This window comes from Ambystoma mexicanum, chromosome 8 (assembly GCF_040938575.1).
Source record: "Ambystoma mexicanum isolate Mex_15411 chromosome 8, UKY_AmexF1_1, whole genome shotgun sequence".
NCBI classification, from domain to species: domain Eukaryota; kingdom Metazoa; phylum Chordata; class Amphibia; order Caudata; family Ambystomatidae; genus Ambystoma; species Ambystoma mexicanum.
Genome location: NC_090929.1, coordinates 549,040,506 through 549,112,594, shown reverse-complemented (window position 1 = coordinate 549,112,594; position 72,089 = coordinate 549,040,506).

Below are 72,089 nucleotides of genomic sequence, written 5' to 3'. Positions count from 1 at the left end.
CGTGCACAACGTGCTTCACACACAGTCACCTTTGTTGCTTTCCTTTAGACCAGGCAGGTCGGGTGCTGCAGAAAAAGACGTCCTCCATGTGAAAACAGGAGCTGCTTGCACGACTGAGGGAAATCCACGAGTGATGAGATAGCTGCAAAAACGCTCCGGCTCCAAGTTCTAAGATGCAGCAGCTATTTACCTTCTGCAGCCTGCGCTTCGTTTTCTTTCGATGACCCAGCAATAGTGCATTCAGATCAATTCCAAAAGATGCTGCAATTATTCCTGCGCAATTGGCTGTGTAACTTCCATGTCAACCCGTAGCGTTCACGCTGTAAAGGAGCCGACACCGGGAAGGCCCAGAGTTTGGCATATCCTCTGCCAAACCCACTACATTACGGTCCACCAAAAGAAGGAAAGTCCAATTCGTCAAGCCCAAAACTCCTGCCACAAAATCAACAGTGGGGAAAAAACGAAAAAATCAGGAGGATTCACCAATTGATCAGTCGAACATCTCTATATCTGATCCTGGCATCATGAACCCTGAGGTGATTCCTATAGTTGTGCCGGTTGTTCCGCACAAACCATTGGACGATCTGGTGCAGATGGTCGAATGCAACAATGAACAGCGAGGCTCTCAGTCAAAAAGCCCTGAAGTAACTCCCCCGGTCTCCTCAATTGTTGCTGTAACAGCACTAGCAGAGTCTGTGTCCCAGTCACCTGATCCCCAGAGTGCTCCCATGTTGAGGGCGATTCAGTTGCAGGTACAGAAATCCATTGACCTATACCTGAAGTCTCTGCCAAATAAGTCCCCACAGACTATAACACAGGAGCACCGTGACTCCTTTGCACCTAATATCCGTGGGTGACCAGACCAAGACCCACTGTCCACAACCTGACATTAGACGAGTTCCACAGCCCTATGGCCAACCTGGACAGAGCCCAGATGTTCACGCTGCCCCGCCAAGAGAAGATAGTTTCGCGAAAAACACGGAGGATCAAATCAGAGCCTCAGTGGAGGCATATTTGAAGCATAATGTTAGTCCTAATCCTCAGATAAACTTATTACATCCGCCTCAAGCTTCTGTTTTTACTCCTGTCCCCACCTCTAATCAAACTTCAGTCTCTCGGCAAGAGCTACGAGAAGAGATCAAAGCTTCTAGTGAAGCCTTTATCCACCAATCAAAAGAGATGAATCCATCCAAACTGGCAGAAAAAGGGTTTCCTTCGCTTAGACCCCTAATACAGGGACCACAGGCAACTATTGCCACCAACCAAGATAGAAGAGCCCGTTCTCCGGAAAGGCTACCAATACTGTCGAGAGATCGACCTGCACAGATCAAAGCGAAACAAGAACCATCTCACCATCGCTTTGTAATAAAATGTCGAGACGCACCATTTAAATCCTATGATCTGAATCGGTCAGGTATCCTCAATATCTGTGCAGAAGTTCCGGCCCTCTCAGCCATTTCATCATTGGATATCGAACAGATTGAGTTTACAAACCATGCTGACCTGTCTGTTGCCCGCTTATATATTCGATCTTTATTGGTAGCTGAGACCTTGTGGCAGGCAAGAATGGCATTATTTGACCTGGGGTTCATTTTATCACAAGAAACAATGCCTGCTCCTACAACATTACAGGGCCGTACGTCACGCATATTTACATCATCCTCTAATGGCTCCCCTCAGCAAGAAGCGATGAATCGGACCAGACATGCATAACTATGCCATGACACGAGGATTTTAACTTTGATTTCCTGGAATAAACGAGGTCATAGCCATCTCAATTCTATACCAAACAAGGACCTAAGTGACAGTGACATTGTTGCCCTTCAGGAAACATGGCTTGTCTTGCCACCGATCTGGGACTCGCATACTATCCATTTCACTCCCGCAGAAAAAGGTGCTCACGGCAGACCTAAAGGAGGGCTTATACTAGCAGTAAAAAAAGACCTGTGGACTAGAGGCAACCATGTGCAAGGTTCCTTCTGGCTCATTCCAGGTGGTAAAGCTATCTAATACTCATCATAGAATAGCAATTGATAATATCTACTGGTGCAGTAACACGTTAGCCTCTGAAGAGTTTTTTAAGCAATTTGTGGACATTTTAGATGGATTGGCCATTGAAACCGCCTTAACACACATACTTATATTAGGCGATCTTAATTTACATCTTATCTCAGAAGGGACTTTCCCCTTACCAGAAGATGAAATTAAATGGTCATCTATTATGGCTGAGCGCGACTTCTTGATGATAAATGGAAATGTGAGGAGCGACTTCCCCGCCCAGCCCACCTGGCAAAGAGGTGCCCAATATGCCATAATTGATTATATTTATATTAATGCAAACATTTTTAACTCAGTCCAAAAATTGGAAGTTCTTAACACGGATCTAAGTGATCATCATAAACTCAGACTGTCATTACAAATTGGCCACACGCAAATGAGACAATGGTTTAATACGAATATAATTGGGGCTGTCGTGAATAATGGGAGAAATAGATTGTCTTGGGACAAAGAAAAATTGAGAACTCTTGATTGTAACCTTGAGACCATGTATCGGAGTAATCTTGTGGTTTAAGACTATACGACTGCCATGCAGATGTTTACTCAAGTTGTTTCAAGCAATGGGCTGAACAAACAGCGGCACACTCATGCCCATGATCTAGAAATAAAATATCGAAAATCTGACCTAAGACGGGAAATTCGATATTTGCGGAAGTTACAAAAAATAAATTTGGCCGAAGATATCAGAGCAGCCAAACAAAAGTATAAGAAATGGCTCAGAGTAAGAAGAGCCAAGTTGTACGAACTAGAGGGGATAACTATGCTCAAACAATTAGTTGTAAAATCCACAGCTGGTATCTGGGCCCTGCTCAATCGTACATCTGACATTTCACAACACGTAGCCCAAATAAACTCAATTTCATCTGAGACATGGCAGTCGTATTTTCAGAAACTCTATCTATCTCCATTTCCTGACATGCAACTAGATCTCAATGGGTCAATGGCATCGAAAGAATTCACGTTTGATATTGACGACATCAAATTATGCATCTTGAAATTGAGCTCGTCCCGGGCAGTAGGCCCAGATGGGCTGCATAATGCCATGTTAAAAACGCATATTGATGAATGGGCAGGTATCCTCTATCGTATTTTCAATCATGTGTCGAAATCTGGTGTCATTCCTGAGACCTGGAAAAAATCAATTATTCTCCCGATTTACAAAAAGGGCAATCACGAGAATCCTAGATCATATAGGCCAATTGCATTACTGGACTGCCCTGGCAAACTATTTGCCAGATTACTTTTGAAACAATTTACCACATGGCTAGAGAATAGTAATTTACGAGATCCATTCCAAACGGGCTTTCTGCCAGGGATAGGCACTGGTATAAACATCATTACCCTATCAAGCCTTATCCAACGAGCCTATCAAAGAAAACAGCCCCTGTATCTCGCCTTTATTGACTTTCAAATGGCATTTGATGCGCTGCCAAGAGAGCTCTTGTATAAGAAATTGGTTGATGTTAACTGTCCATGGCACATTCTGAAATGGATAATCCAACTATACACCAATACCACAATTCAAGTGAAACTCACCAACGATGGCTTATTAACTCCTCCAATTGTCACAGCCAGAGGCCTGAAGCAGGGCTGTTTACTAGCCTCAGCCCTGTTTAATTTTTTTGTCTCCGACATTCAGCAAAGCTTTAGTAAAGTGATATCTGATTCTCCTAGGATTATGGGAGTTCAGATCCAATGGCTACTCTATGCTGACGATATGGTCCTAATGTCGCACACTCCTAAAGGCTTACGTCAACTATTAGGTGCCCTCAACGTTTATACAAAAGCAAATGGCATAACAATTAACATTGCTAAGACAAATGTCGTCCAATTTGGCACTAAGAAGCAAAGCATATCTCAGCTTCACTGGCCTCTTCAAAATAGTAAGATCACTGTTACTAATGTCTATGTGTATTTGGGTATGGTCATTTCCAACTTGTGTGCCTCTGATCAGTATAACAAAAAAGGGCTTCATAAACTGCAGATGTGCGTTTCACAAGCTAAAATCCTTAAAACGAGATACCGTAAATTCTCTCTTCTACCGATCCTTACGTACTTTAAACAAAAAGTGGTTCCAGTCATTCTATATGGGGCTGAGACCCGATGCATCATGTCATATACCTATTGGGCCACTAGGGAAGGTCGATTTTGGAGACTAATTTTACAGTTACCAACCTCGCAACCGTTGCCACCCGTAAGATATGAGTTGGGGTTAATCTCACTATATGCAATCTATAAGTGGAATCTATGTGCCTTATACCGCTAATGCCTCTTAAATCAAGCCACAACAGGGATTACCAATATCATATCTACTTATCTACTAAGATCTATGGATACTTTCCCGAAAGCTTGGCGGCAAAAAATCCAATCTATCCCAGGAAAAGCACAGATAGATTCAGCCTTGTTACTAGAGAATCCAGATAAAGCTAGATAAAAAATCTGGGAGGTTGTCTGGATTCACACACGCCTGGCTTGTGCTAACTATAAAAACTTTGAGGTTTTTCCATTTGAACTTAAAAGTTATAACACAGTGGCTGATTACATGGTGAGATCTCCTAGCTCAAGTCACCGTAATAGTTTCATGAGATTCAGGCTAAATCTGTGGTTAACCAACGATGTGTTGAATCGCAGGGGCAATGTTAACAGCTATTTGCCCTGCCGATTCTGTGAACAGCACTCAGAAACGCTTCAGCATCTATGCACAGAATGTGACAGACTAATTTCAACCCGCTGTACTCACTTTAAACCCTTATTTTTGGCCCAAGAGATCCTGACCTCAAAATATTTATGGGTCCTATTACTCCATACCAATAGAAATGCCGTAAGATATGCTGTGGTTAATTACTTGCATCAGCTTAAAATACCAAAGTATGCAGAGCCAAAACTTGTTTGCGATGTATAGCATACTGTACAACGTTCTTGGTTTTTTCTTTTGTATTTATTTTATTCATGTAAATTGTTGTGAATTTGTGCATATGTGATTCATCACTTGTTCTTAAAGTTGAAAGGTCTCGATTTTTATCGCGACCAAATCAACTATTAATAAAAAAAATAAAAAAAAAAGTGTGGTATTTGGGGGTAGAGACAGTGGGGTTAGCGAGAGTGGGGGAAGGTGGGAGGGAGAAGAGAGAGTGGGTTTAGGGTGGGTAGGAGTAGAGAGAGTGGGGGTAATATGGGTGGGTTGTGGTATAAAGAGTGCTGGTAAAGCGAGTATGGGAGAGAGAGTAAAGGAGAGAGAGTGGGGATAGGATGGTTGGGGGTAGGGTGGTTGCCAATAGAGAGTGTGGCTATGGTGGGGGCAGAGATAGTGTGGATAGGGTGTGTGGTAGAGACAGTTGGTAGCGTGGGTGGTTGCAGGTAGAGAGAGTGGGATTTTTAGAGAGTACAGTGTGGTAAAATGGGCAGGTGGGGTAGAGAGAGTGGATGAAGGTGGGTGGGGATAGAGAGAGAAGGGTTATGGTGGGTGGGTGGAGTAGAGAGGGGCTTGGGTGTGTGGGGATGGAGAAAGGGGATAGGGTCGGTTGGTGGGGGTAGAGTATGAGGATAGTGTGGGTCTGGGTAGAGAGAGCGCAGCTTGGGTTGGTGGGGATAGAGAGGGTGTGGGTATGGTGGGTCGGGTTAGTAGGGTGGGTGGGGGTAGAGAGAGTTGGTAGGGTGGGTAGTTGTGGGTAGAGAGAGTTGGGTACTGTGCATTGCTGGGGTAGAGAGAGTTGCATTTCTTTAAAGGTGGGTGGGGTAACATTGGTGGGTGGGGTAGAGAGAGTGGATTGGGGCAAGTGGTGGTGGAGAGAGTGGGGTTAGGATGGATGGGTATAGGTAGAGAAAGTGGGGGTAGGGTGAGTGGGTGGAGGTGGGTAGAGAGCATAGGGGTAGGGTGGGTGGGGGTAGAGAGAGTTGGGGTGGGTGCGGGTAGAGAGAGTGGGTGTAGAGAGAATGGGTGTATGGTGGGTGAATTGTGTTTAGATGGAGTGGGGGTACAGAGAGTGGGTGCAGGGTTGGTGAGGGGGGCATGGGTGAGGGTGAGTGAAGGTAGGTTGGGTGGGTTGGGTAGAGAGAGTGGGGGTAGGCTGAGTGGGTTAGAGAGAGTGGGGGTAGGGTTGGTGAGTGTAATTAGGGTGGCTAAGTGAGGGTAGGTTGAGTAGGGGTGGAGAGTGTGGGGGGGTAGGGTGGGTAGGGGAGAGAGAGTGGGGAAGTGGGTAGAGATAGTGTGGGTAAGGTGGGTAGGTGGGGGAGAGAGAGTAGGAGTATTTGTGGGTAGAGAGAGTGGACGCAACATGGGTAGGGGTAGAGAGAGCACGGTTAGGGTGTGTGGGTGTTTGAAGAGAGGGTGAAGTTAGGATGGGTGAGGGAAAGTTGGGTGGGTGGGGTAGAGAGTGTGCTGGTGAAGTGAGTGGAGGAGAGCAATTGGGGAGAGAGGGTGCGGGTAGGATGGGTGGCTGGGGCTAGAGAGAGCAGGGGTAGGGTGGTTAACAGTAGAGGGTGTGGGTAGGGTGGGTTAGAGAGAGTGTGGGCAGGGTGTGTGGGTGGGAGGTAGGGAGAGTTGGTAGGGTTGGTGGTTGTTGATAGAGAGAGGGGGTAGAGTGGGTGGATTGGGTTTAGAGGGAGTGGGGGTACAGAGAGTGGGGGTAGGGTGGGTGAGTGGGGTAGGATGGTGGGGGTGAGTCAGGCTAGGTTGGTGGATGTGTAGAGAGAGTGGGTGTATGTTGGGTGGGGTAGATAGAGTGGAGGTAGGGTGGGTGAGTTGAAGTAGGGTGAGTAGGGGTAGAGATAGTGGGAGTGGGGTGGGAAGGGGTTGAGCAAGTGGGGGTAGGTGTAAGAGAGTCTGAGTAAGGTGGGTGGGAGTAGCGAGAGTATGGGTATTTGGCAGGACAGAGAGTTGGGTTCAAGAGAGTGGGGGTAAGTTGGTTAGGGGTAGAGAGAGGGGTTAGGGTGGTGGGTAGGTCAATAGAGAGTGCTGTTAGGGTAGGTGGGAGTAAAGAGAGTGGTTGTAGATTGGGTAGGTGGGATGTAGAGAGAGTTTTGTTAAAGAGAGTGGGAGCAGAGAGTGGGGAGAGTAAGTGGGGGTTGGTTGTGTGGGTGGGAGGTTGAGAGAGTGCGGATAGAGAGAGTTGGGGTAAGGTGCATTTATAGAGAGTGGGGGTAGAGTGGGGGGAGTAGTGATAAAGTGTGTGCAGGTAGGGTGGGGGGAGAGAGACTGGGGTATATGTAGAAAGAGTGGAGGAAGGGTAGATGGGTGGGGTAGAGAGAGTGAAAGTAGAGTGGGGGAATGGTTAGAGAGTGGAGGTATTGTATAGAGGGTGTGGAGTATGTGAGGATGGAGAGAGGGGATAGTATGGTTTGGTGGGTGTAGAGAGTGAGGGTAGTAGTGGGTGAGAAATGCAATCCCTTCAATGAATGTACAGTTGCAGCAAGGCAAGTAGATTAAGTAATCATTGAAGCTGGCTCTACTTAGTCAATAGACTGCATGCAAAGCCGCCATTATATGCGTAGAAACTGCACGTTGGTGTCACAATTTTAGTAAACTCATACCCACGGAGAAAGAAGGATTGAAAATTGTGTTGCAGCAAAGAAATAGCTGGGAGCATGGAAGAAGCGAGAAGGATTGACTGGCCTGGTGTCAAGAGAAGGCAGCCCAGAACTGGTTATCTAGCCTCAAAGAACAGTGAATGTGAAAAGATGAATTATCCCTTGTTAAGATGCAAGATAGGAATACCATGAGTGGCAAGTTTATTCATTCAAGACAATGAAATGCTATAAAATGGGCTGAATTGCGGTCTCCTCTCGCGTGAGCCAAAGATGGAAATAAGAGTTGGGCATGCAGACCAGAACTGTCATAAGCGTGTACCCATACTCCCTTGTATTCCCAGAAAAGAGAATCTACTGCAAGGCCAAGTTCAAAGATAGTCTGCATGGCAGAAGGCATGGACAATTAAAATGTGGGGCTAATTGGGTGTGGAGGTGAAGTCAGGTTCACCCCCTGGCACCTGGGTATAAGCTAACGTGCTGCTAGTGAGCCGAATGTTCCAGACATGGCACAAGCATGCCAACCAATTGTAGAGGACCATATATTGTAGGGCATTATAGTTTAAGATCCAATAGTATTCTGTGTACTTAATAAGTGTTGAGGATGACTTGCAGTAGAGGCAGGCTTAAGTTGTCTGCCTGACAGTACATGTCCCATCACAACCGGCCCTGTTTAGAAAGTATACTTAGATATTCCCCTTGATCCAAACACAATCCCCCATAGGTTTTCCTCATTTGCCATGTAGTATGACATCACTTATGATTAATTTATTAGTATATAAATGTGTTTTTTATGTGAAATGAACTGAGAGCTGGAGTGAACGTCCGTCGATGTCCGCTGTAACTCCCTGTTTAAGACAACTGATATTAAAACAGTCAAATTGGACTTTGCCAACTTCCTGAGTCTGTCTGATTAGTTGGTGTTAAAGTTACCCTGCATCCCATCCTTTGCAAGTCATGTTACTGATTAAGGACCTTATGTTCAGTAGGCTGGATGGGGATGGGTAGAGGCAGTCGGGGTAGGTCAGGTAGGGTAGAGAGAGTGATTGTAGAGGAAGTCGGGGTAAGGTGGTTTGATTGGGTTAGAGCGAGTGGGGGTACAAAGAGTGGGGGTAGGGTTGATGAGGAGGAAGAGGGCTTAGGTAAGTGAGTGCACATTGGGTGGGTGGGGCTAGAGAGAGTTTGGGTATTTAGGGGTAGAGCGTGTGGGGCTAGAGAGAGTGGGGGTAAGGTGGGAGGGAGAAGAGAGAGTAGGGGTAGTGTGGTTGACAGTTGAGAGTGTGGGTATGGTCGGGTAGAGAGAGTGCAGCTAGGGTGGCTTGGTCGAAGGTTAGAGAGGGTTAGTAGTATGAGTGGTTGTGGTTAGAGAGAGTTGGGCATAGTGGGTTGGTGGGGGTAGAGAGAGTTGGGTTTTTAAATAGTTGGGTGGGGTAAAGTGGGTAGGTGGGGTAGAGTGAGCAGATTAGGGTGGGTGGGGATAGAGAAGGGGTAGGGTGGGTAGATTGAGTAGAGAGGGGGTTGGGTGTGTGTGCATATAGAGAGAGGATAGGGTGGGTTGGTGGAGGTAGAGAGTGAGGGTAGTAGTGTGGGTTAGGGTAGAGAGATTGCAGCTAGGGGGGGTGGGGATAGAGATGATGAAGTTATGGTGGGTGGGGTTAGAGAGAGTTTGTAGGGTGGGTGGAAATAAAGAGTATGAGGCTATGGTGGGTGGTGGAGAGAGAGTGCAACTCGGGTGGGTGGGGATAGAGAGGATGCAGGTATGGTGGGTGGGGGTAGAGAGAGTTGGTAAGGTGGGTGGGGGTAGAGAGAGTTGACAGGGTGTGTGGTTGAGGGTAGAGAGAATTGGGTAAGGTGGGTTGGTGTGGGTAGAGAGAGTTGATATTTCGAGAGTTGGGTGGGGTAAAGTGGGTGGGTGGGGTAGAGTAGATTGGGGTGGGTGGTGGTAGAAAGAGTGGGGTTTGGATGGATGGTATAGTTAAAGAGGGCGGTGGTTAGTGTGTAGAGCGACTTGGGTAGTTTGGGTGGGGGCAGTGAGAGTCGGTGTAGAGAGAGTGGGGGTAGGGTGAGTGGATTGGGTTTAGAGGGATTGGGGTACAGAGAGTGGAGGTAGGGTGAGGAAGTAGGAAGAGGGGTGGTGGTAAGGGAGGGTAGATTGGGTGGGTGGGGGTAGAGAGAGTGGGGGTAGCGTGGGTGAGTGTTAGTATGGGCAGAGAGAGTATGGATTGTGTGGGATGGGGTAGACAGAGTGGGGGAGGGGTAGAGAGAGTGTGTGTAAGGTGGGTGGGGTAGAGAGAGTTTTGGTATTTGGGGGTTGAGAGAATGAGGTTAGAGAGAGTGGCTGTAAGGTGGGTGGGAGAAAAGAGAGCGGGGTTAGGGTGGGTTGGATGTAGAGAGAGTTGGGGTAGGTTGGGTGTGTTGGGTTAGAGAGAGTTCTGGTAAAAAGAGTGGGAGAGTGTAGGGGAGAGAGAGTGGAGGTTGGATGGGTGGGGGTAGAGAGAGTGGGATTAGGATGGATTGGTATAGTTAGAGAGAGTGGTGTGCAGAGAGAGTTGGGAAGCTCTGGTGGGGTAGAGTGGGTGTAGAGAGAGTGGAGGCAGGGTGGGCGGGTTGTGGTTAGAAGGAGTGGGCATTCAGAGAGTGGTGGTTGGGTGGTGGGGGCCAAGGTAGGTTGGGTGGGTGGGGTAGAGAGAGTGGGGGCAGGTTGTGTGGGATAGATAGAGTGTTGGTGGCATGGGTGAGTGTCAGTAGGGGTAGAGAGAGTATGGGTTGTGTGGGAAGGGGTAGAGAGAGTGTGTCTTAGGTGGGCGGGTTGGGGTCGAAAGAGTGTTGGTATCTGAGGGTAGATAGAATGAGGTTAGAGAGAGTGGGGGAAAAGGGGGTGCGAGAAGAGAGAGTGGGGTTATAGTGGGTGGAAGTAGAGCGGGTTGGGGTGTTGGGGTAGAGGTTGGGGTAGAGAGAGTTCTGGTAAAGGGATTAGGAGTTAGCAGTAGCAAGAGTATGGGTAAGGTGGTCGGTGGGTACAGAGAGTGTGTCAGTATTTGGGGGTAGAGAGAGTGGGGTAGAGAGATTGGGGTAAGGTGGGTAAGAGAAGAGAGAGAGGGCTTAGGGTGGGTGGGTTGGTCCTAGAAGAGTGTGGTTAGGGTGGGTGGGAGTAGAGTGAGTGGGGGTAGGTTTGGTGGGTGGGGTGTGGCAAGTGTTGTTATAGAGAGTGGGGGCAGAGAGAGCGGTGGAGAGTTAGCGGGGTAATATGGGTTGGTGGGAGTAGAGAGGGTGGGGGTAGGTTGGGTGATAGAGAATGTGGGTAGGGTGTGTGGGTGGGAGGTCGAGACAGTGGGGGTAGAGAGAGTAGTGTACAGTGGGTTTATAGAGAGTGAGGGTAGGGACAGTGGATAGGGATAACGAGAATGCAGGTAGTGTAGGTGGGGTAGAGAGAGTGGGTTATGGGTAGAGAGAGTAGAGGTATGGAGGGTGGGTGCATGTAGAGATGGTGTGGGGTGTGTGAGGATGGAGAGAGGGGATAGGGTAGGTTGGTGGGGTAGAGAGTGAGGGTAGTAGTGCAGGTGGGGGTAGAGCGTGTGCAACTAAGGTGGGTGGGGATAGAGAGAGTTTGTAGGGTGGAAGGGTACTGAGAGTTGGTAGGGTGGGTGGTTGTGTGTAGAGCGATTTAGGAAAAGTGAGATGGCGGGGGTAGAGAGAGTTGGATTTTTAGAGTGTTGGCTGTGGTAAAGTGGGTAGGTGGGGTAGAGAGAGTGTATTAGGGCAGGGGATGGTAGAGCGAGTGGGGTTAGGATGAATGGATACAGGTTGTGAGAGTGGTGGTAGGGTGGGCCAGGATGGGTAGAGGGAGGGGGGTAGGTCAGGTGGGGGTTGAGAGAGTCGATTAGGGCAGGGGGTGGTAGAGAGAGTGGGTTTAGGATGAATGGATATCATAGTGAGAGTGGTGGTAGGGTGGGTGGGGGTGGGGGTACAGACAGTGGGGGTGGGGTGGGTGAGGAGGAAAGGGGTTGGGGTGAGTGAGGGTAGGTTGGGTTTGTGGGGGTATAGAGAGTGGGGTTAGGTTGGGTGGTGGAGAACAAGTGGGTGTTAGGTGGGTGAGTGGGACTAGGGTGGGTGAGTGTGAGTAGGGTGAGTAGGGGTAGAGAGAGAGTATGGGTTGTGTGGAAAGTGGTAGAGAGAGTGGGGCTATGGGTAGAGAGTATGGGCAAGGTGGGTGAATGGGGTACAGAGAGTGTGGGTATTTGGGGGTAGAGAGAATGTGGTTAGAAAGAGTGGGGGTAAGGTGGATGGGAGTAGAGAGGCTGGGGGTAAGTTGGGTAGGCTGGGGTAGTGAGAGTGCTGGTAGAGAGCGTGGGGAGTGTAGGGGAGAGAGAATAGAGGTAAAATGGGTGGATGTAGAGAGAGTGGGGGTAGTGTGTGTGAGTGGGAGTTAGAGAGGGTTGGTAGGGTGGGTAGTTGTGGTTAGAGAGAGTAGGGTATTGTGGGTTGGTGGAGGTAGAGAGATTTGGATATTTAGAGGGTTTGGTGGTGTAAAGTGGGTAGGTGGTGTAGAAAGAGTAGATTTATGTTGGATGGGTGAATTGAGAGAGAGAGTAGGGTGGTAAGTTTGGTGGGGTAGAGAGAGTGCAGCTAGTGTGGGTGGTGATAGAGAGGATGAGGGTATGGTTGGTGGGATAGAGAGAGTGCAGCTAAGGCGGGTGGGGATGGAGAGGATGATGGTACGGTGGGTGGGGGTAGAGAGAGTTTGTAGGGATGCTGGGTGTGGAGAGAGTTGGTAGGGGTGGCTGGTTTTGGGTAGACATATTTGGGTAAGATGGGTTGATGGGGGTAGAGAGAGTTGGATTTTTAGAGAGTTGGGTGGGGTCAAGCGGGTGGGTGGGGTAGAGAGAGTAGTGTTAGCATGGATGGGTATAGGTAGAGAGAGTGGTAGTAGGGTGTGTAGAGAGACTGTGTTAGGTCAGGTGATGTAGAGAGAGTGGGTGTAGAGAGAGTGGGGGTAGGGTGGGTGGATTGGGGTTAGAAGGAGTGGTGATAGGGTGGGTAAGGAGGAAGGGGAGTGGGTGGGGTGCAGAGATAGAGAAAGTGGAGGTAGGGTAGGTGGTTGGGGTGTAGAGAGAGTTAAAGTAGAGCGTGTGGGGTGTAGAGAGAGTAGAGGTAGGGTGGGTAGGTAGGTCAGGTGTAGAGAGAGTGGACATAGGGTAGGTGGGTAGGTGGACTTAAAGAGTATGGAGGTGGGGTGGGTGGGTGGTGGGGGAGTTGCAGAGAGTGTGAAGGTTTTGTGGGTGTGTGGCTGGGTGTAGGTAGTGTGGAGGTAGGCTGGGTGGGTATAGAGAGTGTGGAGTTAGGGTGGGTGGATGTAGAGAGTGTGGTGGTAGGGTGGGTTTAGAGAGAGTGGAGGTAGGGTGGATGGGGTTAAAGAGTGGAGGTAGGGTGTGTATTTGTGGTGTAGAAAGAGTAGAGGTGGGGTAGGTGGGAGGTTCATGAAGAGAGAGAGAGAAGGTAAGGTGGGTAGGGTCTAGAGGGAGTGGAGGTTGGGTTGGATAGGTTGGGTGTAGACAAAGTGGAGGTTTGATTGGTGGGTGGGTGTGGAGAGAGTGGGAGTAGAGAGGGTGGGGGTATGGGTAGAGAGAGTGGGGGGTCGGGTCAGTGGGTGAGGGTAGGGAGAGTGGAGGTCGGGTCGGTGGGTGGGGGTAGAGAGAGTGGAGGTAGGGTGGGTGGGTATTAGTAGAGGGTGGAGATACGGTGGGGTTAGAGAGAAATGCAGTAGGGTGAGTGGGTTTGGGTAGTGAAAATGGGGGTAGGGTGGGTGGGTGGGGGTAGAGGTTGTGAAGGTAGGGTGGGTAGGTGCAGCTAAAGATTGTGGAGTTAGGGTAGGTAGAGAGAGTGTGGATGTTGGTGTGTATGTATATTGTGTGGAGATAGGGTGGGTGTAAAGAGTGTGGAGTTAGATGGGTGGGTGTAGAGTGTGGATGTAGGGTGGGTGCAGAAAGAGTGGAGGTGTGTTGGGTGGGTGTAGAGAGTATGTAGGTAGGCTGGGTGTAGACAAATTGGAGATACAGGTAGAGAGAGTTGAGGTAGGGTGGGTTTAGAGAGATTGGATATAGGGTGGCAGGGTGGGTAGGGGTAGGGAGAATGGAGGTTAGGTGGGGGAGTTGCAGAGAGTGTGAAGGTTGGGTGGGTGTGTGGCTGGGTGTAGGTAGTGTGGAGGTAGGCTGGGTGGGTATAGAGAGTGTGGAGGTAGGGTGGGTGGATGTAGAGAGTGTGGTGGTAGGGTGGGTTTAGAGAGAGTGGAGGTAGGGTGGATGGGGTTTAAAAGTGGAGGTAGGGTGTGTATTTGTGGTGTAGAAAGAGTAGAGGTGGGGTAGGTGGGTGGTATGAAGAGAGAGAGAGAAGGTAAGGTGGGTAGGGTCTAGAGGGAGTGGAGGTAGGGTTGGATAGGTTGGGTGTAGACAAAGTGGAGGTTTGATTGGTGGGTGGGTGTGGAGAGAGTGGGAGTAGAGAGAGTGGGGGTAGGGGTAGAGAGAGTGGAGGTCGGGTCGGTGGGTGAGGGTAGGGAGAGTGGAGGTTGGGTCGGTGGGTGGGGGGAGAGAGAGTGGAGGTAGGGTGGGTGGGTATTGGTAGAGGGTGGAGATAGGGTGGGGTTAGAGAGAAATACAGTAGGGTGAGTGGGTTTGGGTAGTGAAAATGGGGGTAGGGTGGGTGGGTGGGGGTAGAGGTTGTGAATGTAGGGTGGGTAGGTGGAGTTAAAGAGTGTGGAGTTAGGGTGGGTAGAGAGAGTGTGGATGTTGGTGTGTATGTATATTGTGTGGAGGTAGGGTGGGTGTAAAGAGTGAAGGTGTGTTGGGTGGGTGTAGAGAGTGTGTAGGTAGGGTGGGTGTAGATACATTGGAGATACAGGTAGAGAGAGTTGAGGTAGGGTGGGTTTAGAGAGAGTGGATATAGGGTGGCAGGGTGGGTGAGGGTAGGGAGAGTGGAGGTAGGGTGGATGGGTGGTGTTAAAGAGTGTGGACATAGGTTGGGTGAGTGGGGCTAGAGAGTGTGGAGGTAGGGTGGGTGGGTATGTGTAGAGTGTGTGGAGGTAGGGTGGGTTGTTGGGTGAGTTGTTTTAGAGGTTGCGGATGCAGGGTGGGTGGGTGTAGAGAGTGTGGAGGTAGGGTGGGTGTAGAGAGAGTGGATATATGATGGGTTGGTGGGGTGTAGAGAGAGTGGCGGTAGGGTCAGTGGGGTGTAGAGAGAGTAGAGGTGGAGTGGGTGTAGAGATAGAAAAAGTGGAGGTAGGGCGGGTGGGTGTTGTTTAGCAAGAGTAGAGGTAAGGTGTGTGGGGTGTAGAGAAAGCAGAGTTAGAATGGGTTGGGTGTAGAGAGAGTGGAGGTAGTGGGGGTAGGTTGGGTGCAGAGAGACTCGAGGTTTGATGGGTGGGGTGTAGACAGAGTGGAGGCATGTGTAGAGAGAGTGGAGGTAGGGTGGTAGTTTTGCCTTTTGTGTAGGTATGTAAAACGGCATTTGACAGGCTCTGCCGTAATGCAACTCCATATGAGCGCACCACCAAATACGCCAAAACCAATTAACTTATATGCTCTGGGCATCTCCTGCTTTTCTGTACTGCAAATCTTTGTGAATGTCACCCATTTTCTGTATGCTCTGTTTATCAGAGCAACTGAGTTCTTCTTTCTATTTGGCACTTTGATATTAGTCTTCACCATGAAATAACAAATGGATTTGGTGGAAACCTTCGGCCACATAAGACCAGTTACATTGTCAATACCTATCCTTCTTTATCCTGCCACTGTATTTCTCTGAGCCTCTTAATGAACAGGGATGAAACAGAGCTGAATCAGAAGTGCGCACATGCAATTATGCTAAACAATCGTAATTTGCTCAGTGAATAACATTAATTAAAACAAGTTATTTCACTTGGAAGATTATGTAAATATTTACCCTTTAACAGAAGTGTCAATGTGCTTTTTGAAGAAAACCTTCAAATGCTCCAACATACAGTGCTTTCCAGAAGTATCATACTACTGTAGTGATGCTCTGCAATAAACCCCAGTAAACATGTTTGACTGTAAGCCACACCACCCACATTTTGACCCCTTTTTTTAAACAGACTTTTAAAAAGATTGTGGATGATTAACGCAGACTGATTTAAGTGACTTGGGTGAAATATTATAAATATGGTTTCATGGTTTGATTACACAATCATTATAGTGTAGGAAAAGGCAGGGGGAGGAGGTTTAGAGAATATTATTTAGTTGAGGGAGGAGTAGATAATTGATGCAATTTAGATGAGGGAAATACAGAAAATTGATAGACTTTAGTATTTACAATAGGATTTAGCGGTGGGAGAGGTAGAAAACTAAAAAGCAGGGTTTGTTTGATGGCAAATTAGAAAACTGAATTAAATAAACACACATGCCCAATCAAGGTGATAGTCAACACAGAATTGAGCGAGGCTAGCAGCAGTCAGGAGATTACATGCAATATCGGGAACTAAGTGTGACATCTTTTTGTGGCCAGTCCATATACATTCTGCTTGTTGTAGAAATATTTTTTTTCCTGATGAATTGTCTTGGAAACCTAAAGTCTTAGAAATCCTTAAAAGCAAGAGTGGCCATTTAGCTGTTGTAACTGAGAGCATTGTCTTTTTGTGTCCAGGCTGCGTGATGCCTTCGTGCATAGAAAAGTCTTGAAATTATTTTGAGGCAGGAAAAGATAACATTTCGTGTCTGTAAATGAGTGGTGTTTCTGTGGACAGTCCATATGTTTGCTGCTTAAGTAGGAAAGTGTTATATATCTTTATGCCATTCAAAGTTCTAAGAATGTGTTTAGCCAATAGAAAACGTATGCAAATCTTTTTGACCATGAAAAGTCTTAGAAATCTGTGCAGTGTGGTAAATAGGACATAGGAGACAGACAATAAGGCATGCTTTCAAGTGTATGCGTTTCATTAAAGTAAAGAAATCCCTAATGTATCCCTATTCTATGATGGTGATTCCCTATTGTATAAACTTTTTTTTTTTAAAGTGCTTGTCAGGGTGTATCACACACATTAACGTTATCCTTTGCCCAAACCTATGTTCCCTGTTGTCTGACCCTACCACTAATAAAGAAAACAAAGTTTAGCCTAGAGAAGTCTTTTGGTCCCCCTTTGTTGGCTTATGCTGATTGGTGCGTAATCCCCCACCCCCCCTTCCAAGTGTCTCGTAAATTCTCCTCTTGGTTTTTCAGGTTCCTTGATTTTCTGTACAAAAGGGGACTCTTGTCCCCTCACCAAAGTCTTGCTCAAATTAGAAAGTGTGTTCCTTATTTACAACACTTGGATTTGTAAATCACTCCACTTTGTAATGTTTGACTCTTGCTCACCGCTCCATGGTTTTCCAGGTTCTTTAAGGCAGTGGGTTTTCCTGGATTTGTGTTGCCCTTCTGGCTCTACTTGGAGTCTTGATATATCCAGAGTCTCCATTCTCTCATGAGTGCTATCTCTGTGTGGCCAGTGGAGATTCATGCAACTCGTTATCAAAAGCTGAGTACACCCCCTTTCTGTGGCTCATTCACATACTTGCTGATTGTGTAAAAAAGTCTTAGAAATCATTGATGCCATGAGGAGATGATATTCAGAGGATTTAACTGAAAGCCTTTGTTCATTTGTTGGCAGTACACATACATTTTGCTTGAATAAGAAAGTCTTAGAAATCTTTGGAGGCAAGGCAATCACATTCAGTGTCTATAACTAAATGCAATGCCCCTTTGTGTCTTCTGTCCAGTGCACTTATTTGTAGATTGTGTGGGAACGTCTTAGAAAGCATTGGCATATGCCAAGTTTAAACTCACTCATTACGAGGTTGGAGGTAGCCATGTTGCTATTAGCAGCATGGCTACCCCCTTACTGCATTCCGGGTCCGGGTTCTCGGAATAGGGACTTACCGGGTCATTCCAACCTTGGAGGACCTGGTAAGTCCACATTCTGAGAACCATTCCCCATTCCCATTCGAGCCCCCATAGGGCTCAATGGGATGGGGATGGAGATAATAACGGGCCCGCTAATAGCGGGCCCGTTATTAGCTCCCTGGTACCTTAGCGGCTCCCGCTAAGGGACCTCGTAATGCGGCGGTGAGGGGTTAACTGCAACGCCACCCTTACCGTTGCCGTTAACCCCTTACCACCGACCTCGTAATGAGGCCCAGTGTCTGTAACTGAGAGCATTTTCGTTTTGTGGATGGCCCACATATGTGTTCCTTGTGTAGATAAGTCTTGGAAATCATTGAACACAGAAGAAGATTTTATTCAGTTTCTGTAACTGAGTTTGTCATCTTTTTATGTGGCTAGTCCACATTCGTGTTGCTTGCATAGAAAATATTTTATTATAACGAAGCTCATAGAAAACATACGTGGGACACTAATTTGCAAAGGGGAAGGGGGGGCATGTGCCTAGAAGGCATTATACATCAGCCCCTGTAGCTGCCATCTGCCTCCAGGAGGCTGGCATTTCGTGTGCCTAATGGAAGGCATCAATGCCACATTTAGCAACATATGCTCCACAAGAGACCATAGTACATGGTCAGTTATTACGGGCGAAGATGCAGAAAGAGGCTCATCCTGCTGTGTTTTGGGGTAAATGTTAGAGAATTGAGGATTGGCTCTACTGCTGAGCTAGGACAAACAACACACAGGTGAGAGAAGCATGATGAACCAAGAGACACAGCATACAGTGGCGAGATGCATGATGATCTGTCACAAACACCAAGCTCTGTGGAGGAGCACAAGGAGCCAGGAGACACAGACAGCTTAAAGGAGCAGAATGAGTCTGGAAAAAAACAACAGCCATTCTAAAAAATGAAGATGAGCCAACAGAAACATCACACTGTGTAGAAAAGCATTGTATGGGAAGTTCAAGATCTCCCAACATCGCATCTAGTGAATTTGAGAGGAATGATGATGATGATGATGAATAGGAAGTTAAAGTGCACAAGCTGTTAGGCAGAATCATATGCAGTACCCTTTGGGAACACCGCACACAATTAAGACTACAATTGACAGTACAAATTCACCTTTGGTACAAGCCTGTACTACACAGTAAAGTGGTAGCGATGGCGGAGCAGCCAGACTTAGCCCAAGAGTAAAGTGAGCAGTATCAATAGTCACACAAAGGACAGCAATTACTATGGTTCAAACAAACACTGACTCAAGGTTTCTGAGTAAAAGAATATACATTTATTTACACATCAATTGTAAAACAATTCACTAAAGTAAAGCAGTAGAAAAATCACTACACACCACCCAATGAATTCTGGACAAGTTAAGCTCAAAATGAAGTGTGAGCAAAATGGCACTCCAGCAATTTAAAAGGGAGGGAAGGACAGGGTTAGACAATAATGAAGCAGCACCAACAAGTAAGTAAGCAGGTCAATCTAGAAAAGGCTACTATGGTGAGGAAATCAAATCAAGAGGCATGAGCCAAAGTCAATGGACCAGAGTCCTTGCAGAGGATCACAGAGTTCAGAGTAGTTTGCGGTTAAATCTTTGCAAATAGTTAGGAACGAAGTTGGTCGGAAGAAAAGTTACATTATAGAATAGAAAAGGACAAGCCCTCGGATTGGTGAAAGATTTCAAACACTTTCAGCACAGTCAGACGGAACGAACAACCGGGTTTGAACAGTACCTTAAATGAAGAAGAAGGCTGTAGCTGAGTCAGAAGTTCCTGGCAGGTCCTGCATGCTCACGGTTCCTGAAACAACTGCCGGACTGACGTGAAGTAGGAAGACTGTAGGGTCCTGCACTGCCCAGGGAAGAAACCAGCAGCAGAGCAAAGCAACAAATAAAAGGTGCGCTCCTTAAAACCCAAGCAGGGTCCGGTCCTTCTGGCTATCCGGTTCACTGTAGCTGTGCACTGCAAATTCAACCAGAGGAGGGAGATTTGGCTTGCAGTTTGGCGAACTGGTTGGTCAAGGGGAGAAGATTCCTTGCAGATCGTCCCTGTAGTCAAAGTTTGGAGATTCGGATCTGCAGCAGGGCTTCACCCGGAGGTTCAGTAGTCGTAGAGGTCCTCTTCTGTCAGCTTCAATTTGGTTCTCTCGATCCAGTGGCGACTCTGCCTTGTCATTCCCAGAGCCTGCTTTTTATGCAGTTTCCCCCATTCACACAGCCTTGCTGTCAATCACACAGCAGGGTGGCTGTCCCGGCGGGACAGTCTCCACAGCCAATCATACAGAGTGCGACATGGGTCTCCAAGCCCGCCAAAGGACAGCGAACAAAAGAACCAAACCTGGTTTGGCGCACAGAGTAAAACATGAGAAAGACCTTTACAAAAAGAATTGGAGAACAAAACCCAGCCGGTACCAAATAAAAGTAAGTGTGGTCCAGTGGATTTAAGTTCGAGGCTACTAACTTAGCCTAAAACGGTATCAAGGCTATTTAAATAGACCATGGTAGGAAAAATAGTGCAGATACCACTGCCACCAGCCAAATCTTAAAGAAAGGGAAATGAAATAATGTTCCATGAGAAACAGACAAAAAAGGATAACTATTAACTCTTTCCAGAACTCTATGTAAGATAGTTTGTACAGGGTCTGTGAATTTAAAAAGACTAATAAAGTCAATGGCCACTTTACATGTACTGGGAGACAGTAGTCAGTCCCAGAAAATTGAGTTTAAAGTGGGAAGTCTGAAAAGGACGACCCTGTGTCACTGCACTGAGGATGCTGTGTAACACACAGTAAAAAGATGATGCCTATGGAGTAGGTGAGGCTCCACATTCTCTGAACACAAACATGTTAAACACACACAGCAAAACACATGCAAGAGTGGGAAAAAAGGCTCACACCCTTTGCAGGTGAACAAAAATAAATCCTAGAAATCCAGCAAAGCTGCTGAGGGACTCAGTAGGTAAGGGAAATTAGCCCTTCTGGAGAATTCTCACTAACATGAGCTATCCCAGTACAGGTGATAGTACAGATAAAGAGATGGAGGACAATGCCTCAGTAGCAGGAATGAGAGGGGAAGACAACAATCCCACTGACCAATGAACAGTGTATTTTAAAAACAGTATATAAGATCTGTGATTGCCAGACGTCCGTGTGCTATAGCCACACCACTAATGCCAGCACTGCAATGGCCAACCCACCACTTCCTTCGCAATCAGATTTTGGGTACTAGGTAATGTCTTAGGCTGCTACAAAAAGAACTAAGATCAATATTATCTTAACACCTACACTTTTTGCAAAGTAAGTGTTTTCTGTGGAAGCCTGGGACATCCTTGGGTCCTTGAACTTTATATTAAAAAATGTACCATAAACAAGGGTGAGGTGAATACACAAGATCCTAACTACAGCCCTCCCCCAACAGCCAATCATCATTCCACCGCTGGCGTCGACTGTCATCCCAGAAAGGATTGCTGATTTGCCAACATTGCCAACATTGTTTCAGATGCTTAACCGCAACCCTGCTCCCTAAAGTAATACTACCTACAGTAATACTATCACAATGCTCCAGGTACTGTGATAGATGCTTTTGAGCATATTAAATGAAAACACAGACATAAGACATAGGACAGAGAGAGCTTTCTCACCACTTACCTAGCAGTAATATTGGACAGTGACGTATTGCACTATTTGTCACAATTCCTGTTTTCTTATGGCTAATGAGTACAGTTAATCACCACTGGGACGTTCCCAGTTAATGTTACTTTTCACACAAGGCTGTACCTGTGTTGTAAAATTAGGTGGTTTATTCAATGTGGCAGTCAGTAGATCAGTCTGAGGGCCAGGAAGTCCATATCACCACTGAGTAATTCGATGATGTACCTTTATCCTACCAAGAGTACATTGCCTGATTCATTTAGTATTCCCAGAAGGCAGCAAGTGCATGCAGTTTAGCACCAGGCCAATTTGTGTGTGGTAGGAATTGATGGCACTGGACAGAGGGGCGTTTACATCTGGGTAAAGGTCAAAGAGGTGGTAGTGCAGTAGCCAAGAACACACACCTACTTCTGGGCTTTGTTGTTGCTGATAATGCATTCAAGAGCCTACATGCACAATGAATTTGGAAGACAATGCATGTTTCTTGCTTCGCACTTGTCCTTCCCCTCGGGGGACTGCATTAATCAGCAAATGTCAGTCAAGATGGAAATGACTGCTGTTGCCCAGAAGATAACCTCACACGTCAACTGGCCTACAGTGCAAGAAATGTGTTGCAGAAAATGCAGGAGTACCATAAATTGCCACAGCTTCACTTGAAGAATACTATTGCCAGACATTCGATTTGTACTTTGAACATGCTGTACTGTCTAATTGCGAAATGCAACGCCACCACTGACTATTGCAACAGTCAATGATGGGTCTTAGATTAAGCATTAGGTTTGCTAAGACATCAGCGGTTGAGGTATGGTATTTGTTGTGAGATCCAGCCTTTTGAGGAGGCTAGCAAGCATGTTAGCTGACAAGTGCATTGCTTAGTAAGGTCCTCCGCTGGTGTACCTGCTAGAACTCGGCCCGACCCACATGATATGGGGTCATGATTATGTTGGCGAAGTAGATAAAGTGTTGCAGGTGATAGATGTGCTGTAAAATTTACCTGTGAATCCACACATATCCTCTGATCGAAAACACTCTCTACCTTGTGTCCTCATTTCTTGACCTGCATGTCAAGATCACAGGGACTGCTTTTCAGCTGCATGACAACACTGAGAAAGAGACCCAGTTCAAGTGTCAAAAGATGCATTTATGAAGTGAGTGAGGAAGAAAATGCAACATATCTTGTGCTCAACATACACCTCCAGAGATGCCAACAATATTGTCATCTTTATCATCAAGGAGTACATTGCACTTGTCTACACCAATTGAAACATCTTCTTTTAGGTTGTTGATGGAGAGGCTGTGGAATACACTCATCACTCTATCAATAATCCTTATGGGAAATGTGTAAAAAAATAAACAGGAGGCAATTAGCAGCTTATCTGAGTTAGATGTATTTCTACTTGATGCAACTTATGTGTGTGGACTACAGTGAGCTACACAACTGGTTCAGTAAACAGTCAACTTTACAAGCATGACATCCCTAAACTGTCCAACTGCCAGTGTATACTCAAAGCAAGTCTTCAGTGCTGCCAAAGTTACTGTTTCTTATCACAGAAGAAACTTGGCAGTGTTGCATTTTGAACAATAAACATTAAATAAAATGAAAGAGCATTATATTGAGGAAGACTAAAGGCAAGACATCTAGTCATAGTCAATACATCAACTCTGTTGATGAAGACATGCTGAGTATTTCAAGACACACATCAAAAAGCTGAGTGGGATTGATTAGTGATGTTTGCAGTTGTGAAATTAATAGCATAAGTAATTGATTGCTGGTGTGGGTGAGATGATACACTAATCCAACACATACACTTATGCCACCTGCTGTTATGCAACATGCTTTTCTACCACAAACACACCTATACTACATGCTCTTACACCGTATGCTAGTATTACGTCAAACACAATCAATAATTATGTAGCCATTAAAAAAAGTTGAAATTATTTGTAAACTTTTTTAAACAAAAGAATTAACCTTAAACCAACAAAATGTTAAGTCTATAATTATCAGAAATAATAACATTAAGGTAGCAACATTGTAAAATGTGTCAACTTTTTTAAAATAAATATGCTATTAAAGTCATTAAATATTAGTATACAGTTATAATAATTTCACACATAAAACAAGTCATTCTATAAAATATAAAATCATTCAAAATGTAGATCTCTAATAAATGTTAAAAGAAAATGTAAACTATTTTTGTAATACAAAATTAGTGCATAATACAAACTTATTTTAGAATATACACATAATTCCTCGCAAAAAATTGCAATTAAAAAATACACAACATATTTAAATAAATTAATCTGCCATATCAAAATATGCACAAGCATTCAAGTGTCATAATGTATAAATAAAATAATATCAATTAACAAGGTACATGTCATGATTGTAAATACATATAAGCAACTAAACCATACACATTACTTCGTACAAGGAAAACATACACTAAACAACTAAAATGTATTTAAGTATATACAGAACAAGCATAGTAACATTTACATCTACAAATAACAGTATATACGCAATATTTGTAGACATCACACTGTGCACAAACAATGAAAACATGTAATCTATGTGCTAAATTAAATTGAGTAAGTAATGCAAACAGTAAATACTAACAAAAGCAGCTCAAATGTAATACACATTAAAGCATAAATAAATAAAAACGACTTACATTTTTATTACAAACACACACATAGTCACATAACACATTACATTACTTTCACTATATGGCCTTTTAGAGCAAAAACAAAATATTCCAAAACAAAAATAGGGTGAGTTTAGGTTACCATGATATTACATGTTTAATACATATATATATTTTCGATGTATTGATAAAGTTTCTTATGTTGTTACCTTAATTTTATTATTTCTGATGTTTGTAGGCTTTATGTTTTTGTTGTTTTAACCTTAACTCTTTTGGAAAAACATGATCCCAAATAACATATATGTATACATATATATTAGAAATTATTGACACTATTGAATTACAAGAATGGGTAATATTAGTAGTATCTGTGGAGTCATTCTATAGATTACAAATTCATATGAGTGAGACTTTCCCTGCACAACATGCAGAGCAAAATCACTGCTGAGTAATCCTAATTTTGATTGTTAAGCGAACTAAGGTGCATTAAGATAAAGTGATTTTCTCAGGAACACCTAATATGTGAGGTGTAGAAGGTGGGATTTCAGCCCTGGTTTCCAGATACCACAGTTTAAATTTGGACACCAGGGGGGAATTTATTTTTTTCCTATTAATTCTTCAGTTTTAGAACTAACAGAATGCTTTCTACAAAGTTATTATTTAAGGCTAATATGAGTACATTGTTCAATAAATGTAATCTTCAATCAGTTCAGAATGTATGGCTTGAAGACAACAGCCACATGATAAAGCAACCAAACAAAATATAAAATAAATCATAATAGAAGCATATGTTCAAGCAAGTATGTATCACTTTAAAAGAAAAAGAAGGTGAGCCATCACCACAACCAAGTGCAGTGCAGTGTCATTCAGGTTTGCTTAATGAAAGGGAAAAACTCAAGAACATGAAGGAGACAAATGCGTTGTACAACTATCACACAAAAAGGGGAGTCCCCTAAATGAACCAATTCAAAATCTGATTAAGCTACACTCTTGCTGAAACATGTGGCTATCATAAATTGTATTAGAATAAATCTGTTGAATGGCACACAATTGAAAATAAAATAAATGATTTATTCAGTAGGCCCATGGATCCTACAAAAGTACACATAATACATTTAATATGATTTGCTTCAAATTACACAGATAAAGTAAATGAATAGCAAAACAATACCCCACCTCGGTACAGTGGATCATGACAAATATTGCATGCTAGGTGGCCTAATGTACAGGCAATGGCGCATATATGCAATTAAAGAAATTCATGGCAAAAAAGAAAATCCATTTTTGGAAACCTCAGGTCAATGGGAAAATGTAACAACGAAAACCTGGCTTAAGATACAAGTCAATATAATTGTTGCAAGTAGAGGGAATCAATCCTATACTGCTGACCCTATCTAACTAATTTTAGCAGACTACATAAACGCCAATACTACACAAATAGTCAATGTAAAATATTGATAGATCTAGATACAAATCCCTGGTCTACGTCCCAAACATAATGACAAACCCCGAGGATTTTTTAAGGACTTTAACCCTGGTAAAAGTCACTCAATCTGCTAAACTACATTTCATATTAATACCTGTCATATTTACCCTATTTATCCTTGTGCTTCACACTCCTGTGTCCTCCCCCTGTACCTCATTCTCAATGCAATTTCCCACCTTCCCATAACATTAACTTTTAGACCTCTATTCCCCGTTTGCTCAATCCCTAACCCTTTACTCAGGCCTCTTTCCTTACCATGAACTTCCCATTCCCTTGCTCATATTGCCCAGACAGCAATTGCTCACCACTGTTGGGTGTCTTGACTCACGTTCAAGTTATTATGCTGCAACATTTGGTGCTGTGGGCTGAGGAAATCCAAGATGGCAGAAAGCCCACATTTGCGCCAGAATCCAGGAGAACCGCGCAGTTTTGCGCACACCAAAATGGTCCCCTGACCTGCCACCCACCAGTGCAAAGAAAGATGGTTCTGTTCAAAATCCGTTTTTATTAATGTCAAAAATTGCTAAGATCATGGGCCCGAAACCACCAAACAAAAATCCAACTATGGTTGAGTGTTTTACTTTACTCTACTGCAGATCCACATCAATGCCATTTCAAGCAAGGATCATATACTATCAAGTAAAATCCTTTCTTTTTTAAATGTATTAATTCAAGGCAGCTGTCAAAAATAGGTGATGTACCGGCATTGGACACTGACCGGCGCTGGTGCTCTATAAATCCTGACAAGAGAGCTGTCTTGCAGAACTGTGCAGTGAACAGAAGGGGGTCTTATGCAATTAAAAGTTCAAAATACTTGCTTTTCCTGAGAACCATTAACACCTCAGAGACACACACAACAGCCCAGGATATCACATGGCCCTGTTGATTGAGAGGGAGGAGTTTCCCCTGCAGCTTGCAGAACCCAATGCAATAGACCCTTTCAATTGAATAGAAATGCAGATTAGGGTGTAGCTGGCAACAGCTGCCCTGCCAAGAAGGAGAGGCCTGTGATCTCTGAATCACCAAGCTTCTGGGGGCGGGCCAGACTGGATTGTGGATTTATATTGCAGCAAATATATGTTTAAGTTAAATTGCTTATAAAATCTTGTATTAAGCTCACAGAAATGTACAATTTGGGGGTCCTTAATATGGAAAATGCCCTCGCAATCTGAGACCAAACTCCACTTTGTGCGGTGTTCTGGGACCGAACCCCGCTATTTATTAATATTGCAGACACTGTGTTTAGGATACAGACATAGTAATTTCCAGTAATATGCTCAGGGAAGGGGTGCATGTCTCTGTAAATTTTGAGGAAAAACCAATATGGCGAAAGTCACTAAAAAGCACAAAATGCTGCCATTTTTTAACCCAGGATCTGAGGGGGATCAGAGTTGGGCGAGAGTGTATCTTAAATTAATCTGTATAATGTGAATGTAATGTCAATGACGTGTGTATCTGGGGAACCTGTTAGTTATGAAAAATTCATTTTCTAAGTAAAAGCAAAGGGGCGTTTCTTCAATAGACTGTAAGACTCTGACTCACTCTGACACACTATCCCTTCTCAAATCAGGTCACAGAGAATCCTTGACCTATCAAATCATGAGATGGTTGGGCATGCAGAATGAGCCGACCCATCCACTTTCAAAACACATAAAAAGAGACTGCTTTGGACAAGCAAGACATTCATTTTCCATTTTCTTGCAGAGCATTTTGCTGGACCACACAACATCTAGAAGGAACATCCAGAACTTAGACTCCAGATAGACTAGAGAACTTAAATCAAAGGCCTAACCCACAAGCTGAGAACTCTTCTCAGCAGGCCTTCAGAATCCAGCAATCCAACCAAACTATTCTACAGCCGGGCGAGCTGTTGGATTCTTTGCCAAGAATTTTTCCCAGAACCGGTAGCAGACCCAGAAAGCAGTGCTGTATCCAGAATCCACTTGATCCAGACCAGCAGAACCACAGACCAGACCGCTGTGAAGTGCCGACAGCAGAAACAGACCAGAGAACCAGTACCAGAAACCGCCCAGAGTCCATTCCAAACCTGCTGACCAGACCCTGACGGCCTATTTCAAATTCATAGTGTGAGTACTCAGCCAGAACTGTGCAAAACCAATCTCTTAGTTTAAAATAATCTAATTCAAACTATTTTAACCTATTTAGAACTGCATCATAAGAAATCGTGTGTCCATTCTGCAAAACTGTCATCTGTCATTCTGAGCTTTACTTTTATTTTGAGAATCTACCTCCATTAAATCGTCCGTATCTTTTGAACCGCGTATGCTAGGAACGTGGCTTAACTTTCATCATAAAGCTAAGATTCTAAGCTTTCCAACACGCCTAAAACCGACTTGCTACTGCTTATAATTCCCCCTAATCACGATCGACGCACTTGGAAAAAAGTGCAGCGAACTGACAGTTTGCTTCATTTCAACCACGTGTAAAATTATCTGACTTTTGCTTCCATTACTGAATCCCGTTTTCAACCTGATAACCATCCCTGAATCATTGGTAGGACTGACCTGAACTGATTTAAAGTATCTCTCACTCACCCTGAACCTCGAGAGGGAATTAAAAGCATTTTCAGCATATTTTTCACTTCATTGCCACCACATTTAAAAGGATCTTGCCTGCTTTAAAATCATACCTGTTTTCCTCTAAACTCGCTGGGGGAAACTGGAAATTTGTATTGCATTTTGTATTCCTGAGAATTGTGTGCTCTTCTTCCATCTCCTTATCTTGCATAGGGGGGGGGGGGAAATGTCAAAGAAAAAGTGATCATATTATCTTTTGTTGAAATCATATCAAGTTTATTTCTGTGCTGCATTTTTCCCTCATTGCTTTTCCTTGAAACCATAAAAGTATTTTCTGCTACCTTATCCTTCCTATACTAACTCCTCATTGATTGTAAAGAAGTGTGCTAGTGTCAGATTATCTATTGTTGATCAACATTATATTCGTAAGGGTGCTATCAAATATTAATTTATTATAAAAGTGTGATATATATTGTTTAATTTTTCCAATAAATCTTTTAAATTACAAAACAAACCTACTTCTTGGCTCAGTGAGATCAGGGGGATTCATAGAGAGGGGTTTTATACAAGGGTTTATCATCCAGGGTATAACTTGCTATAAAAATATATAAATAAGGACTTCCCTTGAGCAATCCCAGACAAGGCACTGACTTAGTGGGAGTGCTTGATTGGAGTCACTTAACACCACTCACTTGCTTTGGTTACATCACATGAATTTCATTCCTTGCCCCTCACCACCTTGACATGATCTGCCTCACAAATAGATGGTAGGCCACCTTGATTGGGCAGTCAGCTTCTGCCAGATGCAACAAGGATCTGTGGTCATGATCTTGCATATAATTGTGGTATTGGGGATTGCACTTGGACAGCGCACAACTAAAGAGACCAAGGAAGCTCAGGATTTCACAGTGCTCCCAAGTTGCACATTCTTGATAAGTTCACTGCATACTTTAGCCCATGAAGGTAAAGGTGCCTGCTTGGTGAGTCCGCCTCGGAACTGGTGATGGAGAGGGAGTGAGGGTGACCTATTTTATGCATTTATGTTTACAAGGAATGTGGTGCGAGTGTGGGTGCTCATGTTTTGGTCTGTGTGGTAATAAGATATGGGCACTTACTTCTTCAGCAACAAGGAATCGTGATAGGCTGGTGAAGAATGCCTGCAGCGGTTCCAACATTACTGTCCAGGTTCACAGAATCTGTCTTTGAATGAGTCCATTGCTTTGGGTGATACGAACATGTGCCTTCTCCCTATCACACGCTCACTATGGGGGCCCACATGTGGGGGCCACCCAAGCAGATTTGCAACATTGTTGAAATCAACTCCAGTGCCTCAACCCATCGACACAGAAACCGAGCAGGACTTATAGCACTCTATTCCTTCTAGTCGGCTGGATTCAGAAGGATGTTCTCTCTTTTTTATACATAATGCAGCCCTTGGCCAGGGAGCAAAAACCGAATCAAACTCAGGGATCAATTGCCCTCTTGTCCATCTTCCCAACCCGCCCCTGATTTGCTCTCTCATACACACACATAAAAGTCTGCAGCCTTCCAGGTTAGGTCAACAGCAATGGTTGTTAGTCTTAGTTAAGGTGATGGGCTGCAATATACACCTCTCAGCCCAGATGATATGTCCTTGGAACTCCTGGGCCTTTTCTGAATAAATATAATCTACATGTCATCAAAAGGCTTTACTCAACTCCACTTGATAAATTGTCCGGGAATGCCCAACTTTCATCCTCTGTTGGACTTTTCTGGGTTTCTGATACTGCAACTTTGCCGCAAATCGCCTTGATGAAACACTTACACGTATACATCATCTGATCATGGAGCTAATGTTTCTCATCCTGGTGATGATGTGATTTCCTGTCTGAGGTGTCAGTAGTTTCCTGTTATGGTACAGCATACTGGAAGCTTTATCACAACATTTAACAAAGCCAAAGCACAGAACTTGTTCGGGGGCCAGATTACAGAAACTTTGCACCGGCACAAGTTTGCATGGTATTAGCATGATATTAGCACTAGGACAAAGCGTGACAAGTGTAGTTTGCCATGTTATAAGCAACAGGTCAGAAATGGCCCATGTGCAAAAAAGATGAATTTTGAACACATTTTAGCACCAGGGCAAAGCTTGCCCTGGAGCAAAAATGCATTGAAAATGTATGTTTTTTGCTGTGGTGCTTATAACATGCCCGTCTGCACTTGCCACAGTGCAACGGTTTTCTAATATGTCCCATAATTTTAAAAAATAGGGCAAACTTTGCCCTAATGCTAATACCGTGCAAACTTGCACTTGCACCAATGCCAAGTTTCTGTAATATGGCAGGAGAGTTCATTTCTCAACAACTCGATGGGCTTGATTCATGGAATTGTTTGCATGGTTCAAATGAACTTTGCACTGATAAAAAATGACTTTGCACTGCCGTCATGGAACTGTGCAAAGTGTATTTTTGCAGGCAAAAGTCAGTGCAAAGCCAGTACAAAGTCATTTTTGCAGTACAAAATGTCTTTACACTGACTGCACTGCAAAAATACACTTTGCACAGTTATATGAATCAGGGTTTGTGTCAGCAGTGCAAAGTCACATTTCAACAGTGCAAAGACACTTTGAAGCGTGCAAAAAATTCCATGAATTGGGTACTAAATGTGTAGTGACATAGCCAAAAGGTATACACTTTACATGATGCCGCGCATTCAATTGTTTCAGATTACTCCTATAAAGTGAGCTCGACTAACAGCATTTCACAAAACATTCTGTATTCAATGGAATGGAATTCAGCATAAGAAATGTCTGTATTCGCTTACATACAATATATCATCTATCTGTTGTCTCCCTTTTGAATATGTTCTTTTTGTAGATGCGTATAAATACTGTGACATGTATACGTTTTGCAATGTGCCTTCCTCTTGAGCGACGCCGAACATTAACTGATGAGCCACTAATTTGATATAAGAGTCGAAGGCCAACCGAGTAATCATTTGTGTCTTCCGTCATAAACAAGCACACAGTAAATTATGCTCATATTAGAAGAGATTTGGATTTATTCTCTATGAACTTTGGGAAGATTTCCATTGTAACTCAACATTATTTAATGTACCATTACAACAATTAATTCTAGCAGGGCAGAGGAATTTGTATGCGAGGACATATGACATCTGCTCCGATACCACATTAACTCACAATGATTAACATGGTTACTGTGAATGCAAAATGAATTAGCAACGATTGAACACTAATTTGAAAGCGCTACACAATGGAAATACACTGTTCCCGCAAATGTAATTAAATGTCATTTTTTCCCATCTCTAAATCTAATAGTTCCAGCCATCATTAAAATGTTAAGGAGGAAAAATCTCTCTCATTACGCCGGAACAGTCACAGAATGAATACCAAATAAGTGGAAGTCCTGTTTCAAAACAGATTGACAAAAACAAAAATAGGCCTGATTTTCGGTATTTGGCATATTCTAGTGTGTGCCTCCCTAAGCAATAGGTGTTTTCATTAATGGAAGTGGATGGATATAGGGTTCAATTGCTGGTTACTCTCCAGGAAGGCCTTCTCAAGCCTCTGATTGAGTTTTAAACCCTGGTGTCTGGAGCACGGCTGCTCAGTGGTTTTCATATCAGAAAGGGATGAAGGGGGGTGCGGAACTTAGGAAGGCAAGAGAGATATGACGTGCTGTTGGCTGCTTCAGTTCGGATACACTGTTCACTGATCGTAGGTGTATTTTTCAGTTGGTGGCCACCATGTGGGTTTGCGTAAGATTATGTGTGGTTTCTTTTGTTGTTGTGGTGTTGTGAAGTATGTGTGGTTTTTGGTGCTGTATGGGTATGGCTGTGTTTAGTTCAGAGTCTGAGAGGTGTCTGCAGAAGGGTGAGTTTTTAGTTTGGCTTGTTAGTGGCAGTCCATTTCCTACCGCTGTTGTTCTGACTAAATGAGATCGATATTCCTTGGCCTGTCACATTTTCTGGAGTGTAGCAATTATCACGTGCACAAGTTCCTCCAGGGCTAGTGTGTTCCCTGTGCCCCGTGGTCAGTCTGTGGGCTGCCTGGTTTCTGTTTCCACCCCTATTCTTTTACGTGTGACAAGTTTGGTGGTCCAATTAAGTGGGACATATCACCCTCCCCTGTTTCCGACTTTGGCCCTCTATTCGGATGGGTACACTTCAGGTCTCAAAACCACCCTTCTCGTTCAGATGCCTCTCTTCTCCCCTGCCCTCCACTCTGTAATGGCCTGCTTCCCACTCTTCTGGTCTGTGTTCATGGTAAATGAGGCAGCTGCTCTGCATGAGAAAGGGGTAGCCTAGGTACATCTAATCTCGCTTCTGGTGTTTTACCAATTTCGCAGCTGTGTGTGCTTCGCCACGGTCATCTCTATGCAATTTGTGGTTTCATCTGGGTACTCCGGAGGCTAGAGGGTTCAGATGCAATGTACTGCACTTCCTCAACCCCTAATAGTACAAAAGGATAATTAAAGAATCAGGAATGTATCAACCACCCACCTGATTTACCATTCATGTGAGCATTAAGTCTTCTTTGTGCACAACCAAACTTCACAAAAGTTGTGCGTTGTGCAGCCATAGATGGGAGAAGGGAGTTTGAGGCGCAATACAGTGGATCGTCATGCCACCAAACTCTCTGCTGCTACGACCAAGAGCTGCTGAACTATCAAGTGGTTTGAGTTATAAAATACCACATCTCGCTTCAGTAGGTAATGCTGAATGAATACCTGATTGGGTGATGAATTATTTGTTTATACATTTTTATACATGCGACTACAATGCTCAAATGCTCTTTTCTTGGTTATGAAGCCATCTGATCTTAGCCACAAAAGGACCCTTCCCAGAATCACAGGTTGACTGAGACTTTCCACATGCTGATCACTTTCAGGGACTATACATATTGCCTATAACCCTGATCTAGGAGGACATCTATGTATTTTGTATTTGTATTTGAATGTATTGGCATTTTTCCTGCGCTTTGCGGCAAACAGATTAAAATCGGTACACTGGGTATGGTTAATGAGCAAGAGCATATAAACCAATTAAATAGAAAGAAGATCAAACTTGAGGTGAGAACGAAAGAGAGGGTAAGAAGAGATAGCGCGAAGATGGTGTGGTAGAACATTCCAGTGTAGTGGGCACAACAAGACTAAGCAACTCTAGCTGAGATCCAACCGTTGGTTTAAAAAAAAATGTGACAGGGACAAAAATAGCAAGGATGGCATAGAACCAGATTTGGACTGACATAAAGGAAACATGTGGATTTCACAACAGAGCTGCGTCTCTTAAAGCTAGTAAGGCTGGAACAGAATCATGGCATGCAAGATCATGTTGGACATTATGCGTTTGGAATGAAAGATTACACAGAATCAGTGCAGATTGTGCAAGATGGGGGTTGTATCAGTGAAGCGAGTTTCAAGAAAGGCAGCCAAGAAAAGAGAAACTTTGGATCGAAGGCAGAGTTTCAATGCCGGTCACTGGCACAAACGTGTGCATAACACTTGATAGTCACTGCAGTGAATAAAAGGTGTCGCAGAGCAGGGCAACTAGAACTCAGACTTAACTTTTATGCTAAGTATGTTGTTATTTATAAAGTGATTACTGGATCCCTTAAAAACCACTGACCAACATAAGGACAAAACTTTCCAAGAAAGCCTGGTATAGTATTCATGAGCTCAAGAATTTGTGTAGTATTTTCAATATGTAGTTTAACATTTGACATTAACACTTAGAATTGGGGGATAAATAGAGGGGGTTAGACTTTCTCAGGTCACAGAAATGCTGGTAGTCACAGGCCCATGAACATGGTCAGGCTTAGAAAATAAGGCAAAATTAAAAAAGTGAACAGCAGTAATTTGCAAGGAAAGAGTCAGAGCGTGTGATGGAACAACACGATGGGCCTTGAGAAGAGAGCACCATTGTTGGAGGTGAAAGAAGGATAAAGTAAAACGTAACATTAAACTCTGGGCCACAGGATGCTGTGCTAAGCCGAATACTGTCCAAAGGTCATAGAGCCAGGGGCTGGGAAATGACATAAGCTGATAAGGGAATGGTGACAGGTAACACCATTGAATAGAAGGGGAAATGTTAAAGAAAAGAAACATAAATATATGGAGGAGGCGGAGATGACTGGGAGTTTTGAAATAGAGGGAGAGAATGGGCCGAAGGGGATTTAGTCTCTCACTGGCTGGAACTTGGAGAACTTCGAAAGGCTGGGTCTTTGAGCTGCTGTATAGCTGTGCAGGGAAGCTGCCTGGTAGCTGTGCAGGGAGGTAATGGAAGGCTGTGGTTTGACCTTGGAACTCGTTTGACCCTGGTCTAGTGAGAACGGGCTGAGGTTTACCTAGCTGTAGAAAAGAAGATTGTGGGACGTGAGCACAGAAAAATCCCAAGGGCTAGACAGCCCATCTGAGTTATAATGAGAATAGAATTCATTTGGAGGATGAGTCAACTGTTAATGTCTACCCCTCCTAGAGGCTAATTGGCCGGGTGCCAGATTGAACATGAAGGGCATCACTTCCCTAACGTTTATTTTTTAATTTTTTTTATTTTTATTGACATTTATTCAGGGAACACCTGAATTTTATCAAAGTTTCGACTGCCGTTAGTTCGTCCCACTCTCAAAATTCGCAGAAAAGGCTTCCTGCAGATCTACCAAAACCTCTGTGCTGGTCAGAGATCGCCCTTTCTTTTCTCAGCAAAACGGGGTCAGTGCGGACCTCTAAATAGGAGATGGAATGGAGGATGCCTCGTTGATCTGTCGGAGTGCTAGTTCGATTAAGTTTGCCATGGCCACCGTCCAACTGGTGCTTTCTCCTGATATCAATCTATTCCATAGATCATCTTCTTGCATCATCCAGAGATTCAAAATCAGAGGGAAAAGGTAGCTAGATCTGTTTTGTTTAGTGTTGGGGCAGAATATTACCAGATGTTTTAGGGTTTCCTCCACCTCTGTTTTTTTGCATAGCCGGCAACCCTGTTTACCTGTGACACCCCGGATTGTTAGAATTTCCTGTGTTAGCAGTAAGTTTAATCTTGCTTTCATGAACAGAATTTTCTTTCTCTTTTCCGGGAATTTGGCAACGTAGTTCAGTGGCTTTTTCAGTTTGTTAAACATAGTAGGAAGATGGATTGAAAGTTTGTTCGCTACTGCTTTCTCTATCGTGCTGATCCAGTCCATTTCTTTGATTTTTTGTTTGATTCTGTCCGGATTTTCTTTTACGTCTAATTCTGTACATGCGATTTCGGACAACTTTTCTTTTCTGTTTTTGACCCACTTTTTGAGTGCTTCGCATTTACCGCTTTCCAGTTCTTCTTTGATGATGGTATATGCGGGTAGCGACTCTGCCAGGATTATTTTTCTGTAAAGTCTCATGGCACTTTGATCAACTATCGAAGCAAGAGAAACTAGACCCAGTTCTCTTCAAATGGCCGCCATTGACGTTGACTTCGGTAGGCCAAGGACGGCTTTCCAGACCAGACCTTCCAACTTGTTCCATATCGCCTGAGGGATAAAGAGTGAGGCTTCCATTCTGTACGCCAGCGCCGGTTCCACTTTTGTCTTGTAGAAGTTGATTTCCGGAATTAATGAGAACTTCCCAAACTTCTTATCAACCGTTCTCATTTGTGATGTTAGTCTTTTGGCTTTGTCCCAGAGCATGTCTTGCATTGCCATATCCGTTCGTGAATTGTCTATTTGGACTCCCAGGTATCTGATGTGTTTTACCATTTCGATCTTAATGTTGTCTAGGTGCCAAGACTGCTGTTTTCGATTGTTTCTTCGGAAGTTTCATATTTTTTTTTTGTTTATTTCAAGATTGGTTTTGCCAGGTTAGTTAGTTTACGCTGCAGTCCTGTTTGACCCCTCTCTTGACCTTGATTTCCTCTGACAGTGTTCCTTGTTGGTTTAGCTTAACTCTTATGGTGGTTTGCGAGTGAAGCGCTTTGAGTGGGTCGAGTACAACTTGGGGGCAAGTCCAGGTGTCGAGTTTCGACCACAACATGTTCCGGTCTATCTTATTGAAAGCTTTTGACAGATCAACGAAAGCTAGATAGACCTTTGGTGCTCCTTGCTTGACTTTTGCTTTCAGGCTATTGATTATCAAGATGTTGATTGATGTGGTGCCGTTTTTTTGAAAGCCTGTTTGCAGATTATCGTTGCATGGACCAGTTTTTTCCCAGGCTCTGAAGTGGTCCAGCAGGAGATAGGAGAAAATGTTTCCTGTGATATCAAGGAGTGCAATCGGCCTGTAGCTTTCAGGGTCTTCCCGACTGCCCTTCTTATAAATCGGGACGATGACGGCTCTCTGCCATGTCTCAGGAATTTGGTGTTTCCTTTCACATTCCCCAAAGATCTTCCTGATCACTTCCGACCACTCTTTAGGGAATTGTTTGAGGTTGATGTTTGTCAGGCCGTCCGGCCCAGGGGCTCTAGATGTTTTGAGATTCCTAATTTTTGTTTCAATGTCTTCAGGGTTCGTCACATTCACCCAAGTCGGGTTAAAGTTGCGCTCTGTCACGCAAGGAGTTTCCTTAGGCTCGTCAAACTCAGTCGTGAAGTACTCTATCCATTTGGCTTCCGAAACTGCATTGCTCTGTGTTGTACTCAGTGCGGGATTGATGTTTTTTATCAGCGTCCAAAATTCGCTCGATTTATTAGTTGCCAATCTTTCCATCATTTCTTCCGCGTCCTGTTGGTATTGTGGTGCCCTTTGTTGTTTCGGACAGCCGTCGTATCTTTTTTTTCCAACTGCCAGGTTACCCAGTCTTCTTTGGTATTTGTTTTCTTTGCCCTTCTTTTTAATTGTCGCCCCAGTTTCCTTTGCTCCACCAAAGCTTTATTATAAGTGTGGTTAGGCTTATCTTGTCCCATCCGTCTTCGTAGAGCTGGTTTTTGGTAGGCTAATAGGAGCGGAAGGTAGTTAGGTCTCTCGTCTGCCATGCTTAACGGGTTGTACAGAATTTTCTGGTCCCAGGACATTTTGATTTTCAGGATGTCGGCTTCTGTTAGGTGTAGTCGTGTTTGTTGGCAGTTTACTTCGGTGGCGACGAGGTAGGCTGCTTTTTCTGGTCTCCTTCCTTGCCAGGTAAATGAGAGTAAGTTGTGGTCGCTGTTAACAGTTCTTAGAACCTTGAGGCTCACAATACTGGGTATGAGGCCGGCTGTGATGAATATGTAATCTAATGTCGCTTTCGAGGAACAGCGTTCCCAAGTAGGAATGTTAGTTTGGTTCGGAAAGAGTGAGGCTAAGTTTTGGATGTTCCTTGAGCTGATAATTTCCATCCATGCTTTCCCACATTCCAAGGTTGCATCAGTTGGCTCGGGGCGTTGGTTGACAGTTGACAGCCCCTGTTGATCTTCGTTACAGTTCGTTACATACCATGATTTCAATTTTCTCGAACTCTTCGTAGAGTTGGTCAATGGTTTCTCCCATAGTTGAGCAGAATGCTTTTGAGGTCGTCCGTTGGAGGTTCCAGTAGCAATTTATAATTGCTAGAAGATTCAACCGACCTCCTTGATTCTTCCAGTTGAGTTGAGACCATGTTGTCAGGATCATGTCAGGCTGAGAGGTCCTGTGTCCGCGGAAGCTGCTGAACCCCGACAATCCCCCTGAAGTGTAATTCTCAGAATCAGAAATACAACTCACCTCTGTTAACTACACCCCTAAGGAAAAGGGGGAATTGGATAACATAAAAACACCAGGCTGACTGCGTCAAGACTAACCGAAACTGAACCTGCAGAGAATACAAGAAAACAGATGCAAATCCTCTCATTACTTACTTAACTTCAAGGATTAAAATTGACTTTAAATCCATAACAAATAAGTTAAAAATCATACCTGGTTCTTCTCCTCAAATTTCTTAGAGAAGTTTGCAGAAGTAGCTGAAAATCTTTCTTATTTGAGTCTCTTGAAATTTACAGCAACTTCTTATTTATGGCAAACCTGAGAAGACTTGCTCTTTGCCTTTTCAAAGTTGACAAATTGTTCCAGTTAGATTGTCTTTAGTAAATGCCTTTGTTTTATTCTTTTCTTAAGTTCCAAACTATTTACAATACAATTGAGTACGTCGGTTCTTGAAGAAACGCGCGCAAAGATGCACATGCGCTGATGAACAAACGCGATAAAATCACACACGCTGAAGAGTCCACGTGTTGAGGCGCACCCACGCTGAAGAATACCCGCGCTAAAATCACACGCGCTGAATAGTCCATGTGATGAGGCGCACCCGCGCTGAAGAATACCCGTGCTAAAATCACACGCACTGAAAAGTCCACCTGTTGAAGGGCACCTGCGCTGAAGAGCACACGCGCTAAAATCCCACGCGCTGAAGAGTCCACGCACTGCAGAGTTCACGCGCTAAAACACGTGCTTGAAAACACACGCATAGCAGAGTTCACGTGTAGAAACACATGCGCTTGAAAACGCACGCACAGCAGAGTTCACGCGCAGACGAATTCTCACGCTAGGAAACACACGCTCTGGTAAACACACGCGCAGTAGAGTTCTCGCGCAGACAAGTTCACGTGCAGATGAATTCTCACGATAGAAAGCTCACGCACATAACACATGTTAAAACTCGCACTTACTTTCAAACGAACACCAAAGTTCATGCACTTAAACAATTCAAAGTTAAAGGCTCCAAGAAAACATTTTATGAATTCTCTCTCAAACGACTTCAAGATGAAGGCAAAGCAGTAGAATTAAAATCTCAAAAGATAGTCACTTATCTCCAAAATGATTTCTAAATATCTTCAGGGTTTCCTGTCTTCAGATCACTTTCCTGGCAAACAAAGATCTTTTCCTGACACCCTCTAGAGAGTAGCCGCTCAACTGCTAGCGCCTGAAGGATAAAATCCACCAGGCCCAAGACTAAAGCAGGAGCAGCCACTACACACGTCCTCTCAGCTGGGTGTTAGATGATGAAAGGCAAAGAGTGACAGTTTAGAATGTTCATTGTTGTTCTGCAGGGTTCTCTAGCCAATCAGAGCAGTCACTGAGAAACTCCATCTTGCCTTGGGTCAGAATCAGGATTCTGTATTAAGAAGTTAAGGCCAAACCAACTACAATAGAAAACTTCCCACCCAGATAAGGCCAATCTAAAAGGGATAATAATAATAATACAGAGATAAAGGAAAAGAAACCTGACAGTTCACCAGCATTTCGTAGGTTTCCTTCCACTTCTGGGGTTTTGCCAGGCCGAGGCCTGTTTTAATTGCTGTTAATAAGCCTGACGACGGTCTTCCTAAGAGGCCCTTGACCGCTGGAGAAATTTCCACAGAGAAACCGTCGAGCGTGGGTTTGTCTAACAGCCATGTCTCTTTCAGACAGACTATGTCACATGCGCCTAAGTTCACGTCTCCCGAAATTGTTAAATGCGCATGACCTCTCGTGTTCCAGGATCCCAGGGTGAAGTTTTCCATGTCGGACCACTCCTCTCCGCTAGCTGCAACAGTGCATTTCTTGAGGGCCGGCCCTGGTCGCTGCTATTTGGTGCTTTTCTTGGTCCAGGTCGATGTAAACCAGTTCCAGGGACCTTTCGGTTGAGTTGAATCTAAAGTCTTTGTATTGGTCTTTTTGTCGAAAACTTTGGAAGTGAAATCGCTTCTTGGACGGAGTTCTTCGTCTTCCTTTCTTCTGGTTCTTGTTGATCAGTTATCCTGGTTGTAATACTTTTTTTCTGAGGCACGCCTTTGTCTAATTTTTTCATCTTCATCTTTCCGGATCGGATCAATTTGTCGTTTTTCATTTCTTTGGCCATATGGGGTCATTCCCCATGCTGTTTCTTCCGCCCTTGGAATTTTCCATCGATTGTGATAATAGAGATCCTCTGTTTTTGAATGGAAGTGTGCTTCATACTTTCTTTGTCTTTTCTTTTCTGTGTCTCGCTCGTTTCTTTCAGTCAAGCGGAAGCCCATCTGGTCTAATTCTTTGAATGCCGACTGCTCAATATGTGTGATTCCCACTGTTTTTACATGCAGATATGCTTTGGCTATTTTATCACTGTGGTATGGTTCCACTAACTTCAGATCTTCAGTTCTTATGTTCCTTAATGATTTAGCTCTCTTCATTATCTGCACGACTGTTGGTCGATTTAGTATTAGATATTCTTTTTTTAATCTAATTGCTCAAGCTTGAATAGGCGGGTCTCTTTGTTCCTTTTGGATTCCCTTTTCTCCGTTTCTCTTGTTGAGTTCTGATACCCAGGACTGCCTCTGACTCTTGACCTTGCTCTTTGGATTGTCCGTTGATCCTCTTTCAGAAATCCGCGGTTGCTCTGTAGAACATCCCCTTTTTTCATCACTGTCGCACTCCGGTGCACATTGTCCCAATTTTCATTCTCTTTGCCAGATTTTGTTGCTTCTCCAGCATCTTTATTTTGGGTGTTTAAATTGAACTTGTTGGACATCATTGTGTCATCTTCCTTTACTTCTGTTCGGTTTTTTTCCAAGTGTTGTGATAAATTCATTAGAGCCGAGTCTGTCAAAAAATCCTCAACTGTTCTTGGTGATCTAAGTGAGAGGGCGCCAGCTGGGGGTTCTTCATCGAGGATTTGGATCTCCTGTACATGAGACCCTGTTTTCTTGAGTTTTAGAACTGGTTGTTCCCTTGACGTCTTGTGTCCCTCGGCTGGCTTTTTGCTTTAGGTATTTAACATGTCTTTTTTTTGTTTTGAAGAAGGTTCTCTTGATTTTTCTCTGCAGCTATAGCCAATGTTTTGCATTCCCTATTCGCCATCTGAGGTTGCAATTCATGCGGTTTGTGTAACTGCAAAGAGTGGGGTGTTGACAGTTTTCTGGTCAGTAACTCCATGCTTTCAATTTTTCTTTCAAGGGCTTCCATTTTACTTTCCCACGTTTTTTGGTGGATGCTTTTCTGATCCTCCACAGCCGTTATGTAGCCTTCTACGTGTGACATTTTTAATATCATGTTTGTAAGGATTGCCGTGTTATCTTGGATCTCCTCTTTTATGCCTTCATATAATTTACAAAATGGAGCTAGTACGATGGACATCGCGGACAATGATTTCTATCATGTCCGGCTTCTTGTTTGGAGAATCTTTCTGTATAGCTGCGGCTATGTCACTTAAGCAGTGATTTTTAGGGGAGGATTGAATTTTCTCGGTTCTTTTTGAAATACCTGGAGTGCCCATTGCCGCACGCTCCATCGAGGAGCTTAGATCCTGATCCGTCACTGTTCGACCCGCTGAAGATCTTAGATTCTTTTGAGAGGAGTCTCGCTGACGTCCGTCCCAGTTCAAGGACTTTAGAGGGGACATGCTTAGGAGACCAGTCGCCAAATGGGGTTTAGTCCATGCGAACCGATGCTCTTTTTCTCCCACGGCAATGTCCCACCTTTGGGCCTCCTGCAGTGATTGGATGGAAAGTGTTGGATCCCTCCTTGCCTCCACCCCACCGTCTTTTTTGACGGCTGAGTTCGTCTGCACCCCCTTTTTGCTTGTTTTGAATAGGTCATTTGGAGCTGTGGCCTTCGGGACAGTGTCGTTTTCTGTCATGCCCGGGGCCGTTTGCTCCCCCCTTTTCATTTTTGGGGTTGTGTTTTCTCCCATACTGCTTTTGTTCAAGTTTGCTAGCTGTTGGGTCTTTTCCTCCGCCGGTTTTGCTGTTGGTGCCCCAATTGAGTCAGTTTTCCTCAGTTTTAACCCCGGCGGGTTTTCTTGTGCCACTTCAAGCATCTCTGCATCGGAAACCTCGGTCTCAGCCTTCAACTTTCTTGTATATTGTTGGGTGAAAAAGGCCTTTAGTGGGCACGATGGTTGTGGAGTAGGCAGGTTTCTGGCCGTAGTTCCTCTCCTTTTGATCACCTTTACTCCATCAATGCCCCTGTCTTTCAGATCCTTAGTCGGGAGTTTGTTTGCTTGATTTGGGTTGGTCTTTGGTGGTTTTTGCCCCTTTTTTGTTTTAGTTCTTTTTTTTCTTTGTTTATTCGCTGCTAACTTTAGTTGCTCCCCCTCTGTTTCCTTGTTGGAGTCTTCTAGTTCGCTAGCCATGTTACACGCTGAAATGTTATCTCCATCTTCAAAGACATCATCATTCTCCCTTTCTGAATTTGATTCACTTGTAGAGATCTCAATGATCTTTTTATTTCCCTTGTCCAGCTTTTTCTCACCAGCTGCGGATTTGGCCCTGTTGGGTGAGTAGGGGACTTGGCATTTGTTGGTGGAGTGAATCATCACCTTGGTTTTGATGATCTTCTGCACGATGTCCGTGCTGTTTGTTGAATCCAAAGGCGTTGTCGTTACATTTTTGATGTTGTTTTGGGAATGCGGACTTATCGTGTAATCTAAAGATTAGCCGCGTTTTTTTCCCCTTTGTTGCCCTTCCTCACCCTGGCCCGGCAAGTGTCGACTCTCTTCTGGGCTTGCTTATCCATCTAATGTAATCAATTTGATAGGTGAAGGGCGGTCCCGTCACACGGGGGTTCCTTATCCCTCCCCACCAGTGGGGGTGCAGCATTGGCAACCCTGTCACCGCTCCGCACTCGCAGGGTTCGACTCGTGAGGTCCCACCCCTCCACCTCTCTCCACTGCCGAGGTCCCGCTTGGGTCCCGGCGAGGGCAATCCTATGACAGCCCTCGTCCCGTGGAGGGAAGGCGGACTACATACAGCAGCGGAGATGGAAGAGGGGCACGGCCTTCTTTCCTCAGCGGTGGTTTCTTCTGCGGCGCTGGTCTCCTTGCGCTCGCCGGCCTCAACCTGTGCTCCAGCTCCAGCTCCCGGGCCATGAAGGCCCTCCCCTGCCGGTGGCGTCGGAGAGCTGGGGGGAACCATCCGCGGGGCTTTCGGGACTTTCGCGGATGGCCACAGTGCAGGTAGCGGTGGTTGCTCTTGTTTTTTACCCCATATCCCTGGGGCACTTCGATATGCAGGTCCGCTACTTCCCAGGAGCCTTCCGGGTTCGTAGCTTTGATGATTCTTTTACTAGGCGGGGGTTTGGTGATCTGGTCCGCCTCGCTCCTCTCATTTTTACTTTGCGGGGTAGGCTTGGGGGTAGGCGTTGGCATGGGTTTCCCTTTGGTCGCCGTTGGCCGCACTTCCGGCTCCATTGAGCTCTTGCTTCGTGTCTGCAGCGGACTGCTGCAAACTGGCTCCCCACCTCGGCTCACCAGCTCCGCTTACCGCTCCGCGGTGTGTTGGATCAGATATAGACACTTCCTGAACAATTAAGTGGATAGGCTGCACACTGCTGCAGACTGGTTCTCCACCTCGGCTCACCAGCTCTGCTTCCCTAACCTTTTACAAAAAGATGAATGAAGAAGCTGAATTCAAAACTGTGAATGGGAGTTTGTCCCTTTAAATGCAAAGGGGCACATAAAATAGCAACCCATCCAATGATAAGAGAAGGAGAATAACAATGAACAAAAATCCTAACGCGGTTATATTGGTCCTCATTACGAGTTTGGCGGTAGCCGTGCCGGTAAATCCAAACTCGTGAAATTACCGCCACCCGGCAATGGGGACGTACGGGGTCATTCCGACCCAGGCAGACCAGGTCTGTCCCCTTTGCAGAGTGCCAGTATTCATTACTCCCCATTCCCATTTGAGCCACGTAGGGCTCATTGGGAATGGGGAGGTCAGATGCACGGGCACCATTCATGAATGGAGTTGTGTTTGTGGGGGCAGAAAGGCATCCGTGAGCACAACTCGTAGTTTGCCAGTCCGGTAGTAACAGCGCCAGTAGCTTACCGGCGCTGTTACTACCAGACCGGCAAACTTATAATGAGGCCCATTTTGTTCATAACAAAGGATTATCAGGGCATCTGTCCCAGGTTGAGAAAGAAAAACGCATATGCCCTGCCAAAGTAAAATGTGTTCCTGCACATGTGCTTAATGATTTAAAAAATTGTGTAATTGTATTCATGCTTAACAAGTGACATAGTTGATTTATCTGTTTCTTGCTGATTAGATTGAATATATAAAGTGCCTGGGTGTGCAAGTGTGTAGTGGTTCTTATTGTGTATACAGACGCTCCTTTTCCTTGCATGTAGAGGTAAACGGACATTATGAATGAAAGATCCAGTACTAGGCCTGATAGTGCAGAGCTAGAATCCTGGGGCGAGATCAACGTAGCAAAAAAGGAAGAGTCAGGCTACTTCTTCCTACAAGCCGGAGCAATATGACTGCATTTTGAAACAGATGTCTGTTTATATTCATTTTACCAACCTCAGATAGTGGTATTTCCTTAATTTGAATTGTTTGGAAGGACCTGAAAAAACGTGTTCATTAGCTCCTTAAAAAGGTCTTTCTTTTTATTAAGGTTATAAAAGGGGAGTTAATGGAACAGCCAATTGAAAGACAGAGCTCTGATGTAGTATTACGTTGTTACAGCCACAATATTACAGCCACCGTTGTAGTCTGCTTAAAAAACATGGCTGAAAAGACTCTGAAACCCATTACTGCTCTCAGCAACCTGCCGGGGTCCAGTCTACCCACATACTTCTGTTTTCTGTGATCCCCATTCTGCCAATAGATGATGCTGTGGCTCAGCCAGACTATATACAGATGTCGGTGTACATTTGTTCTCGTGGTTTTCCATGGCACCATTTCTGTATCTTTAAAAAGAAAAGCAGTTGACAAGAAAAGGCAGAACAAACTGTCTTTTGAATACATCTTATGATCACAAACACATTTTATGTCAAACACAGCATTTAGTCTGCTAAAATGCAGCAGGTGGCCAGAATTAATTACAGTACAAGTGGAATTGCAAATGGGATTTTTATAACTAGTCTTAAAGCAAACATGTTGTATTTGAAACTGTTTTTCACATAACATATTTTGTCTATTAACGCCTGACTGGAAAGGCAATGGTGCACCTGGTCACTCCCAGATTAATTCACTTGGGAGAATGGCTTTTATACTCACTGTTGAAGAGGGAAATTGTCCCTGAAGTACCTTGAATGAAGGGACATTTGACAGAAGGGTCACCCAAAACAGTTCTTCCGGGGAGCCCTTCACCTTTAATTTGATGTGAACTTTGTTCATACTTGGTAGAGGGGGTAGAAGCTCCATATTATATTTCCCAAAATGCACAACAGCAATGAATTCTGCCACTAGAAAATCAATAAGGTAACTTGGTTGCGCTCCCTGAGCCAATCCCATTCGGTGACCCTTACCATTGTCCTTTTTAAAGAGATCCATGAATGGTTCCTACAGTGGCTTCAAGCTAGACCCAACCTACACACCGTCTGTTACTTAGTCAATGACTGGGTGAACCCTAAATGGACAAGGCCATAGTCGATTACTGTGAATCCTTTTACTTTGTAAATAGTTTTTTTTCAACATAAATTATAGAACTGTTCACAGAATTACTTGAAATGTTGTGACTCCAGTCATGTAAAATCACAGTTTTTTATTGTGCATAGATACAATGCATTTTGCACTATGTCCTTCTTGAGGGATCTGTCTGCGCAATACCTTGTCAAACAATATTAGCCTTAATCATATTCACCTGTTAGAAATGATGGCTCATGTGAACAAACGAGGACCTGCTTGTCTGGTGAACGGGAAGCTCTTTCTTGGCAGACTCATTATTGCCCACGGTGTGTGGTGCTCATTTATCGACCTCAGAAGCATGAAAGGCTGATTTGAACCTGCGTCAGCAGGCTCTGCACAGATGTCAAAGCGAGTGCTCTACTCACTGTGCTATCGGACCGGCTACCGGATACCTGAGGGTTCGTAGCACTATATAAATGCTACATTATTATTATTATTAGAGCCTACTCAATGCCCTAAACTTTAAACTTGCTTAAGCTACTGAGCCGAGCTGCTAGTCAATAGCATTGTAAAATGGTCTTTGTGTGGGCTAAGAGGTACTGCCAGAAAAAGACAGCTATTCCCTAACCCAGTCAATTATGAAAAGTGCGTATGCCCAGAGGCATAGACAGGGTAGGACCTGAGCAGGCAAGGCCCACCCAAAATTATAAATTCCCACTCAGCAGCGCTGTGTGGGCATTTGCAGCGTTAATGTCACTGTGGTGGGCTCAACTACGTTAGCTTCAGGCCCCACCTCGAAGACGATAATGGCTAAGCCTCTGGCAAGGCCAGGCACCCCAGTTCGGGTTTCAGTGCGTGGCTCCTTGTGATGCCAGTCCCGATTCTGTTGCTGTATTTACGTTACACCGACACCTGCTTTATGAAGTGTCTGTGCCACTAGATGGGTTGCACATTACCCAGAAGGTCTAGCACCCCAAATAAGCCAGTGGAAATCTCAAGTGCTAAAGGGTACACAAGCTGGCAAGAACTGGTCGGTCTCACTGCGCACGCGGAGACTCATTTGAGGCAGCAGCAGCCTAATGGACATTCCCTCCCATTAAACATCCTGAATGGTGAGTGCAGTTGAAACCTCAGCTGCGTGCAGTGTCACAAGGGCCCACCAAATTGCAGCTAAGTGGTCCAGAAACACTTGCTTCTTCATCCAAGTGAGCTTGTTTGAGAGTTGTTCTGGCTGGATACCCAGGGTCTAGAGTTGTGTTTGTTAAATATTGGTACTGCAGTACTTTTAATGGCAAATGCCTCTGGCCTATATTTGGGCGAGGAAAACGACATTGGCCTATTTTCTGGATATATTAAGTGATTGAGCCATACAGATACTTAAGTCCAGATGCAACGAGATGTTCACATTCCAAAAGCAAATGTGTACACGCTCCACTGCATTCTTTTCCTTAATTGACGAGGATCCGTTGTTATGCTTCTAGAGGGCCCTCCACCAGAAAAGGTTGATTAATGTATAGGGAATTTGTTCCTTGATCAACAAATCTGACTATACACTGGCACATTAAGAAACATAGTTGTGATGGAATTCCTAGTTTATGATAAAACGATGCTATGTCGTACGTTTCTTCCATTCATCTGGGAGATACCTCGTCAGCCCTGCTTCTTCTCTAAAGCGGAAAAAAAAACATTGGCCACCTCTTTTAAACACCAGTTTTATTTATTTTTTTTATTTTTTTATTTACTTGATTATAACCAATATAAAGAAATTGATTTTTACAAGATAAAAATACAGATAAGGTATCTTCTTCGTCTGAAAAACTGTATAAAATGAATAATCAGGCCTCCTGCCTTTTGTCTGCACTGAGTTTAATTTCAGTCTCGGTGGCCTCTTTTAGAGCCACGTCCAGCATCTTTACTGTGACTAAAGCCCATTTCATCTTTTCACCTGCAATCAGTCTACACCACCATATAAATTCTTCTCTCAGCGGTGAATCGAAAAATAGCAGTAATAGATATGCCTCACACAAGTAGGTGGTTTTAGGACAGTTCAAAAGTAGATGCCTTATTGTTTCTACTGATTCCGGATTTGAACATAGTCTGCAAGTTTTAGCTGTTGTTCGGGTACAAATCGCCCGAATTTCTTCAGTTGGCATCAGATTTAATCTAGTCCTCATAAAGAGTTTCTGCAGGCTCTTGTTTGGGAATTTAATACAGTAGTTCACCGGAAGATTCAGTTTGTTTGTGGTAGGAGGTAATTGGCCCAAAGGTTTGTTTGCCATTGCTAGATTGCAAGTGCTGATCCAATCTTCGTGTGCCACTTTGGTTTTGATTTTTTGTGGGTTTTGTATTAGATCTTCTTGGGTGCAGGCCAGGCTTTTTAGTTTTCGCATGAGTTTCTTTTCCCAAGAGATCAAAGCTTTGCATCGTCCACTCCGAAGTTCTTCCTGGATCATTTTGTAAATAGGAAGCGCGTCTGGGTTTATAATTTTCCTTAATGTTCTCATTTGGCTTTGTTCTATTGAAGCTGTCAATGATAGTAAGCCGAGTTCCCGTCGAATAGCTGCGATGGACGAGGATTTAGGCAAATCCAACACCGTTTTCCAAAGATATCCCACCAATTTCGGGACATATTGAATCCTGAATATTGAGGGCTACGTCCATTCCGTAAATTAATGATGGTACCACCTTTTGTCTGTAAAACTGGATCGCCAGTATAAGGGAGAATTTACGGTCCATTAATCTTGTTTGAGTGGTCAGTGTTTTTACTTTGGACCACAAGGCCGCATAGGTCGATTTCTCCATTCTTAGTTTGTCAATCATAACCCCAAATATTTTATATTTGTGCCTGTCTCGATCTTTGCATTTTTTAAAAACTAGGTACCCACCGGTCTGGCTTTTGAGCGCTTATTTTCGAAGATCAAGATTTTGGATTTCTCAGTGTTTATTTCCAAGTCATTTGAAGATATGTATTTGGTGAAATTTGTCAACTGGTGCTGAAGACCCATTTGTGTTTGGTCCATAAAAATTACGTCGTCAGCATAGAGCAACCTGGATACTTGGGTGTTTCCTACTTTAGGCGTAAATGCTCTAAATTTTGGTTGAGTATATTGAAAGTCCCCCAAAAAGGCGATGAACAAGGCCGGGGCTAAAAGGCAACCTTGTTTGACTCCTCTTTCTGATTTAAAGTCTTCGGATAGCATACCTTGTCGATTTAGACGGATTCTGATAGTTGTGTCTGTGTGTAAAGCGATTATTGGATCCAAGATTTCCGCTGGACAGTTCCAGTTGGTCAGTTTGGACCATAATCTTTGCCGACTTACTTTGTCGAAAGCTTTGGATAAATTAATAAACGCTAGAAAAACTCTATGTGCTCCGTTTTTTACATTTTCCTTGATGATATTCAGGATCATAATGTTAATGCTGGTTGAGGCCATCTTTAAAATTCCCGTTTGAAAATGGTCTGTTGCTGGCGAGGTTCTTGCCCATTTTTGGAATCTAGAAAGAAGTAGAGTAGCAAATAATTTTCCCATGATGTCTAGAAGGGCGACTGGTCGATAATTTGCCGGGTTATCTCTATTTCCTTTTTTAAAAATCGTTACGGTAACCGCCTCGGTCCATGTTGCGGGAATTTGTTTAGTGGTCTCACAATGCTCGAAGATTTTGTTATCAGAAAGGACCATTCAAGTTTATGTTGTTTTAGATCAATGTTAGTCAATCCATCTGGTCCCGGGGCCCTGGACGATTTTAATTTTGAAATTGTTGACTTAACATCGTCTTGGACTGCAAGATTGACCCATGATGATGTATTTGCGGGTATAGGTGGAATTACTTGGTCGTCGATAGGGGCAAATTGTGCTGAATAGAAAGATAACCATGTTGCCTAAGGTATAGAGCTTGCAAGTTTGTCGTCGTTGTAATGGCCTTTATTTTTTATTAGCGATCAAAAATCTTTAACACTCTTTGAGGATAGTGTTATCAGCATTTTTTCTGCATCTTTTTGGTGAATTTGAGCCTTCCGCTGTCTTAGCCAGGTTCTATACGCTCTGGTGGCCGAGCTCAACAAGTATTTATGGTTGTCGTTGTTGTTTGCTCTACACATACGTCTTAGCTTTCTCAGCTCTCTTCTTTTTTGAACTAATAATTCGTCATATTCATGTTGACCAGTTGTTACTGAAGCAGTAAAGTTCTTTTGTTTTAAGCTGTGAGGCAAGAAGAGAGGGAGATAGTTCAGCCTTGTCAAGGCACCACTACAATTTCCCAGGTCTTTGTCATATTTTCCCGTGATATCTCTGATGTTTGTTGCCGTAAGTTTGAGGCGAGCTTGGTTTATTGCCAGTTCCACCGTTGCTGTATAAAGTCGGCCTCTGGACGTGGATAGAGTCGAAAGTCATTGCTAGGAGGTTGTCATCACTTTCTTTCCTTTTATGAACCTCAAAGGCCTTTGCGTGTGGGATTAAGGCCTGGGCTATGAAGATGTAATCGAGCGTCGCTGTTGTGGAATTTCGTTCCCATGTCGGGAAAGATGGCAGTTGGCCTCTTACACTAACCATATTTTGGAAAATTCTGGCGTCCATCAGGTTTAACCAGAGGTCTCCTCTCAAGCTCGCTGCTGTGGTTGGCAAAGGGCGATAGAATAAGTTGCATTTGGCATTCAAATCTCCGCAAATGATGATATGGTCAGTGCACAATTCCGCTGTGAATTTATCTAATAAATCCGTCATAGTATCACAGAATTCCTTGTTGGTTGTTCTTTGAGGGTTCCAATAGGTGTTAATAATCCCAAGGTTTAACTTTCGATTTCCCTTTGAGGTTGCCTTTGGCTGGGACCACTCCGTCTGAAGAGCTAAGACTCCATAGGCTTCTGCTATCTTTGGTTTTATGGTGATTCCAGATCCAATACGGATTGAAGTTAAAAGGCCTGACGATGGTCTGCCAAGAATGCCTTTCACTGCAGGTGATATTTCAGTGTTGTATACATCTAGAACTGGCTTCTCCCTCAGCCAGGTCTCTTGGAGGCATATTATATCGAATTTTGCTAGTTCTTGAGTATCAGGATTTTGGAGGTGTTCATGCCCCCTCGTGTTCCGAAAACACATCTGAATAGGTTGATGGGAGTCTTTGACCGCTAGTTGAATTACATGGTCTGTGAATCAGCAGTTTTTGTTGCTAATGTTGAGAGTTGGGTTTTAGAACTTTTTTTAACCAGGACCATGGGCCAGTCGGACCTCTTGTTTGAGTTTGTTCTGATGCTTCTCTGTATTTTGAGCGAGACTCTTCTGCGTGGGTTCTGTATGACCCTCAACGTCTTTGGTTCGAATGAGTCCCCTCTTTAGTTCTCAAATGATAAGCTCTACTCGTCCAGACACGTGGAGTATGTTGAGGTCTTTCTCTGTGGTATTTTCCCGTTTCTGTGTTGTGGGTATGCTGTTTATTATTTTGTTGTATTTGAATGGCAGTATTAGCGTTCTCTGTTGTTGAACCGGATACCGACGGAGCTTGGCCAAGTTCCATTTCTAAGAAACCAAAGCCCAGTTGTTTCAGGGATTCAAGCGTTTCCTTTGTTGGCTCCTGCCTTGGTAGGTTCTTCACATCCAAATATGTGCTCGATTAAAATGAAGTCTGTTGTAGACAGATGGGTCAGACTAGGCACTTTGGCCAATGTGGACATAACCATTCTTCTGTTCAGGATTAGGAACTTTTTTCCTTCTACTAGTTGTTCCATTTTGAAGAGGCACTTTTGGCTCATAGACTGAACCTGTAAGATTGCATGCTTTGGTCTTTTGTGATCTTGGCTGTTTGCTTGTGACGTGTTTTGCCGGTGTTCTTTGTTTGTTTCTCTGATGTTTTCTTTTCCAGAGCTCAGCTTGACAGCGTCTGTAGCTTGTGTATTACCAGACACTTCCTCTGGAGTGGCTCTCTCCTCATATTTAATGAGGTCGGTATAGCTGAACTCGGAGCTAACGAGGTTAGTTTTATAAGACCCAGTGTTGGTGCAGAAGTACGAGCGTTATTTGGTCTAGCTGTTTGGAGATGATTCACGATCGACTGAGGGTCTGTCAATTCCTCCTGATCCATGTGCACTGTTAGATTCATTAAAGATGAGTCTACCATTCAGTGTGCCATCGAAGGATGTGAGTTGTCTAGCTCGATTATTGTTTGGTTTGGCTGTTTTACTGCGTCTTTCAATATGCTCAATTTCTCAACTTGCGGTAGCACTGATTTGAGTTGTGGAGCAGAACCTGGTTTCATGACACTGAAAATTTTTGCAATGTTAGTTGCCATTTGCTTTGTTTTATTTCTCTGAATGTCGTTAGAAGGTGTTAGTTTTTTGCTGGATTGAGCCCCATTTCCTGTGAGTTCTTTGTCTTCTTGATCGTCGCCTGTCTTTGCAGGTTCAATTATATGACTTATTTGGGTTTCTCGAGTGTTATGGCCCTTTATGATTTTGTCAGTCTTTCTCTGTGCAGCCGGATCTGAATTTGATTGAGATAATAGATCAGTTGGGAATGGTATTCGCAGTCTTATTAAGTCTTCTAGCCGTGCCATTCTTTGTTCCCAGAGGCGTTCTTGTTCGATGTTTTTTTGATCAAGTGCCGTGATGAATTCTTCCAAGAACATCACTTTTGAATACGTCATGGCTGAAATTGGAAATAGGTCTTTCATCGCATCATTAAGTGATTCATACAGCTTTATAAAAGGGGTCAGGGCCACCGTAATTGCTGACATCATGGTAAACATATCCGGGGTCTTTCTTTTTGACCCGTGCTCTTGATTTGGGGAGAGTACGTCGGGAGTTCTGTCTCTTACAGGCGTGGAACTGCTTCTAAAAAAGTCTTTTTGTTTTGGTGACCACAGTGAATCTTGATCGATTGTGTTCGATTTTTGAATTTCCTCCCCGAGCCGTGGACTTAAGATGGTTTGATTTGTATTGTCTCTTCGCAATACTTTGACGGGCATAGTGATGGTTGAGTGAGTGTATTTGTCTCATTCCGAATCATTTGGTTCTGATGGTTGTATAGCTGATGTTGCTACTGCAGCTTGAGACAAGGGTGAAAATGTTGCTTGTGAAATCTCCTTGGGAGAATTTGAGTGTAGACCACTAAAGCGGAAAAAAAACATTGGCCACCTCTTTTAAACACCAGTTTTATTTTTTTACTATGGTAGCTCTGCTTTCATTGATTGCCGGGATGACTCGAGCAAATGTGAATCTGGCAGCGTGACTCTTGCCCAGAGAGAAATATAGAACGAGAGAGAGAGAAGAAAGAGTGAGAGAGAGAAAGGGAGAGAGAGAGAGAGCAAGAGGGAGAGAGAGAGAGAGAGAGAGAGCGCATTGGCATTTGCTGCACCAGATATAGCTAATACACACACACTGGGTAATTCATAGAATTTCCCACAAAAGTGGCGCACGGGTCCGGCGCACAGTGTCCCCGTGCAATACACTGCGCCAGCCGCGTGCGATAAAATCCATTTCATTGCACAGCGTATTCATGGATTTTAGCCTCCAAAACCAGCCGTGGCGCAGAGTGGCGCAGCGACCCTGCAGCAGCGCCAGTTACACCCCCAAGAACGCCCTTGCGCAAGGAAAATCCATCAAAATCCCCAATTCATCGCAAATGTCTGCGCTAACCCTGGACCAGTTTACAGGGCTGCCAAACAGCAAACGCCAAGCGGGGAACGTGTATTTCAGGGGTTCGCGGGAAGTTTCACAGGCGATCCCAACAGGGTTTGTGTATTTCAGGGGTGCGCGTGAAGTGTCACACGCGATTCCATCAGGGCACGTGTATTTCGGGGTGCGCGGGAAGATCCACACGCGATTGGCCTGGGTATGTGTATTTCGGGGTGCGCGTGAAATTTCCCACGCGATTCCAGCAGGGTACGTGTATTTCTGGGGTGCGCGGGAAGTTCCACACGTGATTGGCCTGGGTACGTGTATTTCGGGGTGCGCGTGAAGTTTCACACGTGAATCCTGCAGGGTACGTATATTTCGGGGTGCGTGGGAAGTTTCACACGCAAATTCAGCAGGGTACGTGTATTTCAGGGGTGCACGGGAAGTTCCACACGCGATTGCCCTGGGTACGTGTATTTTGGGGTGCGCGGCAAGTTTCACACGCAAATTCAGCAGGGTACGTGTATTTCAAGGGTTCCGGGGAGTACTACACGTGAATTGGCCGTGTGGGTCCTCCCAGGTGATCCCTCTACACCCTCCACGGCCCCTGCAGGCAGCCCACACCACAGGGGACTACCCTGCACCCCTGCTCATGTCCCGCAGGCAGCCCATCAACCATGGGCATGCCCCCCAGCCAAGCCACATGTCACCGTGCACTACTGATCAACAACGCATGTCTCCCAGCACCCCCACACCCAGCACTGTGGGGCACCTGCCAACAGGCCCCCACTCATGTCCAACTCATGTCCCCCTGCATCCCCACCCTCCAGCATCCAGGGACACCCTCCACCAGGCCCCCACTTATGTACAACTCATGTCTCCCAGCACCCCCACCCCCAGGCAGTCAGGGGCACCCTCCACCAGGCCCCCACTCATGTTACCCAGCACACCCACCAGTCAGGGGCACCCTCCACCAGGCCCCCACTCATGTCTCCCAGCACCCCCACCCCCCAGCAGTGCAGGGCACCTGCCAGCAGGCCCCCACTCATGTCTCCCAGCATCCCCACCACCCAGCAGTGCAGGGCACCTGCCAGCAGGCCCCCACTCATGTCCAACTCATGTCCCCCTGCACCACCACCCCCCAGCATCCAGGGGCACCCTCCACCAGGCCCACACTCATATCCCCCTCCACCATCACCCCCCAGCATCCAGGGGCACCCTCCACCAGGCCCCCACTCATGTCTCCCTGCACCCCCACCCCCCAGCATGGCAGGGCACCTGCCAGCAGGCCCCCACTCATGTCTCCCAGCACCTCCACCCCCAGCAGTGCAGGGCACCTTCCAGCAGGCCCCCACTCATGTCTCCCAGCACCCCACCCCCCAGCAGTGCAGGGCACCTGCCAGCAGGCCCCCACTCATGTCCGACTGATGTTTCCCTGCACCCCCACCCCCCCCCAGCAGTCAGGGGCACCCTCCACCAGGCCGCCACTCATGTCCAACTCATGTCCCCCTGCATCCCCGACCCCCAGCAGTCAGGGGCACCCTCCACCAGGCCCCCACACATGTCTCCCAGCACCCCCACCCCCAGCAGCACAGGGCACCTGCCAGCAGGCCCTCATCCATGTCTCCCAGCACCCCCAACCCCCAGCAGTGCAGGGCACCTGCCAGCAGGCTCCCACTCATGTCGCCCTGCACCACCACCCCCCAGCATCCAGGGGCACCCTCCACCAGGCCCCCACTCATGTCTCCCAGCACCCCCAACCCACAGCAGTGCAGGGCACCTGCCAGAAGGCCCCCACTCATGTCTCCCAGCACCCCCACCCCCCAGCAGTGCAGGGCACCTGCCAGCAGGCCCCCACTCATGTCTCCCAGCATCCCCACCACCCAGCAGTGCAGGGCACCTGCCAGCAGGCCCCCACTCATGTCCAACTCATGTCCCCCTGCACCACCACCCCCCAGCATCCAGGGGCACCCTCCACCAGGCCCACACTCATGTCCCCCTCCACCATCACCCCCCAGCATCCAGGGGCACCCTCCACCAGGCCCCCACTCATGTCTCCCAGCACCCCCACCCCCCAGCATGGCAGGGCACCTGCCAGCAGGCCCCCACTCATGTCTCCCAGCACCTCCACCCCCAGCAGTGCAGGGCACCTTCCAGCAGGCCCCCACTCATGTCTCCCAGCACCCCACCCCCCAGCAGTGCAGGGCACCTGCCAGCAGGCCCCCACTCATGTCCGACTGATGTTTCCCTGCACCCCCACCCCCCCCCAGCAGTCAGGGGCACCCTCCAGCAGGCCGCCACTCATGTCCAACTCATGTCCCCCTGCATCCCCGACCCCCAGCAGTCAGGGGCACCCTCCACCAGGCCCCCACACATGTCTCCCAGCACCCCCACCCCCAGCAGCACAGGGCACCTGCCAGCAGGCCCTCATCCATGTCTCCCAGCACCCCCAACCCCCAGCAGTGCAGGGCACCTGCCAGCAGGCTCCCACTCATGTCGCCCTGCACCACCACCCCCCAGCATCCAGGGGCACCCTCCACCAGGCCCCCACTCATGTCTCCCAGCACCCCAACCCACAGCAGTGCAGGGCACCTGCCAGAAGGCCCCCACTCATGTCTCCCAGCACCCCCACCCCCCAGCAGTGCAGGGCACCTGCCAGCAGGCCCCCACACATGTCTCCCAGCACCCCCACCCCCCAGCAGTCAGGGGCACCCTCCACCAGACCCCCACTCATGTCCTCCTGCACCACCAACCCCCAACCTCCAGGGGCACCCTCCACCAGGCCCCCACTCATGTCAAACTCATGTTCCCCTGCATCCCCACCCCCCAGCAGTGCAGGGCACCTGCCAGCAGGCCCCCACTCATGTCCAACTCATGTCTACCAACACCCCCACCCCCCAGCAGTCAGGGGCACCCTCCACCAGGCCCCCACTCATGTCTCCCAGCACCCCCACCCCCCAGCAGTCAGGGGCACCCTCCACCAGGCTCCCACTCATGTCTCTGAGTACCCCCATCCCCCAGAAGTGAAGGGCACCTGCCAGCAGGCCCCCACTCATGTCCAACTCATGTCCCCCTGCACCCCCACCCCCCAGCATTGTGGGGCACCTGCCAGCAGGCCCCCATACATGTCCCCCCAACACCTCATGACGAACCATAATCATGGCCCCCATTCCCCCTCAATACGCTGCCTATGCCACCTCAGTCCAAACACACCACAAGGTATGACATCCACCCCACAAAGAAATCACCAGCACATGATGCATTCCAAATGGCTAGTCTGCACATCAACATATATCCATCAAACCCACACAATGACAGCATGTGAATGATAAAACACACATTGTGACATGCATGAAACCAAAGAGAGAATACCACACATTTAAGTACCAAATGATAATGTATTAAACAGAAAAGCAAGGCAATGAAATGGAACAGAAGAAAATGGAAATAATAAATGAAATCCAGCATGTCCAATAAATGAAAAAGATGCATGATATCCAAATGAAAAGCAATCCAAAAGCAAGTCTCCAAATTGTCAGTCTGAGAAAATAAATCCAAGGTGCAAAAATAATAATAAACCATTGATCCATGGAAAAATAAATCAACAATCCAAATCCATTGTCAAACTATGTACAAAGTGAACATTCAGGGTCCATGTGCCCAATCCTTTAAATGAAACCTATAAAATAAAATCCTACCTAATGAAGAACTATATACAAGAAGTTGGGGCATTGTCCAAGCACCCCAAAACAAAACAAAACCGAAAGGAAACTTAACACTAAAGAACTATTTACAAGGGCAGCGGGCTAGTCCGACGGCTCACTTCTGGATGTTCCGGGCCAGGGCATCATCAAACTCCTGCTCAATGTCCCGGAGGTGGTCCTCTTCCATGACCCCGAGGGTCCGCAGGGATGACGACATGTTCTCCTCCAACTCCCTGCGGATTGCCTCGAGGCACTCGGCCCGCATCAGGGCCCTCCGCATGGAGTTCTCCGCCCTGACCATGGTGAGCCGTGCCTCTTCCGCCCGCTGCCGCTCCACATCTATGGCTTGGCCCAACCGCTGCCACACGGAAGACACTTCACGTCCTGGGTCCTCCTGCCCTCCGGCCGATGCCTCCCCCTCCGATGTCGAAGGCCCCGAGCCATAATGGCTCCCACCTCGTTGCTGCTGCTGCTGTGCCTGTGCCCGTGCCCTGGCTCTTGCTGCCTGCACATCCTCCACCGGCCGGGGTGCAGTCGTTGATGTGGCCACCCCTACTGGACGTCCAACTCCCGACTGTGGCAGGGATGTGTCCTCCACCAGCCTGGCCGCACCGTCACAGGCAGCTCCACAGGACACCCATGTGACAAATGGGTGGAAAGATGGCACGGAGGACGACCGGCGCATAGGGTGTTCAGTTGAGGAGGGGGTCGGAACAAGCTCCAGCAAACGGAGGAATCCGGCCTGGGTGACCTGTCCCAGTAGGCCGGCGGGGTCAACGAGCCATTTGAGATGATGTGCAGTCTCCTCATGAAAAGACTACAGGTCACCTTGCATGGCCCGTTGACGCAACGTCACACCAGTCAGGACAGGCTCAAACCGTACCTGGATAGCCACGTCCGCAGGCAGAGGAAGGCCAGTTGTTGTAAGCTCATCCCCTGCCTGAAAACGGGTCTGGACGTAGGCATCCCTGCTGGTGCAAGATGATGCAGTGACAGGATCAGGGACAGGATTACACACAAGCACCTCCGCGGCGGCCTGTGCTGCCTCCTGTCCCTGGTCCTGCACTCCACCACTAGCACCAATGGAATCCCGACCTCCAGACCCCGTCTCTGTCGCTTGCACGGCCTTCTCCTCCACCAAACCCCCCACCAACCTGGATGACTCGTGTCATCTTCCCACGTTGGGTCCTGTGGGGTCCCAGCTGCCCCTTCTGCTGCCGAGGAGTCCAACTCCGACCTCCGCCTCTTGGACCTCCCATCGGCAGCTGCGGCCTGGGACGCGGCACCGGACTCCTCACTCCCCGACGAGATGACAACCTGGGAGGGGAGCCGGGCCTTGCGTCTCCGGCTGGCGGTGCGATCCCTGCCACTGTGCTCCACAGCACCTTCTCCACCCTCTTCATCAATTGACGCTGCAGAAACGGAGAAATAAAACACAGGCATCAGGGCACTGTACAATGGACACATACACACATGACAGTTGTACATGAGTGGCATTGGCAAACCTCAGACATGGCATCACAATCGCCAACACACATGTCATTTCAACTCGCACACATGAGCCATACCACAGCCATATTGCAACAGCCAGCACCATCCATACCCATACAACAGCATGAGCAGGCAAAGGTGAGCCAGACATCACATGCAACACAGGGAGTGCACTACACATGCACACACATCACCACACTTGCATGCATGTGTACACCTCTGCCAACTGTCGCAGTGTTGAGATCGGCATCCATGTCACATCTGCCAATCAGTCTTCCACATCCCGGTGTCACATGCATCCATGTTGACTCACTGTTGCACCCTTGTCAAATACACACACATGCACATGTACACAGTGCAGATACATGCAGCTGAAACCAACATCCATGTGTGACATCACGAACATGCCTACTCACATACAAATTCATTCAAACATGTGTGCCCACACATCTGCATTTGGCATGCAAGTCTACACACACAAGCACCATCCATGTCTCAAACATGAGACCCCTCGCATGTGTTAGCCTCACGGCCCTGTACACCCCCCCCATACTTGGCCCCATAAAAACACATGTGCAACCTGCACACTACTGGCACACCACCACACGCACAGCTTACAATCAGGATGCATGTACACTTACCGCTCGACTCCAGACGGGTCTGGCTCTCAAGGACCTGGGCGTGGAGCACTGGGGATATGCGTTCCAGGACCCTCATCTGATCTTCCGACAAGTGGCCCCGGCGCCGCTTAGCATCTGCTGCCTTCAAGAGGTGCCGGGCCTTGTTGAGGGTCCTGGACCTGAAGTCCTCCCAGTGCTTCTTGACATGATGAAATAGTCGGACTGCCACCCCCTCTGCGTTGATGGCAGTCACGATGTCCGTCCAGATCCGAGTCCATCCTTCCTTGTCGTCGTGCAAACTTCCGAAGAGGGCATCATACCGCCCCAGGACCTGCTCCACCAGGACACCAACTTCGGTGGCACTGAAGCTGGTGCCCCTCTGCCTCTCTGGCCGGGGGTTGCCAGCGGTGCCAGATGTTGCAGTGCCCGACATGACAACCCCAGAGGCAGGAGTGGGTGGGCAACTGGGTCCTGGGGCTGGTCTGTGGAGCGATGGAATCCCAGTCGGGAGTCTTCGGTTCCAGCAGGGGTGGTCACAGCAACAGCACCCCTGGCTGATGTGCAGGCAGCAAATGGCAGGGCACGTGGGCAGCAGGCAGTCAGGCAGCAGCAGATGGCAGGTGGGAGCGTGCTCGGGGCTCTGGGGGGCAGTAATTCAGCCTTCTGGGCAGGAGCGTGGTCTTCCGTGTGCTTACGCGTGGCCAGCTTGATACGGAGTGATTTGGCACATGAAAATCCAGCACGTCTGCGTGTAATTCGAGGAAAGGCCCTAAGCGCATAAGCGCGTCAACACACGTACGCAAATTCATTGGCCCAAAGGCCCCCAGCGTGTAGGCGCACCTATGACGTTACGCGCACGTGTGTTTTCCATGGCGCATAGAAAAAATAAGCACGTCACAGTGTCAAAGCGTGTAATTGGTGGAAATGGCCTCAGCGCGTATGCGCGTCTGTGACGTGCGTGCGCAGGCATTTCCCTGTACACGGGTGCATGTTACACGTCCAATGACTGCACGTCAGAGTGTCAGCTTGTGTAATTGTAGGATAGGGCCTTTGTGCGCACACGCGGAAGTGACGCTGGACGTGTGGGCATGTTTAAAAGGTACGTATAGCATGCCATTTCCTTGTACGTGCTTTTCGTGGAGAGCGAGTGGGTGAAATCTGTCTTCTTGTCGGTTCACAAGCAATTTACTTCACAGCGTTCCAAGTTCGTACTCCCTGTTACCTCTGACAGCTTTTTCGATTTTTGTCTTTTTCCTGGGCCTGTTTCCTCAAACAGCATTCACTTCTTCTGTTGTCCTGTCTCCTCAGACAGCGTACAATTCTTCTTTTGGCGGGGGTGTTGCCAACGCGCACACACGCGTATTTGTCACGCGATTTTTCCTGGCAGACAGTGAGTCGCGTACGTATTTAACATCTGTGCTTGCCCCGTGTGATGCGTACCCCTTCAGAGGTCAGTCTAGGCTGCGTGTGACACGCATACGTTCATTTTTGTGTTTCTGGATGCCACAGCATAGTGCAGGTTTATTTTTCCACGCACGTGGTCTAGGAGGGGTTGCGTGCACATTATCACCCTTTTTTGGGGTGCCTGTGGGTTGTGTGACCTGTCATCCTTCCCCAGGGGTCACATACAGCCTTGCTAGAGCACGAGGGTACGAGTTCATCTAGTACTCTACCCCTTTGACCCCCAATTGCCCAGGACAATAGTTTACTGCAACTCCCATACGCACAACAACATCAATGCCATGGTTGGGAGGCAAGCATGCGGTAAGGGTGGCAAAGGTGGCCGAGCCTCAAGAGCTGGCCATGGTGGATACGGTAGGGGACGTGTCCGGGACTTGCAGGGTAACCCTAGCCCCCCATGTGTGGGTGACCAGTCAGGGACACCCATGCCCCCCCCTGGTTGAGGGTAACGTGGCTGACACCATCCCTGCTCAGCCCTTGTTGGACCAGCCCATTGTGGCACCAGACCTGGCACAGGGTGACTCCATGGCTGACTTCCAGGTCAGCATGTCTAGACCACGTGTGGCGGTGCACATTGGTGTCACCAGGCCATGTGGATCAGGGGCAGCTAGGTCATCTGCTGCCCCTCGTAGGCAGGGTGGGGAGGCTGCAGGGGCAGTTGTGGCTCCATCCACCCCAGCTCTGAGCCTCCCAGCCAGGACAGTGTCGGTCCCAGTCCATCCTGCTGATGTTCCCCCTGACTACATCACATTTCAGCTAATGCCTGCACCAAGTCCCATGGTGAGTGTTCATTCCCACACCCCTTGTCCACAGTCCACCGGGGCTCCTGCCCCTAGTGTCCAGAGTGGCGTAGGACACTCAGGATCCCCACCACCTTCCAAGCGGAAGAGGAAGAGTGGTCGTCCAGTACAGGCTGATGCCCCAGACACGGCTACACAATCCAGCCAACCAAGGAAGCCCAGCTTCAATCAGGCCGAACTTGATGCACTTGTGGAGTATGTGTCCGCACATGACAGCGAAATGGTGATTACTGCAGGATGCAAGACCACACCTGCACAACGTCGGGCACACTGGCAGACCATCGCGGACATCATAAGTGCCCTTGGATTCATGAGGCGCACAGCTAATGATTGCTACAAGCGCTGGAAAGACCTGAAGCGCAGGGCAAAGAAAAAGCTGGCCTCAAGTCATGCCGCTACTCTAGTGACTGGAGGTGGGTCTCCAGCAGGGGACATTGAACTCACTCCACATGAGTATGTTGCTGAGACCTACGTCACGGCGGGACAGATTCAAGGTATGGGAGACCTGCCAGATTACGAGGCATTGTCCGGTGAGTGCACATGCATGTGTGTGTCATCCATGTGCATGGTGTGTGTGTGAGGGCTTCTGATTGAGTGCCAGGTGAGGGTGTTTGTGCATGAGTGGTTTGGGTCACCCATGTGCTTCATCCAATACATTCTGGGCAACAGGATTTGGGTATTGCAGTATCCCTTCTGGCAACAGTAGACATTTAGCCCAACATCACGCCAGTTGCCCTTGAAGTGTCATCTTGCCACAACATTGTTGTGTATTAGTGTGTGTTCATTCAGGCTGATTGTTTGCATTCCACCACTTTCACTAGGCATTTCTCAGTCCTATTGTCACATGTGTGACATGGCTATGGTACATGCCATCTGTGTGATGGCATGTGTCATGTATGTGTATTGGACATGCCAATCACAGGCCAATGTTTGATGGCACCGCTAGCCAGCATGCAGCAAATGTGTTGGTCTTCCATCTTGGTGTCATCAATGTGTGCCATATGCCTCCCCTTCATACACAGTGACAGTGCATGCATGGGAGGGTTATAGTCATGTGGGGCATTTGTCAATGAAGTACTGGCTCTGTTGCTTCTCAGCCCTAATTGTGTGCCATGGTGCTAATGCCTGTTCCCATTTCTTTTCTTTCATGTCTTTGCAGGGGATGACGCACTTGATACTGCTGGGGTTGTAGAGATGGTGCAGACCCAGGAGGGGTCTCAGGCCCGACCGGGCACAAGTGAGGGACGTGGTGTGGTGGTGGGTGAGAACCCACGCTTGCTTCAGACCATTCTCTCAAGGGGTGTCTCTGGGTGCACCTCCCCCGAGCTCTATTCAGGTGTCGATTCGGATGATGAGACCTATGTGCCGTCGCAGGTAAGTGTTTCTGGGAGGGATTCTGTACTGTCCAACCCACCTGAACCAGGGGTAGAACCCTCAATGGGGATGTCAGTGTTGGTAGGTCCGCCTTTGGTGGTTACGGATGCAGTGTCACACTCTGCAACATCTGAAGTGGGAGAATGGAAGACCAGGCTCCCGCCCTTCCCCCCTCGTGCTTGGCCTAGAGGATCACCGCCTAGACACCCGCCACGAGAGGAGTTTGCCTATCTACCAGACGACCAAATACCCTGGTACAGGAACATACGGATGTGCCCATCTACCTGCCCAGCAGCCCGCGCTGTCCATGCCGACACCTGCGGCACGGATCAACTCGACTAAACCTACATGTCGTTAGAGATGCCATGACGACCTAGCCACGGTCAGCACACCTGTGCAAATATACACACCGGACACTCCCACACCAATCCACACGAAGAATATACTCAGTGCTATGACGTAGGCGACAGACATACTCACGGACGTGCATCTATATTATTTTCCACATAGGCTCTCAAAATGCAGAAACGCAAGACGCATCATGAACTTATCTAAAAAGGCTTGCTCACGCTTCTTCTAAAGAGCCATGTACCATAATGAAGAATATAACGGGGACACGATACTGAGGATAAAGCAATATGATACCGTAACCTTAAGCGCTCTGCATCAAACGGTTCCACCTATGCACCAGGCCCAAGTAGGCCGCAAACAAAAGCTTCCATGAATATTGAATGAGCAAGAACTGGGTTGCTGACCCTGCAAAATGAGCCCGGCGAAAGCACACCGCCAAGGGCACGATGTTGCAATCTCGCACGCTGCAAGCCAACGCCAAGGTCGCACCTGCAAGATAAACCAGGCACACAGTAGGAAAAAAAATATTAATTATGTTGAATTTTGCCTCAAACACGGTCCCACCTCACGTGACAAAGCCAAACCTGACAAGATGCCAAGCCAAGGAGGAAGGAGACGCCTGAATCCCACGTTTGAAGACACAGGCAGATACAATTAAAAGACTCATTGGACATCTGCAGCAGTGGGAGTAGTCGACTTCCCAACATATGAATAAATCCTCACATTGTTTACACCTACCCATATTAAAACATTGTTGCAAATTACAGGTGCACCGCGAGCTGGGAACAGCGATAGTCCCAGACTGGGAGGCTCGCGAGCGGACCAATCAGAACATGGGGATCTTAGCACTGACGCCATTAACATTGACCAATCCTCAAAGGTCTTCATGTAACAATTTTCATGTATCAAATTGAAGGGACAGCCCAGGTATACCACCTGACTAACCCTCAGCCACTAACACCGTTCTCTATATGTGCCCTATACTAACCCTACCACTCGAGTAACCAATCCAGAGTGGAAATAGGTTTTTTACTAAACTTTGTAAGATGACGCAAGTAGCGCGTCATACTAAGGTAAAAAGGGCCTGCGAGCCCCACGATTGTGTGTCTGTCAGGACGGACGCGTACGCTCCTTGACCCATCCCTGCCGTTTTGTCTAATAAACAGCAGAGTCACCTTGCTTCTTGCGTGTGTCTCATACTCTATCTCTTTTGGGATATACGGGAGGAGTTGGGGCCTCCCTGCCCGGAGGTCTTCGGACGGCCCGGCCGACCCCGGCAGAATTTCCCCCCCGACACATCTGATCCTGTTCCTGGGCCAGCAGATCAGAGGGGGAATGCAGTCCTGCAGCCTCAGGCAGTGCCGGCACAGCAAGGCGCAGTTCTCCTTGCCCCAGACAGATGTGGTGCCCACCGACGCGGTGACCGTACGCCACCTGGCAATACCGCATGGGAGCAATCCATATACGGTATGGCAAACCAACAGGCAATATCATCTGAGATGATGGCTCTGGCTATGGATAGGGTGGTCACTTCCATTGTCCCCCAAGAAAGGCTGATGGAACAACTACAGCAGGCAACAGACTCCATTTGCCAGTCACACAGGGAGGACATTTTGGCGTCCTACAGGGACAGACGGGCGGCACTGGAGACTCTGCGGGAAGCCATTTCTATTGAGTCCCACGGCCACAGGGAAGCCCTGAGGGTGGAACTCCGTCAGCTCAGGGTGACTCTTGTTGAGCTTGAGGCTTCAACTGACACGAGGACAGAACAGCAGCTGTAGCGGCTCACACGTACGATCTCAGCTTAGATGCAGGCAACTCGGGAAGATGTCCGGGCATACCATGAGTTGTTGCATGGGGACCTCCGCATGATTATCCTCCAGAACCAGACCTTCCACACCCGCATGCTTGCTGCCATGGAGGACCAGACTAGGGCTTGCGTGGGCTGCCTCCCATAGTACCACCACCTCCTGATGCAGCTGTAGAGGGTGAGGAGAGCGACAGCAGCGATTCTCTCACAATAGGGTAGCCGTGCAGGCCATGAGCCCATGGAGGTGTTTTTTTTCCCCAAAATCCACACAGGTGGGTTTTGGTGTGCACCCTGTCCTCGGACCTCCTGGGTGGCCATTTTTGATTTTTGATTTTTGATTTTTTTTACAGTGTGTTTGCCTTGTGTGGCTCCCGTGGGCATACACTGTATTGTGGATAGGCACATGCGGCTTGTCCTGAATTTGGGTTAGATGCTTGGGTTTGTGTGACACACACCTCTCCTGCTTCCTGTTTCCATGGGCTTGCAAAGGGTGTGCCCAAGTGACATTGACTTACACAGTGACGTTGGACTCCCATTTGCTGTGTGGGCAGTCTGTAGTCAATACTGTGTATACATTCCTAGTGCATATTGTTGGTGTATTGTACACTGCTTGGTGTATTGATGTGTGCCTCTGCATCCATCTCATCCTCCTAATTTGCAGGTCCATTCCTCATGTCTTCCCAAGGCGGTCTACTTTGGAAATTGAGTCCATGTTGTAAGCAGTGCACCTACACTTTTGCGTGGCGCTAACACTGTACAGTTGAACGTGGTCAAAGTGCTGGCATTATCAGGTAGTGAGACTACCAATTTTTTAAATCCGTACTGTCATGTTTATGGTAGGTTTGAGGTTGTGTAGGTGATTTGTATTATTGCTCAATATTTGGTAATGTGTGTTGTTGGTCCTGCATTACAGTGAGCATTTCATGTGTGGCCAGTTTCCATTAGGGACACTGTACTTTGTGACACTTGTGTCATGTTGTGGGGATTACTTTGTTTGCTCTCACATAGCATGACATGCCATGGTGTGTAGTATGGCAGTGCCCGGGAGGGGTTGGGTGACATGGCACTGTTCTCATGTTGTGTTTTGCAAGTGGGTATTAATTTTTGCTGCATAGAAGTGTGTCTTTTGATGACACTGCATTGGTGGTGTTTGTGTAGGTAGGGATGCACACATTGTGACACTTCCAGGTGAACATTCTCAGGCTGCTATGGTTCTGACAGTTGACTGTCCCTTCATTCATCATCATTGTCAGATTGAGTCATCATTGATTGTCAGATGGTATGTGCCGGGGCTGTGTGCACTACACAGGGGTGTGATTTCTATGTGAAGTAATTAGCCACCAGCTGCGTACGGGCTGCCTCACCCCGTGCCCTTTCCCCTCCCATGCGCAGCGGGCGTGCATGTGGTTGGGGATGTGGGGGCACCACCATGTCCACAGCCAGGCCCCGGCGTGTTGCAACATTGTGCAGGACACATGCTGCCACTATGAACCTGCACACTACTGGGGGAGCGTATAATAGCTGCCCGCCAGAACGGTCAAGGGAGCGAAAGCATGACTTGAGCACTCCGAATGTGCGGTCCACTATGCCCCGGGTTGCAATATGGGATGTGTTGTATCTTACCTCGGGAGGCGTGATGGGGTTCCGAATTGGCGTCATCATGTCGGTGCTCAGAGGGTAGGCACTGTCCCATGGGGAGGTGGTGATGGGTATCATTAGTGGGGTAGTGGCATTACTCTGACATGCATGCGTGTGCAGTGGCATTTATACTCACCAAGCAGCCGTGCATCGCCATGCCGTCCAGCTTCCATGTCCCAGTTTAGGGTTGACATCCTGTAAATGAAGCTGTCGTGGGTGGACCCTGGATAGTTGGCATATACTGAGGTGATGATTCCCTTGGCATCACATACTTCCTGGACGTTGATGGAATGCCAGTGATTGCGGTTTCTATAGATGTGCTCAGATGCCCTAGGGGGACGTAGAGCCACATGGGTGCAATCAATGGCACCTAGCACTTTGGGGAAATGTGCCACCCCGTAGAAATCCTGGCTGACAGCCTGCCTTTCTGCAGGTGTTCTGGGTAGGTATATGTGCCTGCGGACTGATGCGCGTGCAGTGATGATGGCCAACACCTGGTGTAGGCATCGTGACTGCGTGGCCTGTGAAACCCCCCCCACTATGGCACTTGTCCGCTGAAATGATCCGGTAGCCAAGAAGTGCAGTACATTGAGGACCTTCTCCAGGGGGCTGAGTGCTTGGGAGCACAGGGTGGGTGATGTGAGGTCATCCTCCCACTCACTGACCAGGTCGAGTATTATGAGAGGAGGAAACCTGTACCTCCCATACACCTGGCCATCAGGCATAGCAAAAAGGCTGGTGCTGGGTGGAAAGATTCTGGCCCTGACTATCTTCCTCCTCCTCCTGCGGTATCCAACGGTCACTGCTGCTAGCATGTTGCAGGGAAAGGTATATTCATCCTGGCGTCTGGGCTTGTTTGTTGTTTACGCACACTTTTATGCTGCGCGGGTCGACGTGCGCCTGCTTCCTGCGAGTCGACGTGCACCTGCTTCATGCTGGCGTACATGTTTCCGGATTGGACCGTATTTTTTGGCACGTTGTAGGCGACCGTGTAAATCTTCCCGCCCACCCCAGGAATACACGTAACACGCTCTCCCAGGCCCAGTCACGTGTAAATCTTCCCGGCCACCCCAGGAATACACGTGCCCCACTCTCCCAGGCCCAGTTGCGTGTTGAAGTTCATGCGAACCCTGTAATACACATACCCTGCTGATATTGCGTGTGGAAGTTCACGCGGACCCGTAATACACGTACCCTGCTGAAATTGCGTTTAAAACTACCCGCGCACCCCTGAAATACACGTACCCAGGACAATCGCACTGCTGGAGGGTGGGGGTGCTGGGAGACATGAGTGGGGGCCTGGTGGAGGGTGCCCCTGGATGCTGGGGGGTGGTGGTGCAGAGGGACATGAGTGGGGGCCTGGTGGAGGGTGCCCCTGGATGCTGGGGGGTGGTTGTGCAGGGGGACATGAGTGGGGGCCTGGTGGAGGGTGCCCCTGACTGCTGGGGGGTGGGGGTGCAGGGAGACATGAGTTGGACATGAGTGGAGGCCTGGTGGAGGGTGTCCCTGGATGCTGGGGGGTGGTGGTGCTGGGAGACATGAGTGGGGGCCTGGTGGAGGGTACCCCTGACTGCTGGGGGGTGGGGGTGCAGGGGGACATGAGTTGGACATGAGTGGGGGCCTGCTGGCAGGTGCCCTGCACTGCTGGGGGGTGGTGGTGCTGGGAGACATGAGTGGGGGCCTGGTGGAGGGTGCCCCTGACTGCTGGGGGGTGGGGTGCAGGGGGACATATGTTGGACATGAGTGGGGGCCTGCTAGCAGGTCCCCTGCACTGCGGGGGGTGGGGGTAATGGGAGACATGAGTGGGGGCCTGGTGGAGGGTGCCCCTGACTGCTGGGGGGTGGGGGTGCAGGGGGACATGAGTTGGGCATGAGTGGGGGCCTGCTGGCAGGTGCCCTGCACTGCTGGGGGTGGGGTGCTGGGAGACATGAGTGGGGGCCTGGTGGAGGGTGCCCCTGACTCCTGGGGGGTGGGGGTGCAGGGAGACATGTGTTGGACATGAGTGGGGGCCTGCTGGCAGGTGCCCTGCACTGCTGGGGGGTGGGGGTGCTGGGAGACATGAGTGGGGGCCTGGCAGAGGGTGCCCCTGACTGCTGGGAGGTGGGGGTGCAGGGAGACATGAGTGGGGGCCTGGTGGAGGGTGTCCCTGACTGCTGGGGGGTGGGGGTGCAGGGAGACGTGAGTTGGACATGAGTGGGGGCCTGCTGGCAGGTGCCCCACAGTGCTGGGCGGTGAGGGTGCAGGGGGACATGAGTTGGACATGAGTGGGGGCCTGCTGGCAGGCGCCCTGCACTGCTGGGGGGTGGGGGTGCTGGGAGACATGAGTGGGGGCCTAGTGGAGGGTGCCCCTGACTGCTGGGGGTGGGGGTGCAGGGAGACATGAGTTGGACCTGAGTGGGGGCCTGGTGGAGGATGCCCCTAGATGCTGGGGGGTGGGGGTGCTGGGAGACATGGGTGGGGGCCTGGTGGAGGGTGCCCCTGGATGCTGGGGGGTGGGGGTGCAGGGAGACATGAGTGGGGGCCTGGTGGAGGGTGCCCCTCACTGCTGGGGGGTGGGGGTGCTGGGAGACATGAGTGGGGGCCTGGTGGAGGGTGCCCCTGACTGCTGGGGGTGGGGGTGCAGGGGGACGTGAGTTTGACATGAGTGGGGGCCTGCTGGCAGGTGCCCCTGGATGCTGGGGGGTGGGGGTGAAGGGGGACATGAGTGGGGGCCTGGTGGAGGGTGTCCCTGGATGCTGGGGGGTGGGGGTGCAGGGTGACAAGGGTGTGGGCCTGGTGGAGGGTGCCCCTTACTGCTGGGGGGTGGGGGTGCAGGGAGACATGAGTTGGACATGAGTGGGGGCCTGCTGTCAGATGCCCCTGGATGCTGGGGGGTGAGGGTGCAGGGGGACATCAGTGGGGGCGTGGTGGAGGGTGCCCCTGGATGCTGGGGGGTGGGGGTGCAGGGAGACATGAGTGGGGGCCTGGTGGAGGGTGCCCCTGACTGCTGGGAGGTGGGGTGCAGGGGGACATGAGTTGGACCTGAGTGGGGGCCTGGTGGAGGATGCCCCTGGATGCTGGGGGGTGGGGGTGCTGGGAGACATGGGTGGGGGCCTGGTGGAGGGTGCCCCTGGATGCGGGGGGTGGGGGTGCAGGGAGACATGAGTGGGGGCCTGGTGGAGGGTGCCCCTCACTGCTGGGGGGTGGGGGTGCTGGGAGACATGAGTGGGGGCCTGGTGGAGGGTGCCCTGACTGCTGGGGGTGGGGGTGCTGGGAGACATGAGTTGGACATGAGTGGGGGCCTGCTGGCAGGTGCTCCACAGTGCTGGGGGGTGGGGGTGCAGGGGGACATGAGTTTGACATGAGTGGGGGCCTGCTGGTAGGTGCCCCTGGATGCTGGGGGGTGGGGGTGAAGGGGGACATGAGTGGGGGCCTGGTGGAGGGTGTCCCTGGATGCTGGGGGGTGGGGGTGCAGGGTGACATGGGTGTGGGCCTGGTTGAGGGTGCCCCTTACTGCTGGGGGGTGGGGGTGCAGGGAGACATGAGTTGGACATGAGTGGGGGCCTGCTGTCAGATGCCCCTGGATGCTGGGGGGTGAGGGTGCAGGGGGACATGAGTGGGGGCCTGGTGGAGGGTGCCCCTGACTGCTGGGGGGTGGGGTGCAGGGGGACATGAGTTGGACATGAGTGGGAGCCTGCTGGCAGGTGCCCTGCACTGCTGGGGGATGGGGGTGCTGGGAGACATAAGTGGGGGCCTGGTGGAGGGTGCCCCTGGATGCTAGGGGGTGGGGGTGCTGGGAGACATGAGTGGGGCCTGGTGGAGGGTGCCCCTGACTGCTGGGAGGTGGGCTGCAGGGGGACATGAGTTGGACATGAGTGGGGGCCTGCTGGCAAGTGCCCTGAACTGATGGGGGGTGGGGTGCTGGGAGACATGAGTGGGGGCCTGCTGGAGGGTACCCCTGACTGCTGGGGGGTGGGGGTGCAGGGGGACATGAGTGGGGGCCTGGTGGAGGGTGCCCCTGACTGCTGGGGGGTGGGGGTGCAGGGAGACATGAGTTGGACATGAGTGGGGGCCTGCTGTCAGATGCCCCTGGATGCTGGGGGGTGGGGGTGCAGGAGGACATGAGTGGGGGCCTGGTGGAGGGTGTCCCTGGATGCTGGGGGGTGGGGGTGCAGGGAGACATGAGTGGGCGCCTGGTGGAGGATGCCCCTGACTGCTGGGGGGTGAGGGTGCAGGGAGACATGAGTTGGACATGAGTGGGCGCCTGGTGGATGGTACCCCTGTATGCTGGGGGGTCAGGGTGCTGGGAGACATGAGTGGGGGCCTGATGGAGGGTGCCCCTGAGTGCGGAGGGGTGGGGGTGCAGGGAGACATGCGTTGGTGGGCAGTAGTGCAAGGTGACATGTGAGTTGGCTGGGGGGCATGGCCATGGTGAATGGGCTGTCTGCAGGGGCCGTGGAATACCTGGGAGGCCCCACACAGCCAATTCACGTGTAGTACTCCCCGGCACCCCGAAATACACATAGGCTGCTGGATTCGCATGTGGAACTTCCCCCGCACCCGGAGTACACGTACCCTGCTGAAATCGCGTGTGGAACTTCACGCGCGCCTCAAAATACACATACCCTGCAAATTTGCGTGTGAAACTTCACGCGCACCTTGGAATACACGTACCCTGCTGAAACTGCGTGTGAAACTTCACGCGCACCCCAAAATACACGTACCAAAGATAATCGCATGTGGAACATCCCGCGCACCCCGAAATACACGTACCAAGGCCAATCGCGTATGGAACTTCCCGCGGACCCCGAAATACACGCACACGCTATTTTTCACACAGTGGGTGTCCATGTTTGTCGCGTACTCCTTTGCACCTCATTTGCCCTAGAGGGCCACAGTATGGATCATTCATCATAGCTGGATATAGGTGCTTTTTGTTAGTGCACATTTTGGCGCACATTTATTTCAGGCGCAGGGACGCTACCGCCTGCTTTCTTGTGGCGGACTTGTTTGGCCCTGTACGCTTCTTTGCTCGTGCGCTGGTTTGCCCTATTCGATTCCATGAATACGAGTTGTAGGCGAGCGTGTGGCCGTTCCGCGCACTTGCCTCCTGTACTTCCCCCGTGACGCCATATTTTCACACGTTGTTCCCCATTCCGAGTGTTACGCCCCGTGTTCCGCCTACTGTTGTTATGTGCACCGTGCTATGTGCGATTTCGCTGTGGCCGTGGCGCATGCTGTTGGACGACCTGTGCGCCGGCGTGCGCCGCGCACTTTTTCAGCGCACATCCAATATTTTTCTCACGCACGGACTTCCAAGAATCGATGTGCGCCGGTTTCCCTGCGATTTTCGCACTTGCACTGCGATTCGCACGTTTTGGTACCTCTGCGCCGGAATTTTTGGCGCACATTAATTCCATGAATCGGCCTGACAGACTTCAGCAATAGTGCAGCAGATCAGCATATGGCCAGCCCATGTTAACGCAGAATATGCCGTTTTCTACAGTAATAGGATAAACGCTTGACAATTTAAAGGTCGTCCCCATTCCCAATGCCGTTCACCTTCTGTCGCCTCCTCATGCCTCTGCTCCCCCTCCTCTCCTTGCGTAAATGCTCCCTGACCCTTTCCCTCCCAATGCCCCCTTATATTCTCCACTTTGGGTGAAGGATTTTCTTTTCCGAGTTTCTCTTGCAACGTTACTCTGATAATCTTGTGAAATGCCCCTTGGTAAAATTAAAAATTCCTGCCTCAAATGGGCTTCCCAACACACCCCAAACTCTCCAACTTCATATGTGGCCCATTTTCTCCCATCCCACCTCTACTGTAATTTGACAGCATCCCTCTCCAAATGTCATTTTGAGAACTATAACTTTTAGCTTCCCCCAGGTTTACTGCGATAATCGCTCACATTGAGCAAAACAAAAATGGCAGCTTTTCATTTCTAAAATGCTTTACTGCTGCAGTGCACCATGGGAGATAAGTAAACATTTTTGGGAACTGGAGGGGACCCCCCCTTCTATCTTGAAATTATTAAAATGTACTCAACAGATTTACACCAAACCAGCAAAAGTCACATATGCAATGCCCAATTTATTTCTTATTTGGTGCAAATCAGCCCAGCGGTTTTCACACTTCAAGTATTCTATAGGGGAATAAATGGGACAAGGCTGAAACTAGCATTTATTTGTTTTCCTAAGA